This window comes from Quercus lobata, chromosome 10 (genome assembly GCF_001633185.2).
Source record: "Quercus lobata isolate SW786 chromosome 10, ValleyOak3.0 Primary Assembly, whole genome shotgun sequence".
Lineage (NCBI taxonomy): Eukaryota > Viridiplantae > Streptophyta > Magnoliopsida > Fagales > Fagaceae > Quercus > Quercus lobata.
In genome coordinates, this window is record NC_044913.1 from 14,847,911 (window position 1) to 14,915,453 (window position 67,543).

General features: G+C 35.4%; 3 protein-coding genes and 1 pseudogene across 3 annotated transcripts; all 4 read right to left on the minus strand.

Annotated features, from left to right (window-relative positions):
- Positions 1-6,297: 6,297 nt before the first annotated feature.
- Positions 6,298-7,738, minus strand: LOC115965889 (LOB domain-containing protein 27). The gene is made up of 2 exons (XM_031085182.1): positions 6,955-7,738; positions 6,298-6,635 (listed from the first exon to the last, which is right to left on the minus strand). The coding sequence occupies exons 1-2, from the start codon at positions 7,722-7,724 to the stop codon at positions 6,533-6,535; spliced, it is 873 nt and encodes a 290-aa protein (XP_030941042.1). The 5' UTR covers positions 7,725-7,738; the 3' UTR covers positions 6,298-6,532.
- Positions 7,739-18,321: 10,583 nt separating this feature from the next.
- On the minus strand, positions 18,322-30,089 carry LOC115964174. The gene is made up of 15 exons (XM_031083528.1): positions 27,054-30,089; positions 26,839-26,967; positions 26,556-26,747; positions 26,413-26,465; positions 25,967-26,282; positions 25,489-25,627; positions 25,191-25,400; positions 24,905-25,018; positions 22,214-22,416; positions 21,877-22,092; positions 21,423-21,701; positions 21,158-21,305; positions 20,938-21,071; positions 19,250-19,330; positions 18,322-19,173 (listed from the first exon to the last, which is right to left on the minus strand). Exons 1-15 carry the CDS (start codon positions 29,733-29,735, stop codon positions 19,087-19,089), a joined length of 4,983 nt encoding a protein of 1,660 aa, XP_030939388.1. The 5' UTR covers positions 29,736-30,089; the 3' UTR covers positions 18,322-19,086.
- Positions 30,090-35,806: 5,717 nt separating this feature from the next.
- Positions 35,807-43,994, minus strand: LOC115964383 (annotated as a pseudogene).
- A 1,534-nt stretch (positions 43,995-45,528) lies between these two features.
- On the minus strand, positions 45,529-51,094 carry LOC115963419 (pentatricopeptide repeat-containing protein At1g74750-like). The gene is made up of 2 exons (XM_031082412.1): positions 50,906-51,094; positions 45,529-48,350 (listed from the first exon to the last, which is right to left on the minus strand). The coding sequence occupies exon 2, from the start codon at positions 48,330-48,332 to the stop codon at positions 45,711-45,713; it is 2,622 nt and encodes an 873-aa protein (XP_030938272.1). The 5' UTR covers positions 48,333-48,350; positions 50,906-51,094; the 3' UTR covers positions 45,529-45,710.
- Between the last annotated feature and the right edge of the window lie 16,449 nt (positions 51,095-67,543).

Here is a 67,543-nt window from a genome sequence, read left to right on the forward strand (position 1 = left end):
CAAGCTCTATGCTTATTATGATAGGTTTACTTGATATTGTTTAGGTTCTAGCTAATCTCCTTGGAGCTTGGAGAATTAGGCTTTTGCAGTTGTGAGGTAAGTAGCTTTTGAATAGGATTTTTAAAAAAATAACCATGTTGCATAAATGTTATTTTTGGGTTAAACACACTTTTGGAAACTACCTGTGGAAATTATATTTTCCTAAAAACTATTGTGTCATAACCTTAATATAAATATATATATATATATATATATGATTATATATATATAAATGCATCATATTTGGTATTGCATTTGGGGAAATGCATGAATTGTTGATATGGAAAAATGAGCATCTTTTATTTAATCTTTGATAGGGAAATCATGGAATTTATGGTATATTAGAAAATTTAAAGATGCTTATCTTGTCTTATTATCTGGAAATTGATAGAAAATCTCTTGACAAGAATGAAGTCGAAAACCTTACGAACTTTGTGGAAGTTAGATTATTTAAGGTTTTTCTGAAACTACCTAGATATAAACTATGTGTTTCAAAGTAATGTAACATGTGAGTTTTATGTAGTTTTAACACCATATCATGTGTGATTTCCCGGTGATTAGCCCAATTTGGTTTTCGTAGTTTTTGTGACAACGAAATCAAATCTAGGTCAATGCCCTTTCACTTTGGATGACGCGTTCTTCTCTACTATCCATGGGGGAAAGAGGTTCCTTGATTGTGTGTGGGTGAGGCTGCGGCCCATAGGGCCAAGAGACTACATGCAAGAGAGGTCCTATTTGATGCACTCTCTCTGCTACCCATGGGGGGAGAGATAAACCTCAAGGGTATGGGTGAGGCTGTTGTCCATGTGGCCAAGAGTCTGCATACCAGAGAAAACAATATCATGCCAGTTGTGAATAAGTGGATCCCCAGACCGGTCTATGTGGTAGTGTGGTATATTTGTGATAATTTACCTTATGTTAGATATTATGACTTTGAAAACTATATTGTTGATGCTCACAGATTATAGTATATAGTTTTAAGGTATTTACTTTAAGAAATTTTATGTTTCATTATTCAGTCATTCTTGTCATAACATATTATTATTATTGAAAATGAAACTTGCAATTTCCCCACTCCCATTAATTATGCTACTTACTGGGCTCTGTTTCATCCCATTATTTTATAAACTTTTAAGAGTAGGCAACAATCTTTTGAGACAGTTTTTTGGTGGCTAACAGTAGTTAGACTAATTACTGATGGAGGCTGAATTTTTGTGATGGAGATATTAGATGATGTACATCTTAGAATAGGCTTGACTCATTTCTTTTGTTTATTATAGTGGTTGTGACTTTATTCCTACTGATGGGACAAACTGATAATATGTAATTATTTATTCAGACATCTATTCCTTTGTGGCCAATGGTCCTTCTAATTGTTGCATGGAGCTCTAACTTACTTTGGGAGTATATTTAATGGAATTATTATGACAATTCTTGATGTTGGTACTTTATATAATTTAATTGGATTGTATTGTCAAAAAGGAAAAATCTATAAGTACTTTTGAGATGTTTTTCTCATGCTTTGGACCCTTTGGGGTTCGGGGCGTGACAAAAGGACCCCAAGCTAAACCACTTTTTGGAGCATCAATCAAAATTGGCACACCAATCTCATTGGCAATCCTAGTACCAATGACGGAATTCATACTTTTAATGGGGATATTGAAAGCCTAGATCCAGAAAGGGGAGTATTGGAAGGAAACATTACCTAAACTAAGATCACCATTGAATTGCTTCATTAAAATCAGTCTCCTATCGAAGGACCAAGGACTTCTATCTAAGACCTCCATCATATCTTCTTCACTTGTAAAAATAGCAAGAAAGAGATTATTGCCAACCTCTTTAATGTAACACCATGTGACCCTTGCCAAAGTTTATGGATTGTAGATTTAAACGCCTCCCTGTTGAACTCCTGGCTGATTTGTAACATGAATAAAATACTGAATTTTGCGTGATGTTTAGAGTTTGATACATCCGGGGAGCTCACTGCCAAAACACCCTTTTCCTCCTCTGACAGCTTAAGCTTTTTCCACATCTTTATCATTGTATTAATATGTATCAAAAATATATTAAGAGACGTACTTACCAGTATTATTTTTTGTGAATTCATCCTGAAGTAGTTTAAAACCAAGAGGACAATAGGGAAACCAAGTATAATTTTTGGTGTTCCAAGATTCTGATAACTGATTACATGCATACCATTTGTAGGGCTGAAAATCTCTTAAGTGTCCATATTGGCTATCATTGTATTAAAATATATTAAAAATATATTTAGAGCAATACTTGACAGTATTATTTTGCCTTATGCAATAATGTTAACATAAGTTTAGGATATCCCATTTGTATAAATACTAAAAGGAAATGTTGGAAAGGTTTTTAGAAAGATTTATGGATTAGGCCTATATAGAAGTTTCAATTTCTTCAACAATATATGAACTATTTGAAAATTTCTTATCTAGTTTCACCTCTCTACCTTAACAGAAGCTAATGTGTTATATGAACTTTTGAAATATGCAAAAGTGACTCTGAAGTTTGAAAAAAGATCTAGTGCAACAATTTAGAAAGAGAGGGGGGGGGGGGGGGGTGAGGAGCTAGTGCCCCAAGTTTCTAAAAAGTTTGAAATTTTATCTCACAACAATATAGCAAAAGGAAGAAGGCATTATAACGAGTATAAGAGCATTCACAACAAATGTGGTATCTGTGCTAAATGCTATAATATGGCACATTTGGCACACCAAACACCAAAAACGAAGCTTTATCAAATGTGTTAAATGTGTCAAATTTTTGCAACATTGAGCAGTACCCTCACAATTTGGCACAATACGAACAAAAAATGATATATGGTTTATTATTTTCTTACTCATCTTTCTCTCCCATCCCAATTAAAATATCTCTTTCATCTTCTCCTTCAGCCATAGATTCACCGCCTCCATCTCCACTCTTTCATACTCTTTCTTCTTCCCTCTTCCCTTTTACTCTATTCTCTTCCCATTCATGAATCATGAGCCACCACCAATTTCCTCTCTTATATCTCACAAATTCCATCATCACTGATCTATAAAATCTCCTTCACCGAGCCACCACCGGTATTGCCGATTCGTTGAGCCACCACCGGTATCGCTAGGCCACCATCACTAACCCACCATCGGTATCGCTGATTCGCTAAGCCACCATCGATATTGCTGATTCACTATTCAATCTCAGTTTCACCAATTCTATAAAGGTTTCATCGATTCTCTTAGGTTCATCAATGGTGGTAGATGGGTTTTAACAACAGCCAATGGTTGGTGGATTTGGTGGTTGAAGGTGGTGCTTGGCGGTGTGAGCTTGAAATTTGGGTTTTTTTGCTGCAATCTGTTCAATTTGTGGGCTTTTTTTTTTTTTTTTTGGCTTGCAATTTGGGTTGATTTGATATTGCCATATTGGTGAGTAATTGTGGTGTTTGGTTTGCAGTAGAGGTGTTGTTGCAGCAGTGGATATTGGTGGCTGGTGGTTGTGCCATCGATGTTGTTAATGATAATGGGGAGAAGATAATATATTATTTTAATGTGTAGTAAATATTATTTTAATGTATAGAATTGAATGATAAAACATCTAATAAATAAGATATTGTAAAATGATGTGGTAAAATAATAAAGTAGGCTTTTGGTATATCAAAATGACATTTTTTATGCAACAACGGCTACAGATGCTCTAAGGAAATAAAAAATAAAAATAAATAAGAATCATGGTATATCATTCTTAGAAATATTTCTAATAAAACATGCACACAAACACAACATCTGTAAACATGGAGCTCTTGATTAATCATGGAAAACAATTAAAGACTTCTTGTAGAATGCAGAGGAAGGATATCAGGGATCCAATAAGGTTGGGAGTCAAGTTCATGCACACTTCCCGATGGTAAAAAATTATGTCAAAGCATAAAGGATAACGAGACGGCTGCATCCAGATTGTCTTTTATGGATAAAGCCAAGATATAGAACTTTATTACTTTTTGAGCAATCCAATTTTCTTGGAATCATGGAATTAAGTTATAAGAATGTGCTTGAGGAAATGTTTGAGAGGTTGCTTGAATTTCTACATTTTTTTAATATGAAAGTATTTTGTGCTTTAAATTCTTATTTATAAATTTCAAAATTATTTAATCAATCTAAAAAATATAGTATACTTTTTATAGTAAATATTATAATATGTTATAGTTTCCTAGAAATGAAGAAATACAAGAAACTTCTAATCTCATAAATCTAGATTAGTAAAGCAATTTTATTCAATATTCAAGAAAAAAACCATTTCTAGAACAAAAAAATTATTATAAAATATTAATTAAGAAGATCAAACTTCAAAATATTTAGGTTATATTTGGTGACAGCTTTTGTTTTCTATTTTCAAAAACTTGTTTTTGGGAATATTAAAAAAAAAAACAATTTTCTTGTATTTTTTAAATCAAAAATATGTTTGGTTAGTTGAAATTAAAAATATAGTTTTTTGAAGAAAAAAATAGAAAATACTAAAATATGTTGTTACTAGAATTTGAACTCTAATGCTAACTCATTAAATGAGACAGATTCATTAAATTAAATACGTGTTTTCATTGACTTTTGAAAATTAAAAACTAAAAACAGCATTTTGCATATTTTTAGTTTTCTTCACAAATTGAGTTTTGAGAACAGTTTTTTGTATTTTGTCTATTTTGGATTGTCAAATAAGTTTTTTAGTCTCAAAAATAGAAAATTATTTTTAGAAATATAAAATAAAGGGAGAAAACAGTTATCAAACATACCCTTAGTAATATTGTGAGAAAATGTAAATATTATTTGTCATGTGGTACGTTTCCTGAAATTTTCTTTGTTTAGAATTCCAACTCAACAATTGTTTCATTTATATCAAAGTATTAATTATTGAAGTTGTAAATAGAGTACTGTCAAAAAAAAAAAAAAAGTTGTAAATAGAGTAAATGCATATATTAATTATTCTATAGTTGTGCATTAATTATTTATATTAAAAAATTATATGATAAGGGGAAAAACGAGAATTGTATGAATGGGATCAAAATTAATATTAACCAATATAGAATTATACCAATTTTAAAATGCCATACAAGAAATATAAAGAGTTTGGAGCCAATCATATATCTTTTGAAATTTTTATGAAAATTTAGGGATAAAAATCTAATATTAAAGAAGTTTAGGGGGCAACCATAAATCCTTTGAAAATTTTAGAAAAATTTAGGCATAATTTTCTAATATTTGAGAAGTTGGGGGTGGTCCCCCACCCTTCTTAGTGGTTCAACGCCTGTATATGATTACTTGTATAAATTTTATATAAGAAAATATTTTTATTTATAATAATAATAATAATAATTTTATTTTTATTATTATTATTATTATTATTATTATTATTATTATTATTATTATTATTATTATGACAATCTTTCTCATGTTTAGTTTATTTGGCAACAAATAATATATAAAGCATCAAAAACTAAATAATTTTGAATTCATTAAAATTAATCTTAACCATTTAGATTTTCTAACTTCTTCAAATGACATGTAATATATAGAAAACCAACATTATAGTATTTATTCTATGTAATTTACAGTAAAATGTTACTAATAGGATAAATACATTCATTTTGTTATATTAATTTTTTTTAAGTGGTACATTAATTATTTTAGTATAATAAAATTTTAATGCCATTTTTCTAAGATTTCTATGAGAAAAATATAATTAATTTGAAATATATTATTCTTCTTCAAATTTAGTTACTTTTGTAGCAGTTGAAACAAAGTTTAATAAAAGAAAAAATAATATATATATATTTAATGACACACAATAAAAAATAAAAAAATAAAAAAAAAAAAGAGAAGGATTTTTGCATGTCTTGAGTAAGCAAGAATTATAACTATATATATATATTTATACACCAATCACTATATCATGAAATTATTAAATTTGTAAACACATAGTATAATCAAATCACTACAATAATTATATTATCTTTCTATTTTTTGTATCAAATAGAAGAATAAATATTACAATATTTTGAAATCTCGGAGGAAACTAATAATAAATGCATCGCACATCTTGTAACACGGTTTCAGCATATGACTAAGATAAAATGGCAAATATTTAAGAAGTCATATAGCATTACTTATCAGAATTTTTTTTTTTTTTTTTTTAAGACTCGCGCGGTACTATTAATACACAAATGAATGATATAGAAAAAAATAAAATCCACATAAAATGTAGTGACTATTAGTGCCTCCATCACGTTGATTTGCAAACTTTTAGAAACAATCACAAACAATAAAATAAAATTTATTTAGAAACTTGGAATAACCAAGTAATTCATTATAAAGTTCATGAGATATTCAAATTTCACTAAAAGGGTTTTTTCTTTTTTTTAAGTTCAAAATTGTGGAATTTAATCTATGAAAGGAGGAAAAAAATGATAAAGAATGGAAAACAGACTACTTCTCTTCAGCTCATTTGATCAGTTGACACTTGTAAGACTGAAGCAAGCAGCGGCACTCTTCAATTCATTCTCAGCAACTTGTTCAACGGACTGGGTTGTATCTTTCAATGATTCTTCCGAGCTGCATATCACATTTAATTATCATTCATACAAAAATAAAACTAAAATTGCAGAATCAACTTTATATTATGGTGCATTTGTACAACTATTGCAAAATGATGTTTTGAATTTAAAATGAGTGTTTGTAAAAAAGTTATAAAAAGTCACTCCAATGAAACAGAGTTTTGAATTTTAAAAATATTCTTTTAAGCTTCCAAAACACCTAACTAAATGGACTCAGAAAAAAACACTATTAGCCCTATATTTTACTAGAAATTATGAGAATATAATCACAATGGACAACCATGTAACCATTGCTATATCCAAATAATTTAATGTACCTTGACTCATAAGGCTCCTTGGAATCTATGTAGGATTGCCTATCATCGATGGTATCGAAAAATGGATGAATCTCATCATAATCATGAACTACTTCATGTTGGATAGCTAGTGGTTGCGAGGAGACCAACTCAGATTGAATTGCCAAAGAATTATTACTGTTGTTATCATTATTGGCATAAGAATGTTGAACCCAAAATGGATTTCCCACGTTATCCTTAGTATCCATGTAACCAGAGTTGTAAGCAGCCCTGTTGCTATTCCAGTAAGAATGCTGCTGTTGTGTTACAGGCAAAGCATCCACAGCATTGTAAGGCTGTGGAGTGTGATTGAAGAGTGAAAGAGCATTAGTACTAGGCGGCGCCATGCCTAATTCTAATTGCGAAGCGGCCATGTCATCAGGCAGAGAAGAAATGTGATGCTGATGTTGCCTGTACATCTCAAGTTGCGCATGAACAGCATGAAGCTCCTCCTCAGCCTGTAGAATTTGGTATTGTAGTTGGCAGATGATCCCCCAACAGCCATACACGGGGAACTTGTCGCGGATATTAGCTTGGTAAATGATAGACCTCATTGCCTCAGCCTTTTGACATGGCTGCAAATTCTTTAGTATCTTCAAGATGTTGCTGACACCAAACAACTTGTGAGCATTCTGAAACATTTTTGGTTGTTCAGGAGGGAAGTATAGAGAAAGAGGGCACTCGGATGAGCATTTTCTCCTTTGGTACTTACATGCAGCGCAAGCTTGGCTTGTGCCACCCTTAAGGGTCATATTCACAACACCACCTCAATATGATAAAAGTTGCTAGTGCAAGGCCAAGAAGCAAAGTTTGATGAAGAAGGAAATGATGGTCATAAATAATGAAAGTGAATAAAGAAAGGGACATGGGGGCAGAGAGAATATTCAATATTGAGAGAGAGAGGTAATTTTTATATTCAATATTGTTGGAACTGAAAAAGCTTGCATTTTGACCTGAACAGGTCTGTTATGAGCCGCGGATTTTGCTGGGTGTGGAAAAGACTGAGTAAAAGAAGAGGGTGGCAAGATTATAGGGAACGATTCTTTTTAAAGTTTTTATACAAGTGTTGAGATTTTGGGAGATTCCTAAATTTTTGGGCCACTTTTATGGTCATAGCTAGCTCACACAGACCCGTTTTTGTGTGACCAGATTTTGCTGTTTTGCTTTTTCAGTTTCTTAATAAGGTAGTGGTTTGGTGTCACACTGCTTTAGTTTTGTTTTTTTCTTTTTTTTTTTTTTTTTTGGTAATTTTACCGTTGTATCCTGGGCCACACGTGGGCTTGACCTTCACGGTTTTCACGTAACAGGCAGAAGATTCTATAATAACTAGAAATAGCTGCCTTTCGTTTGGTCGGAGGATGATGACTTTCTTTCAATATGGAGCTTGGCTCGAAGGATCAGGAGAGGAAGATGTGGACGAAGCACATGTATCCGTGGAAGAGGAACCTTCTCAGAATTGTCATCAACTGTTATCCCCTCCGACGGTGATCGGAAAAACCAATCTGATGACAGCTAGACATCTTCTAGTATAGCTGATATCTCCTCAAAAAATTCAAATTCCCATGCATGCACCGGTAGCAGTTGTGGCTAAGGAAGATATATCACATAGTTTGATTTCAAAGCAACCACTTTTAGATGAAACAACTAGCACTACTAAGCTAACGTGTCCTCAATTTCAGGGTTCAGACTCGGATCAAAACAATTGATATGGGGAGGAATCAAACTTTTGATATTGAGAATATGGAAACTACACCGAATATCTCTGAGGTTTTTTCGGATCAAACTAAACCTCCCCTACGATCCTGGAAACGCCTCTTACGCAACTCCAACTCCAGCAGCAGTAAGGTTTTTGAAATTTCAAACTCTACCCTACCCCTGTGACAACTAAACTAAACGTCAATCTTCAGATGCAGATAAACCATCACTCTCCTTGCCTGCCTTCCCCTGTTCTCAAGAAACAAACAATTGACAAAAATAACCAGATTCACTATCTTTCAACAACTGGGGTTGCTTCTCAACCCCGTCCTCCGACATGAAAATTTTAAGCCTCATCTGCCGAGGGCTTGGGATCCCAGAGGTATTACAGGAAAACTTCGCTATTTGGCGAATGAAGAAGGTCCCGAGGTTCTTGTTCTCTCTGAAACCCGGCTGGATATGGATGATTTTGTCAGATTAAAGAAGAAATTGGGCTTGAATAAAGGTTTTGCAGTCTCTAGAATTGGTCTGGGTGGTGGCTTGGTCATGCTATTGTGGGACAACGTGGATATTGATGTTCAAAATTCGTCTCCATATTATATTGATGCTTTGGTAAATCAAGAGGTTGTTGTTTGGCGCTTTACGGACTTCTATGGGCATCATTTATTGGATTCAATACACTGGTGAAGAAGAATTTGAACCCATGTTTTATGATGAGGATAAACTTGCAATTTTGTCAAAACCTATGAAGCACGGGTGCGTTTCGAGACTTGGGTGTGGGTGCGGGACTCGGCAATTTTTGAAAAATGTGAGTGTGAGTGCGGCGAGACTCGGCGATTAAAAAATTATTAAAAAGATTTTTACAATATATTTTTAATATATTGCTAAGCATACTTTTTCACATTATATAAACATATACCAAATTTAAGAGCGATAGTAAATAATAACTAAAACATAATGTACATAAATTAAATACAACCCACAAGATTGAAACTAAAACATTCCATGATGTTCGGAAATTAAAATACAACTCACAAGTTTGAAACTAAAATAAAATAAAAGATAATCAACAAGACAATCAAACACTAACATCATCATCCTCAAGATCAATAGCTTCACTTCGAACTTCACTTTCACTAGTAGTAGCACTAGTGTTAGCATTCCCAATAACCATGGCCTCCAACTCTGGCTCATCAAGTGTAAGGGTTGCATTCTCAAGAATTCCAGCTCCTCCATGTATGTCGCTCTCATTCCAAGGGTCTCCTGCAATATCCCACATCTTTGTTGCTGTATGTACATACACCTCATTGCGCCTTGACAAGAGTCAAAGATTAGAATGCACATATACCAAATCCTCAACGCGTGCAGGAGCCATTTTGTTTCTTTTTAAGGAATGAATGAATTTGTATGTGCTCCAATTTCTCTCAACGCATGAGGATGAACAAGGTTGTCCAAGAAGTTTAAGGGCAAGGATTTGAAGAGTTGGAAATGCGAAGCCATGGTATTGCCACCAAACCAAAGGTTGTAAGACCCACCTATCTATCAAGGCATCTGGTGAAGGAAACCTCCCTTCTGAAAATGTAGCAAACTCAAACTTCACCACTGTTAATTCATTCTCATCTTCAAAGTATCGCTCCAAACACTTACTTTTTTCCATAGAAATTTCATGATCTCGATGTGGAGGGATGTGTTTTGGATTCCCCGAAAGCCATTCAATGGAGTAATACCTAGTTAAAGGTTAAAAAACAAATATAGATGAAACATGTGTTTTACTAAAAGGGTGAACTAAGGAAAATAAAAATAAATGTACTTGCTTAGGATTTAAGGAATGAGCTAAGCAATGTAGTGGTGTACAATTTTTAGTTCATCGATCAATGAGTATATCATATACCACATCCCAAAATGAGCTATACTGATCATCTTCCAAGCCTTCATGTCGATTTATTACTGTCTTCACCTTCTCTATCATTGAATCTCACATCTCATACACAAGATGAAGACAAGGCTTATATGTGTCGGCTATTAGTAGCATATCATAAATGGGTGCTGTGAATTCAAGGATATAATCAATATTATCCCACCAAAGATCACTTAGAATCATATCTTTCACCTTTTGAGCTTTTGCGACATTATCCTCCCTATAAGAAGCCCATTGGTCATTAATAACCATGGCTTGAAGGCATCTTTTTATCAACATCAACCTTTTCAACATTACAACAACTGAAGCAAATCTAGTATTAGCAACTTGGAGCAGTTTTAATGGACAAAATTCATTAAACATTGCCAACCTCATTGAATGGTTCATGATAAAAACACGTATGAATGATGCATCATCAACAATACATGTAATCCAACTACATTCCTCATATGTAACTTCATTCTTTTTAGTGTTTTTTGCTGCATAAATATTCTTCAAAGCTACATTGAGAGTGTGGACAACACAGGGTGTCCAAAATATTTTAGGATACTCACCTTCAATAAGAGCTCCAGCAGATTTCATCACACTAGCATTATTAGTGATGACTTGGACAACTTTTTCATGTCCAATCTCATTTATAGCATCCTTCAACACCCCAGCAATATAATGTTTGTCTTTAAACTCACCTGGCCTATCAATTACCTTTATAAACACTGGACCCCCATCTGATACAGCCATAATATTAATAAGAGGCCTCATTTGTGGATCTAACCATCCATCAGAAACTATACTTAGGGTCTGTTTGGATACAGCTGAAAACTGAAAACTGAAACTGAAAACTGAAAAACACTGTAGCAAAATAATTTTTAAATATGTGAATAATATCGTGGGACACATTTTTAATAAAAAAGTTACTGAAAAGTGTAATTTGTGGGTCCATGAACAGTGCAAAATGTGCACTGTTCACAAAAAGTCAAATATTGCTGCGCAACAGTGAATGAACAGTAACAAAATTGGCCAAAACGCGGGGGGAAAAAAAAAAAAAAAAAACAGGCTGAAAAGGCTGAAAACGCAAAACGTGCGTTTGGGAAACGCAAACGCGCTTCCCAAACGCACCTTTACACCATTTTCAAGCCAAGAGTCCTTAATTGGTTTCAAAATTCTTTCAACATGAGCTCTTTCTTTTTGCAAAAGTGTTGTTTTCAAGGCATTGTATCTAAGAGGAAGATAACCCGGAATGCTATGGGTAGTAGCATATGCATAAGAACTACAATAATGTAGGTTCCTTGCAAAGTTAAACAAAAGCCCACCGGTGTAAAATATCCTAGCAATTCTGCTATCCAAATCATGTCTAGCATTATTCTGGAATACTTTCTCCAAAGTAGAATTCATAGTCACCTTCCTCCTCTTACCATCAACCAGATTTGTACTATCACTCCCTTCCTGTCTCCTAAATGGGGAAATAGATATCCCACAACCTGGGGGAGGTGGGGGTAAGGGAATTTTACTTCTCCGTTCTCCCTCTAACTTATCATTCTCAACTTAATCATGCATTCGCTGCATTTCCAGCCTATGGCTCTTTGTCACCTTAAGGCATGCTTTAATACCTTTGCTAGAAATTTGTAATAAATGAGCCTTAACCCTAGAATAGGATCCCATATAAACTATACCACAATAGTTGCACTTAAAGTATGTGTTTCCACTTGATTTAACAGAAGCACCAGGTGGTTTTTCTACTTTAGTCACATATTGCCAAAGAGGAGATTCATCATTTGCACTTCTTGATTAGATGGAGGTGAAGTTTTTGTGCTAGTAACTTTGTCCATTGCAAATTCAATAGATTCAATTTAACCTACAAATAATAACTATTAACTAAATAAATTAATAATAAATCAGACCCAAGTTCACAAATCACAATGAGTAATAAGTAATAACTATTAACTAAATAAAACTAAGATTGAAAAGAAACTAAGATTCACAAATCACAAATTCACAGGTTCACAAATCAATTCTGAATCCTATCTTATCTTAACTAATTCACAAATTTTATCAGTTAGGATAAGATTCTTATCCTAACTGATAAATTTGTAAATCACAGCAGCCATATTAATAACAAAACCCTTTAACTCCCACAAGAACCGAAAAAACAAGCAAAAAAACACAGCAAGCACACAAATTTTCCGATTCACAAATTCATTTCTAAGCAATTTGAAAGAGAGAAATCGTAAAAAATAGAGAGTAAAAATTCAAAAGAAATATATAGAATAAAGTTAAATAAGCAAGGATTTAGATTTAGTTAGTAGAGCACAGAGAAGAGAGAGCACACCTGAAGCCAAGCACACTGCAGACTAGCAGAGAGCACAGAGAAGAGAGATGAGGGACGGAGTGAGAGAGAGTGTTTGGACAAAGTGAGAGTGTGTGAGAGAGTCCTAGGGTCTTAGGTTAAGTTCAAATGATGCGTTTTGCATCTTTCTTTCTTTTTTTTGAATTTCGGCCTAACTCGGCCGTTTCGGCTTGAACCGGCCATTTCAGCGGTTTCACCGGTTTCGGTCAATACAGCCCGAGTTGGCAAGATTTGAGCCGCGTTGGCGCGAGTCAGGAAATCCACGTGGAAGGACGTGGCCCGACACGCGATCAGCAGCGTCCCTCCTGCGTCGCCGCATCCCGCCATGTCGGATGTGGGTGCGATGGCTCTAGAGCCGCATTCGTGCATCCCAGGTCAAAACACTTGATTAAAATATCGTCTCCATCTACCAAAACAACTAGAAATGTTTCAAAAAAAGTGGGCATACGATGTACAAAAAGTTCACGCCCTTCCTTATCTCTAAAGACAGGGTGTCCTAACCACCCAACAACTATTCCATCCCCGTTTTCCATTAAGTCCGCTCTGAATAATCCCTTTTTTTTTCGAATTATTATCGATGTAATCATAAAAAGCCAATTTTTCAGGAATTTTAGACCAAGCCTCTAATAAACTTTGATTTTCGGCTATCCCAACGCTAACTCTTCGATATATTTCTTGCTGGAAGTATCCCTGATCCCATTGATAACAAGTGGGACCAAATAATTCAATCAGGGTAGTTGCTGAACCATACCACATAGTTCCAGCAACAATAAAAGCAACAAAAAAGATAGTAGTGATACTGCTAGAAAGCACAGTTTCAATATTTCCCATGCATAATCCTTTATATAGACGTTGGGGGGGGGGGGGGGGGACAGACACAAAGATGGAATAGGCCGGCTAATATGCCCAATGTCCCTACTGCAATTTGATGAGAGGTTATTCCTCACGGAAAAAAAAGGATCAAAACATTCCACACCCCACGCTGCATTTACAGATTGTGCCCTTGCAATTAGTCTATAAGGATCGGACACCCATATTCTAGGACCATACAACCCTGTTACATGAAATGCGACAAACCCAAAACAAGCCAACCCTGAAAGAAATAAATGAATTCCAAAAATCTTAGGTAAATCTAAAGAAGGTTTTCCTATACGTTCATCAGAAAATATTTCTAGATCCCAATACACCCAATGCCAAATAGTTGCCAAAAAGCATAAGCCAGAAAACACAATATGTGCCCCGACCACACATTGGTAACTCCAAATACCCGGATTCGTTATAATACCTCTTGTGATTCTCCAACCATACCATGTATTGGTCATTCCTAAACGAGTCATGAAGGGTATAACAAAAATACCCTGTCTCCACATTGGAAGTCATTGTGGGAAGTAATTTGGCTGAACTTGGTGAATTTTTGAATACTGATAGAATCTGCCTAGTGTTGCAAAAGAGAAAGAAGAAGCCATTATTTGGTTAGAAGAATGCTTTTCTTCCTCATTGTACAACATGATTCTATATAAATAATAAAGTCCACTATTGTTTCTGCTAAAAAAAAAAAAAAAAAAATTAGTTTTTGGGACAGATCCAATAAGTCCGTGTTTTATGTACAGAATATATATCGGCCAGAATATTCCAAAATCAACTTTCAAGTAAAAGTTTTTCATCGACCAAAAAAAAAAAAACTTTCTAGTAAAAGTGTAAAACTAGTATGGCAAATATTAACAAGCAGTCAAGCACCACACCAGTGCTTGTTAAGGTTAAAATAGTACGAGTCTCACTTAATAAAAAATAAGAATAAATTGGAAAAATTGTATAAAGCTGACTCTAAAGTATATAAAACTGACCCTAAAATGCATAAAACTAACAAAATACCCACACAAAGTTTGATGGTACGGTGCCTGTTAACACAACCCTAACTATTAAAGTTTTAAACCCCCATTAAAATCTTAATACATTATTATATTTTCTTTAGATAGTTTTTTTTCCATATTCTTAGATGGTAGAATATAGAATTCCATACACAAAAATAATCATAACAAATGTCTAATACTAGAATATATGCTTCCATTTACAAATGCAGTTATAATAAATGTTTATTAATAACTATTATGATTAGCAAATTTCATATTTACACCCAAAAAAAAAATATATTATTGATGCTGATTGGGCCTCACAATTGGTTTGGACTATAGGTGACCCACAAATTCACTTTAGCTAGATGGCCCATTCACTTTCGGCTTTGGTGATAGTGGACCAAGCTCTATACCAGTCTCTTTCATTTCACAAGAAGGCCCCCTAAAGGAATTGTTTATTCAAATGGTCTTGAGGGTGTTGCATTAGCATATTTTGGTAGGAAAATGCATGCATTGAATGTAGTAAGGTATGGCTATCATGAGGTAGGAAAAGAGTGTCACTAGAAGTAAACAGGAGCTTGGACATTGAACGCACAAGCTTAGTCTGGAAGTTATCCAGCCCTATTTGACCAACTCTATCTCATTTCGCTTGCATGAATTTTCTTTACCTCGAAGAGGTGATAGGACAAAGACAGGTTTTGCTCGCCACATCTTGTCTTACCTCACCTTGCGTTGAATATATATATACATATTTTATTATCATTTTTTCAAAAAACATCTCTCATTCTCTCTTAATATGCTCAAGGTCACCATTTTCCTTATATTTCATATTTATCTCATCGTTTATTATAATTAGAGTTTGTTTGGGATGTGATAAAAAGTTCAGCTTATTTAAGTTTTTGGCTTCTTTTTTGTAGACATGGCAATACAGGTCAGAATTTTCTGACCCGACCCGACCTAACCCGAAAAATACCTGACCCAAACCCGATTTTTTTGACCTAAAGCAAAAATAAATTGACCCGTGATCCGACCTGATTTTTTTGCAGGTCAACCCAACCTAACCCGAATAACCCGTAACACGACCCGTTAAAAAAAATTCGCTAAAAAAATATTTAGATTACAAGACTAATACTATGTGCATAAAGCACAAAGTACCAAAACTTATAATCAATATATTATATATTATAAAGAATGACTGTTTGATTCATCAAAAGTCAAAAGCTAGCTAGCCTAGCTTCAGTGCACTGCTTTCCATTAAAAAAAAAAAAAAAAAAAAAAAAAAAAAAAAAAAAAAAAAAAAAGCCGCCCTAGCTTCAGCCTTCACACGTTACACCATTAGACCACACACCTTACACAAGGCAAGGGCCCTTCAGTGATTGCTAATTGCCATGAGACAAGACCATTAGACCACACACGTTAGCACAAGGCAAGGGCCAAGGCTGTCAAGAGTCAGACAACCATTAAAAAAAATAAAATAAAATAAAATAAAACTCATTTAGCTGAGCTCTAATTTGCAAGTATGAATATTTGCAGTGCTGAATCTGCTACCAACTCTGAGTAGATTGAGATTGAGCTGTAGTTCTTATAAAATATTTACTTATTCTTCTTTAATTAATATGTTATGTTTACTTTTAAATCTTTTTTTGTTTAGTTTATCTTTTTAAGTAATCTAACTTTACTATTATTTTAAATGCAACAAGAACATGTGCATTTAAGAAGACCGATAACTTGCTACTTTGCTGGCTTACTTGTTTTGTTTGTTTTAAGATCTATCTCTTTTTGAAAATGTAAACTTGTAATTATATGCATTTTGACAATGAACTATTAATATTGAATACTTTTTCCATCATGAATTTATGACTGTAAATAATTTTTGTCATGCTCAAAACTATTAGAATTGGAAGGATATTAACAAGTGACATTAAGTGCAATTCATTTGCTTAATTGATTTTATTCATTCTCTCTAAACAGTTTGTCATTGATTTGTTTTTGTAAAAAAAAAAAAAAAAAAAAAAAACTTGTTTGAAAAATACGGGTAAACCCGACCCGACTCGACCCGTTTAAAAATGACCCATTTTGACCCGCAACCCGTTTGACCCGCAAACCCAATTGACCCGATCCGACCCGCCCATTTTGCCACATCTACTTTTTTGTACTATTCATAGGTCACATTGTACTATTCAGCTAACCTTTAACTTTTTTTTCTACACTTTAGCAAAAAGTTTTTAGTTCCAGCTAAATAAGATATTCCCAAACTAACCATTAATAAAACATCTTCAAGCCAATCTAAACTCAACCTACTTCGTTTTCAAAAAAGAAACAAGACAGGTACAACCATACAAAACATCTATGATCCAACACTACCCCACTCCATTGCCATGCATCCCAAGACGTTATCCACAATGAAATTAAAATTATAACGAAATTAAAGTTAGAAATAGAAGCAACCATTAGTCAAAGGAAAGACTAGCCTAGACTTGGGTTCAAGGTTAGATCTAAGATTTGACAAGATGTTCTTGGCATTTCCTTTTAAAGTAAAACGGAGATTTGGCATAGGAGAACTCTTCTAGAATTATAGTGATGGACGAGAGTGGCAATATTATAGGGAACGATTCTTTTTAAGTTTTTAATCGTTGGGGACAAATGTTGAGATTTTGGGAGATTCCTAACTTCGTTGGGGACAAATGTTGAGATTTTGGGAGATTCCTAACTTTTTGGGCCACTTTTATGGTCATAGCTAGCTCACACAGACCCGTTTTTGTGTAGGGCCAGATTTTGCTGTTTTGCTTATTCAGTTTCTAAGGTAGTGGTTGCTGGGGACATAAAGTTGGGTCACAGTTCAATTTTATTGGACGGAAATAGTGTAACACAAGTTTTTTCATCCGCAAAACTTAGGTACAATTACAAAATGGTGTTAGCCTCGACTTAAAAGGTCAAATTGGAAAAAATAAAATAAAAAAAGAAAATCCAGTAGCAGTCACTCTCCTCCTTCCCTCCTAACCTAAGTCTAAGCTCTGTCACACGAAGAGGTATTAGGTATATTATGTATTGGGTGCATAAGGTATATCATGTATTGGGTGCATAAGTCATCACTCTCACACGAGATAAACCCCACAAGTCCTCATGTGAAAGGAAGAACTCATGTATCCAATACATGATATATTTTTCCCTCTCACACAGCCAATATTTAAGTTTCAGTAAAAGAAACAAAATTCAGATGCATAAACCCTTTTTTTTTTAATCATGTGAGTTGTGACCCATAAGGATACAATTAGATGATCTTGTGAACCACATAATAATGAAACAAAACTCAGATGCATGATCTTGTGACCCATATTGGATACAACTGACACTATTAAATATCGGCCAAATCTCAACTTAAAGATATTGACAAATCATTTTTCCTTGTACAAATTGATGAAAATATTTGTTTAAAAAAAATAGTAAGAACTAAAAATACACTAGACATTGATTTCAGCAGCAGCAGCACAAATCCTGCGTGCATAGATATGATAAAAAGAGCCCTTAAAAAAAGGATATAATAAGAAGAGAGAAGCAAAAATTTTAAGCAATAAATGACATGAGTAATCAGAGGCTGAAGAATTGTGATTGTGTAAGCTGCATTATGAAGGCTCACACGGCCAAAATGTGATCTATACAAAAACTCTTTTAACTGGGGGGGAAAGTATTTCATAAGAAAAAGGGAAAATATTTAGAAGAGATTTTGAATCTAATTAACTAAATTTACCCTGACAACTGGCTATATATGCTTCTGGCAACAAATGGCGCACTCGATTCGGTTGTAGTGTGATATGCTCCTCCACTGCATAAATCGCCATGTAATCTTTTTATGATGATACTGCTATTTCCCCCAACAAAAACATCTTATTAAAAAGATCCAAGAAAAGGAAAACTCCAGGGATTTAGATGTCCCTACTATGCTGAAGCAGTATTCTGAAGCAACAGAACCAAAATCTACATGCCGGGCTACCTATAAGTCCTTAAGTTGAAATAAAAACCTCTTTAATACAATTATCTTTCCCTGGAAGGACCAGTTGCTCCAAAACCCTTGATGATTTGACATAACTCTTTGCTTCCTGTCACTACTCAATTTTATATCAAAACTTCTGAACATTTTCTATAACAAAACGGCACAGGTTTCACTGTCTGAACCGCAGTGGTGTGAGCAGCAATGGATCAAAATATAAACAACGCCTCACCATATACAGCAGTTGAATGCCAAGCCACTTCCAACTCAACGCTCTCTATTGTGGCAACTAATGCGACAAGTTCCAACAAGAAAACTAGATTACAGCCTCATAGAAAAGAACCTGCGGTTGCAAGTGCCCTCTTTCGCACATGGTAAGAACATCGGTCCAACCACCAATTACCTAATCATAAAATACAGATTGTAACACAAGGATGGGCAGAAGAGATGGCACAATTTACAGAAAGAAAGGAATTTACCTTGACAGTTTTATCATCATACATAATCCATTGGTCATGACTATAGGCGAAGCAATGATAATGTTGCCCATAGTAGCAAACCTAAAAGTTACAGAAAACATATCAGAGATTATAAAAAATAAAAACAGTGCCCCATCAATAAGGTCCTGCCAACCAACATAAAATCACACATTAAAATACATGCAAAAATGAGGAAGCCACCTTAGATATACAATTAGACACAAGTCAAATTAATGGTTGCTCTGAAACTTTCTCCAATTCATGGTTCCAGATACACAAATACGTGCATGGGCAAAAAACAACAGATTTACATTTTTCTTTTGGAAGATGGGGATACGTTAGGATGGGTGGTGGGAAGCTAGCTAGCATTATCAATAACAGAGGCTAGGCTTCATGTCAACCTCTGCATCATTGTGTGTATTGGTCTTGATGGAATCTGTACCTACAGAAGTAACTGATTTTATGTTTCAAAAAAAAAGATTTTAAAAACTAATCCTGGTTTCACTCAAATAATCTGTCATCAATCAAACCCCCTCCTCCCCCCCCCCCCCCCCCCCCCCTTCTCTCTTCTCTCACTTCCCCAAAACAGGAGTCATCTTTTTCAGGAACATGACAAACCAAACTGAGCTGTTTGTTTTGATGCAAAATATGTAAAATATTTCCCAAAATACATGTTCTCCATATTTTTCAACCTTTTGTGCTTCCAGAAAAACCCAATCAACCCAGTTTTCCTTGTTGAACAGAAAACCATGGTAAAGAATTTGTAGAATGTAACTCTAAATTGAATTTAAACCAGGAATTGAGGGCTCAAATTTTTGTCTATAAGTTCCACTTGTATAGACGTCATTTCCAATTCCCCCTTCGCCATCTCACCTGCTTGCTCGCTATCTCCCTGTCATCTCAATCTAAGGTTGAAAAACCTATAATGGTACTCTGAAGTAACCACTCGAACCACTGCCTCACTGTCTAAGAAGACTCACCTCAGCTCAAGCTTCTATACCAAGAACCTAGTTCACAAGCTTATCATAGACCTACAGAGGTGAAGCCAAATAAGACTTGGCCAGACAACAAGAGTCCTGAAACATCGTGAAATGGAACAACGACACAATGTTGTCTTCATGGTCTCTGATTTGGTGGTTCATTCACACCTTGATCCCTTTTCTAAGGATCCAATTCCAAACCAGGCCGTTCCTACTTGCTCTTGCAAAATTTTAGTCTAGTAATTGGAGCTGAAGAATAAGCTTTTTTTGTCAATACTCAGTTATCAATCTCATCTGCTGTCGGGGAAGGTGGGCCTCTCTCTCTCTCTCTCTCTGTGTAATGTAGATATTTCTCTCTTCTGTGTGTCTTTGATCTTTCTTCCCCCACCCCCCCACCCCCCCTTCTCCCCTTGGCTCTCAAGATCCGCCTAGTCAATGCTGACACCCAAGCACCACCACTAGAACAAAGAAGTACACTAAACCCACCTCTTCTCTCTCAAACCTTCTATCTCTCTAAAGATATTTTTGGTGCAAGGCAAACAGCCAAAATAATTTCCTCACTTCTAGCTAAACAATAGAAAATAGCCTATTTACCTTGAAAACATATTTCTCTAAACCTGTATATTCCTATTTTACAGCAAAGAAAAAAAAAAGATTCTAATATATCTGTATCAAAAGAGCATTTGAGATTCATTCAAGTATACATACCACTGAAACCAAGCTATGTGAGCTCTTTGGATCTAAGCCACGATAAAGTACACTGATATCTATCTCTGTACTTAGGGCTGCCAGTGTTGCTTTTATGTCATCAACACTCTCACATGTATTCTGCCAACCTAGAACTGCAAGACCAAACATATCTATGTGATTCTGTGTTTCAACATAAAGCATTTTACCCAGGTGAAAATTTTCTTAACTAATAATTCACCTGTTGTGAAAACAAGTGGTGGAGTTGAGAGAATGTGATGGATGTAGTTGAGTTTCCCACACCCAGTAGCATCTGGATCACAAGCTAACTGATGATTCATCTCTATGAGATTTAAAAGCTCATCAAAGGAACTTTCTGGACACATAACCTGAAAGGAGACATAGAAATCAGAAAACGTACTTAACAAAGAAAAATAGATCCCTCAAACTATATCTCCTCCATTAGGAAAATAAGTAATTGTACAAAAAATCTTCCTATGAGATACCTTCATGGTTCGGAGGGCATTGGCATTAATATTATGAAAGAAGGAAGTATACTTTAAATGTCTGGACTCTAGACCACAACTGTAGCAATTCATTCGCTCAAAAATGTCCATTCCAAAAAGTGAATGCACTATACAGGAATTGTTTGCACAATCCCAGGACCCCTTGCAATTGCTTTCCACTGATTCAGTATCAGAAACAGTCGAACCACCAGTAGTAAATGATCGGTGAAGGCAGTCAAATATCACTGCCAGTACTTCAGAAGCATCATTCATCTGAGCCTGTCAGTTGCAGATTTTTTTTTATAATAAGCAGTCAGTTGCAGATATATTAGACATGCTTTACAAATAAAAACCATCACCATGTCTAAATTCATGATAATGAGCATGACGAAGATTAACTGAAGTAAAAATTAGCTAACAGCCAAAGCCTACAATCAAAACTCCATTAAACTACCTCCTGGAAGAAATTGCTTTCTGGATACAGTTTGCTCAGAGCTATTCTAAGTGAAGAAGGGGCCACCGCTTCTCTTCGCATATCTGTAGATGCAATGCTCAGGGCAGTAAAGATTTCATACAATGCACAGACAACACAAGGATCACCCACATGAACATGCCCTGATTCTGCTTTCCTTAGAAACTCATCTCGAAATCGTCTTAAATGCCATAAGGACTAAATTCATGCCAAAGGGAAAGGGAAAAAACAACATTTCAGGCCAGAGGAAACACCATAAATGAAACAAAGAAATGAAACTGCATTGATAAAAATCATGAATTGGAAAATAACTCATTGCCTGTATGATAACGTTCAGAAAGCAATTGTACTCGCCCACTTCATTCTGCAGCCCTGTACCTAAAACATCTGCTCCGTTCACATTCTCCACCGTGCCTTCATTTGGTGAAGCACCCAACTTACCTGCTTCGGGAGAAATCCTCCGTTGTGTTCTTAAACTTGAAACTAAGGGCAATTTCTTATGTGCTTGAGCATGATATGTATCTGAAAACAGCAGATATACAAGATCAGAGAGTTGCAACTATTTCTAAATCAAAAAGAAGGGAAGCAGAACATTTTTTTTTATAAGTGAATTTCATTGAATAAACAAAAGAGTGACATCCATGAACACAGAAGTGTACAACAGGTACACAGAAATTGAACATGAAAAGTACAATAATCAAGCAAATCACGCAATGTAGCAAAAGAAAATTAGCTCGAAGCATTTATCCACTCAAACAAAGTCTTGAGAAATAAAAGCTTCACGTCATGAACTGATCTTTCATATCCCTCAAAAGTCCAATTGTTCCTCTCCCGCCAAATACCCCACATGAGAAAATGGGGGATCATGCTCCATATTGCAACATTTCTGCACCTGCTAAACTTGCCCTACCAACTAGCTTAAAGCTCCACAACACCCCTCAGCATAACCCAGTAAACCCCAAACAACAAAAAGATCATATTCCACAACTCTCTAGCAACAGTGCGATGGAGATGTAAATGATCAGTAGTTTCCCCATCCCACTAACACATGCGGTCTAGCACAACCAATTGCTGCCTTCAAAGATTATTAATAGTTACGATTTCTCCAATGCTGCTGTCCAAAGGAAAAAAACTGACCTTTGTTGGCACTTTAGGATTCCACAAGCTCTTCCAAGGAAAAGAAGGTTAAGTTGTCAAGTGTAACACTTTAATAGGATTTGACTTCAAAAACACTCTGTGAAGATGGATTCCAACAGAGGGTATACATTCCAACCCCGTCTTATTGGCCCAGAATAGATCAAATCCATAAAAGAGACAACCAACTCTAGCTCTCAGTTTTGCACCGGGCAAACAAAACAAACATCCCAATGGTAACTTTCCTCTATAAAAAACGAAAGTTCCTCCACTGAGGAGTCCTTATCAAGTGCTATACCAAAAAGTTCTAAAAAAGTCTCTGGCAAAGGTAACCCCACACCTAGAGTCATGTCAAAACTTTATAGAAGAGCCAACCTGACTTAAAACTGACAAACCAGTTAAAGCCACCCCAACCCTTCCTGATATTCTTCCAGAGGTGAACCCCATGTGGACCCTAAACACTGTTAGAACACCATCTCCCCTCCCCCACATTCTGCCATATTTATGGTCAACTACCCTTCACCACAAAGCATCCCTCACCCCAAGAAAACTAAGTGCACAAGATGCCAGTAAATGCATCAATTATAGCCAATTCTGAAGCAATTTTGCAAGATTCAGTCAATCTCAACCAGCTGACCCAACGTTCAGATTGTCAAGCTAAATTAAAACTAAAATCAGCAAGAACAAATGAGACGGAGTAAATTTATCAAGGTGATGGGAAAACGCTTTTTGATGGGAAAGAAAATTTAAACAAGTTGAAAGACTATGACTTTCAGTTCTCACAACTTCAGTAGAAAGAGTCTTGTAACTCAATCGCATTACCTAGTCTCCTTTATGAGAAGAACCAGGGTTTGAATTCCCACTCCTCTACTTGTTGTAACAATTGAATTATAAAAACAATATTACAACTTCAGTTAATTTTAGCATAGTAACATAGTCTACAATACATTTTTTTGATAAGTAACATAGTCTACAATACATACACCTGCATATATACAAATATACACAAATCTATAGGTGCATACAACAAATTAAAAAGTATGGTTCCTTCCCCTGACTCAGGTCAGGCCAAACCTACCCAATCAAGAAGTCAAGGCCAAACTATTTAACATACAATAAATTACTGATTCAAAAAAAAACTATTTCACATTCAAGAAATGCGATTTGATTGATGAGTCAAACTATCATTTTTTTTTTTCTTTTTAACAAATGTGCACTAATGACACTTGCATTGGGTTGTATCAAGTGCTGTGCTCACACATGCAGCCAGAAAGATTGTTTATCAACTCTATTTCTATGAGCTAAATGATTTAACTGCTTTAAAGATTCCCAGAAATTATGCTGAATTTTTATTCTAATTGTGAGTAAAAGTGTACAAACTAACCCATGTGCATGTGACTTCAAAATTTTAACCTACCAAAATACCAAGGAAGTGTAATTCTCAAGAAAAGATATATTTTTTAACAGCACAGTTTAGTGAAACAACTAATCAGTTAATAGGTAAAAACTTGCCAGGTTACAACTACCATGACTCTTTTTTTGGATAGCAGATAGCTAAGAATAATTTTTTATTAAAAGAAAAAAAAAAAAAAAAATCATGTACAATGGACACAAAGAAGCCTATAAAATTACAGGAATAAAGAATTATATACAAAAAGCAGGGACTCCATGAACAACACAATAAAACTACTATTCATAAACCCCACACACGGACCACTCATATAAGTAGTGAAGGTTGCTAACAACTGAACCCCTGTACTTTCAACTCCCATGACTTGGCTTGTAGAGGTCCCAATGCCTAGTTTAACTATATATAATTCAGTAAATTAACATAACAACAGGAAGGTTATATAGATAGATGATAGAAGAATTTTACCAAGGCTTTGGCGTACTGCTTTTTTAAGGTCAGCTTGGAACCTTTCCTCCTCTTCATCCTCTACATGCAATTGTCTCAATGTCTTTGTTCCATTTTCTAACAATAAAGGGCCACCTTGAAAACATAAAGAGACAATAATGTCATGTTAATTCTGAATTCCCAGAAAATGGCCAAAAACATTAATGCCCGTCCACTGGAAAGCACCTTGAAGGTTAATAGAAGAAAACCAGTAACAACAAACAACATAGTACTAAAGAAGAAATACTTGTAAAAGTGTAAGGCTTACCACTGTCTGTACCGGGAGTGTCTTGAAATATATCTTGCTCTTTTAAGTGACCTTCAATATGCGAACTCCCAACATCATTACTTTCCTTTTCAGATGACATGGTTTGACACTTTCCATTAACCAATTTAGAGGAACTCTTCTGCCGTTTACCTTTCCTTCCTGTCCGTCGATCAGATGACAAAAAACCATCCTCTGAAATTCCTCCATTAGCTGACCCAGCAGATAAAAAATATACAGTTAACACATCTTCTAACAAAAATCAACCCAAGCTCATTTGAGAACCTTACTATTTACCAACCTTGTTTAGCCTTAGCATCATTTGTACCACTCATCTTTTTGGCACCAGAAACATCAGAAGATCTCATAGATACAGGGGAACCATTTGGAAGCATGTTTTCTAGATTGTTCGGGAGTCCATCTTTCTCCACCGAGTGATCCTGAAAAGGTACAAGTTCATTAAAATTTTACTCAATATCTAAAAAAAGGAGTTCCTCTAAATTAAACAGCATGGCATTGGTTGTCAGTTGTCAAATTATATCCAGTATCCCTTTTTTTTTTAATTAGTAAGTCACAAAGGCACCCAGTGGGTCTTGAACCGATGACCTCACCCTCCATACCATAAGGAAGTGCCAGTTGAGCTATAGCTCATTGGCATATTATGTCCAGTATTCAATTCAACAGTCCAATTGTAAAGTGAAATGGAACTTGAGAAGAATAAGCACAAACTTCTATCAAACTAAAATCAAACAATAGAGACTGAAACAAGAAATTTTTACCAGTGTACAAGGTTTCAGCTTCTCGTGTACATCTTGATCATCAGCACCAGCCTTCAAGTAAACATCATGCAATCCTTCTGCGACCTTCTCTGTATATGCTCGAGTGGATTTCTTTTGTTGCTCAGCAAGTTGCTTCTGTTTAGCCTCATTCTCTATCCGTCTTTGATACTCCAAGGTTTCTTCAAGCTTTCTTTCCTCCTCCTCAAGCTCAAATTTAAGTCTAAATTCTTCTTCCTGTTGCATTAAGTCATGACCATTGGCAGAAACAACACTCTCAGAATCTTGATGATCACCATCAGATGCAACTGGAAAGGAACTGCAGCACAAGACAAACCAAGCATTATTAGAAACAGACTAGACCCCGTATAAGCTTTCATAATTAAATCACCGCACGTTTCAGAAAGAGACGCATAGGCATCCATATTTAGAGTAATAAACAGACATACACTGGCTCTTCGGTCTCAAGATGAAGCATGTGCTGCTCAAGACCACCGGTAGCCTACCCAAAAAAAAAAATCATCAAATATTTTATACATAGATTAACTAGCACTGCAGTAAAAGAAACAAAAACAGACTGCAAAATGTAAACCTTGGAATCTTTGGATTTCCTGTACTCCTTGTTCTTTCTCTTATCCTTTGTCTTCTCATGTGTATGCCTGGAATTATCGCTTCCTCCTCTTACACTCTTTTTAGAATCAAGTGCAAGCTCCGCTAAAAATGCTTCTCTTGCAGCATCAGATTTCTCTGTGGCATCTTTCTCAGCCAAATCCTCTAAGTGTGCCTGAAAGAGAAAGTAGAAGAGGAATATAAAAAATTTAGTCCATTAAAATGAAGAGAAACGTGACACAAGTTTCCATGAGTTAAATACAAACCCTCAGGTATGACTTCACTAGAGGCAACAATATTGACCGATAATCATGGGCAGAAACAGGCTCAAGCTTGAGTTCCAACTGCTGCTTCCCGGTAACATTTCGCTCAATTCGTTCATCAATTTTGATGAGCTGCATTACAAAACAAGTGAGTTAAAATAGAAAGGATCAATATCTATATCTTTATCAAAGAGTGCATCTATAACAAAGTAACTAACCTCTATGGATAACTGTTCTTTCTGTCTCTGAATTGCAAATTCTATACAAGTGTCCACTTGATGCAAATAGTCCTTTGCACTCCAATCATCATGTTCACCAGATTCCAAGTCACATAACTGGGAATTCACACCGCCATAAGTTTCTTCATACCCGAATTGATTAACATTTAGAGCTTCTGCTTCTTTTAAAACATTTGATATGGCATCTAATTTAAACCTACTGTCGTTGAACATCACATCATTCTCACTCTCACTCTCACTCTCAAGCAGCTCTTTCTGCTTCCTCAGGACAGACTCGTAGCTTCTATGTACAAATTCTGTGACATTCTCCCTCTTCTTACCTTCTACAAGACACAGCTTCTCCACTGCCTGCAACGCTTTCTCATACCTTATATGCTCCCATTTTCTCTCATAAAGACTCTGTAGTTGGCAGAACTCCTTCTCAAGCATCTGCAGGATTTCCATTCCTCCTCGTATTTTATCTTCTTTTGTACGCATCCACGAAGCCAACTGTTCCCCACTCGTAGGACCTGCAAATATCCAGGATAGCATAGCATCGGCATCAGCTAGAGCCCCATTTGCAGTGCCAGCAGCAGCCACATTATCTATTGCAGCACCATGACCAGTGCCAGGAGCACATTCAATTGGCAGTAAACTTTCATCCAGAAGGAGACATGATGCATCTTCATTAAGAACAATCTTCTCCTTAATCTCATGAACTTGGGGGCCACTGTTCGCATCATCCATTGGACTACTACTTTTCTCGGAATATCTACCTAAATCACAAGCAGTTGATAGTTCCTGCAAGAATTTAAGGATTTTCTTGAGCTGGGAAGCTCCAAGAAAGCAGATACACATAGGTGATTGTTCCAAACGAAGTTTCGAAAGCAGCGAGCCAGAAGCAAGACCATGTAGCTCATCCATTGTAAATTGTATCACATTAGTACGATGAGTTGCAGTAAGACATTTGTGTCGAATAAGAACCTCAAATGCAGCATGAATTCTTTCGAGAAGCTTTCCACGCTCAGTGTCATCAGATATCGGCCAACTATCAAGGGAATTTGTCACAGAGCCAGGGTCCTCATCACATTCTCTAAACTCAATGTTGGTAATTTTATCATAGTTATTGCTCTTTAAAGCAACATTATTGCAACTATCCCCAAAACTTCCTGTCTCAGGAGAAGAATCCCAAGCATCCTTAAAGTAGTCATCACTGTCCTCCATATGATTCCCTGAATAGAAATCCTCAGCAAACTCAGAATCCTTGTTTTTTCTTTCATTTCCAAGCAGCCCAACTGCAGCCGAGATATCCAACGGCTTCCAAGGACAATTAAGAAGCTTCTCATTCCATTCATTATCGACATTCTTTCCCACGTGCTCCTGCACAACATGCTGCCTATGAGACTCCGAATCAGTAAACGTCTCGCTACACTGGCAACAAGCCCAGAACTTCCACGCCTTACTAGCCTCAGCAAACGACAATGCCTCCGCCAACACCTCATTCGCCAAACCATCCTTGGACAACCCGAAATGTGACTTGATATCAGAAACTCTAATCCTAAGCAGCTCTTTCTTCCTATCCAAACTCATCGAATTCCAATACGACCGAACCCAATCCCTCCTCTCAGCCCTCGACCCATTTTTCCTCACATTCCCATTCTTCCTCCTCTGCCCCAAACCCGACCCCGACCCCAACGTAGAATCCAATCCCCTATCATCCCTTCCACCCTCATTCTCCAATTGAGGCGACTCCGACTTCTGCTGCAGCAGCCTTGCAGCAGCCACCCTCACTTCAATCTCTTTCCTCCTCTCCTCGGGCGTCTTAGTCGCCTTCTTGATCTCATTCGGCCTTCGAGATTGAACCAATCTTACCTCCATTGGGTCCTCCGTAGCCCTCCTTATCGGAATCAACCGAAACTTGTTGTCGTCCCCATTCCCCAAATTCTTCATCCAATTCGACAGAGTCGAAATGTTCGACTTCTGAATCAACTGCTGGAGCTCCTCCCGGACGTGCTTAATTCTCTCACCGGCGGTCGGTAACTTCTGCTGGCTCTCCTCTTGCAGGCTCTCCTTCGCGGGATCGATCGGATTCTTGATCCCCAGCGCCCTCTCGCACTCCTGCTTCACCTCTTCGTACTCCCTCACGTCGCTCGCCGCCTCGTAGAGCAAATTCGCGTAGAAATGCGAGAACTCGATCGAATTCGGCGACAGCTCCACCGCCCTCCGCGCCGATTCCACCGCATTCTTCAAATGCCGCTGCTTCGCGTTCTGGTCGTCGATTATCGAAGCCACCTTCACACAAACCGTGCCTTGAACCCGATGAATCAGCGCCGAGTGGCCCGAGCCATCGTGCCGAGCGCACGACTCCTTCATCAGCCTCAGCGCCTTGTTGTGGTTCCCTCGCCGGAGCGCCGTTAGGGCTTTCTCGCACTCTAGCTTTATCGCTGAGTATGACGAACGGTCCGATTCGACCAACGCCGCCGCAGCAGAAGACTCGATCATCGCCGTATTCGGCCCCGGTTCGTGCTCGGCCACATCCACCACAGCGTCGGAATCGGCGGCGGTGGATGTCAAACCCCCCACCGCCGCCGTCACCGCCGCCACAGCCTCCGCCGACGAAGATGAAGACGACGACGATTGCTTTAATCGAGGAGCAGCGTTTCGCTTCTTGTTATGCACCATGGATTGAGTTCACAGAAATTCGATTCACATGCATATATGTATGTATGTGTGTATATATATATAGAATCTATATCTATATGTATGTATGTATATGTGTATATAGAGAGAGAAATGTGAGGGGTAGAGTTGGAATTTTATGCGGTGACTGTGACGGTGACGGAAATAGATCGGCGGTGAAACCTAGAAATGAGAGAGAGAGAGAGAGAGAGAGAGAGAGAGAGAGAGAGAAACAGTGGTGGTGTCTGTGTTTAACAGACGGAGCACGAACACCAACCCACGGGGAAGGGTAAGGTTGGATTGGGAAAATTAAAAAAAAATAAAATAAAAAGACGAGAGAGAAGAAAGATAGAGAGGCAAGTTTTTGAGGGATTAAGGATTGTGATTATTTTATATATGGGAGTTTGATTAACCCAACAAACCAAAAAAAAAAAAAAATGTAAATTATTTTTTTCAACATTTTTTATTTATTTATACTCATTAGTTATTAAGATAATTTAGTGCAGATTAAACTTGTTAGCAATAGTTTACTTCTAAATTTCATTAACATATATTTTGAGATTTGAGTTAATGACAATTAGGTCTAAATTTTTTCAAAACTAAAAAATTTGATCTTTAAAGCTAGCTTAGTCCCTAAGTCAGTTGAAAAAAAAATATAACGAATCAGTTTTAAAATGGTTTGTACTAAATTGGTCAATTTTGAAAAATATTAGACCTGGTTGGCATTATAGCCCAAACCTTAGATTATGTTAATATAATTTACCTAAATTTTAAGGAGTTTAAAATGTTTCTACTTCAAAAATAGTTAAATATAAATTATATTATATTATCAATATTTTATTCTACCTAAAATTGCCAACACCAACTCACGGGAAAGTAGGGTTAGATGAGGGAAAGTAACTAAAAAGACAGAGAGAAAGAGATGGGGACATAAAGGGATTAAGGAATGGGATTATCATTATCTATGTGGGGGTGTGATTAGGACAAAATTTAGCTACAAAATTGGTTGTAGCTTAAGGCTACAAACTCACTCAATAAAATAAATACTACAACATATTTTGAAAATCTAACCGTTGAATTGCATGTTCTTTACGCCCTTAATACACATGTTAAATTTTGTGTCAATTGGATATCATTTACTACATGATCTATAAGCTTATATTTTGTGCATAATTTTAAATTACAAAAACTTGTAATTTAAAAAATTTATTGATGACATAGCTATTGATCTTTAATTTTCTTGAAATTTTACAAGCATGGAGGATATAAGAAGAAGATGTAATCCAATGGTGGATTTGTCAAAATTCACATCCAATAAAAAGATATTAAGTAAGTTTGTAGCCTAAGGCTACAACTAATTTTGTAGCTAAACTTTGTCCGTGTGATTGGACAAAATTTAGCTACAAAATTGGTTGTAGCTTAAGGCTACAAACTCACTCAATAAAATAAATACTACAACATATAACTATATGTATTATTATTTACTTTTTAATTTCTATGTTTCTTTCTTTCTTTCTTTTTTACCTTTTTGTGTTTCTTGTAAAAAAATGGTAATGTAATGATGATTACCATAAATAATGTAACTAGGAAATCAAATTTGACCTTGTTTAAGCCATGCTTAGTGAAAGGTACTAATTATTGCTAATAAGTTTCTAGATAGAGTTAATATCTTGTCAAATAAAAGGGATTATATATGTTTTAGTTCTTTTCTTTTGATTGGGGGACGGGTTGTTGAGCATTACAATTGATTTTAATCAATAGAATGAAGTCATCAAGGTGGATATAATAATGAAGCCATATGGACTATAGAGACTAAAGGGGGGGGCTATCTATGAGCCCAAGGTTTTGAAACATGTCTTAGTAACATATACGCCTATGTGTGATAAAGTTCTCATCAGGCTAGACTTTTGGCCAATTTAGAATTTTTTTTTTTTTAATTATGAAATTATGTAAAGAATTTGTAGAGGAAAAAAGTCAAAGATATGAATTTATTAACAGGTTGATTTATCTTATTTTGACTCTTCCAGTACATGTAACGATTAAACGATGACTATATTTTATTTTGAGTATAGTTAAGTAAGGTGTTGTTACAAATTTAATGTAAACTTCTAATAAATAATATGATTTTTTGTATTAAAAGGAAAATTGTTAGAAGCTTTACATCATATTCAACACTTGTTATTTATTATTATTTTTTATAATCAATATTTGTTGATTTTAGTTCTCTAAAATAGTGTGTGTTGCATTTTTAAGAGGTTTTTACTGATATCACTCGTGCTTTCACATGAGTGTTAGTTTGTTCACTATAGTTTTGATTTCAACAATTAACATCCAACACATCAAATTTGTGACGAATCAAACATTTTGTAGCAATTCCGCATTAAACATTAAAAAATTTAATAACATGATGTAGACATGGTTTTACTAGACCATCAATAAGTTCACAATATCATTAATAATATATGCATATTACATTATTAAATTCGACAAATTTCGTGGAAAAATAGTAACAAAATGTTATTTGCCACAAAAATAATGAGTATGAGTTATTGTATAACTCAAAAGTCCAATGACAAAATTGACACTCGCATCAAAGTTCAACGATCGTATTTACCAAATTTCTATGATGATTGAGACCATCTTAACAATTAACATCCAACACATTAAGTTTGTGACAAATCAAACATTCTACAACTATTTTGCGTTAAAGATTAACAAATTTAATAACTAGACATGATTTTTACTAGACTATCAATAATTTTGAAATGTCATTAATAATATGTGCATATTATGAGATTAAATTCGTCAAAATTCATGGAAAAATAGTAACAAAATGTTATTTGCCACAAAACTAATGAGTAGGAGTTATTGTATAACTCAAAAGTCCAATGACCAAATTGACACTCGCATCAAAGTTCAACAATCGTATTTAACAAATTTCGATGATGATTGAGACCACCCTAATTACATTAATCAATGCCTATGTTGTAACCACTTTTTCATTCAAAGTTTATTGACACTTAGCTAATGCAAAAATTACTCACAAATAAATTTTCACAGAGTGGATGTAAATTTTAAACTTTATCCCTGTTAGGTATGCAAGTACTGTTTGATTTTATACAAAGAAAAAAGATCAACATAGAGTTTCTATTAGAGAGAAATTGTACATCAGGAATGCAAGTACCGAAAAAACCACATTCGGTGGTTAGGATCTTTGTATGCCGTATGTGATAGATAAGTTTGAACTTTGAACATTGGGGCCAATAATGTGACCTTGGTTCAATTGAGGCTATTAATGTCCACTGCTTTGAAACTATTGGACCACAGCTTTGATACTAATGGACATATATGTATGATTGAGATTATATGTTATGTTTCAACCCTACAGCATTTATGAAGCAGATTTAAGTCTCCTTCTTCTTAAAATAAAAAAATAAAATTAATTTCTTTGTAGGTAGGAATTAAAACAAAAAATAAATACTATGATCATGCTCCAATTGAACTAGTACTATAAAAATCTTGTAGCTTAACTGGTTAAAGTAAATTTAAGTCTTCTATTTCTCAACCAAAAAAGAGTCTCCTCTTTGTGGACCATTCATGCACTAATTCCTTTGTTGGTAGGGATTGAAAAAAAATTACTACGGCTATACTCAAATCGAACTAGTACCTATAAAAGTATCTTAACTCAACTAGTTAAAGTAAATTTAAGTCTCCTTCTTCTCAACCCAAAAAAAAAAAAAAAAAAAAAAAAAAAGTCTCCTCTTTATAGACCTACTCATGCACTAATTCCCATGTAGGTAGAAATTAAATAAAAATAAAAATACTACGATCATACTCAAATTGAATTGGTGCTAAAAGTCTCATAGCTCAATTAGTCAAAGCAAATTTAAGTCTCCTTCTTCTCACCAACCAAAAAAAAACTCCTCTTTGTTGACTGTTCATGCACTAATTCCTTTGTAGGTAGGTATTAAAAAAAAATAATAATACTATGATCATGCTCAAATTGAACTAGTACTACAAAAGTCTCGTAGCTCAATTGGTTAAAACATCCTACAAAGATATTTAGATTCAAATCTCATCTTCCCTTATTGTAACTATTTAATTATAAAAATAAAAAATATCATTTTTTGTCATGAGAAAAGAAAAACCGTGTCTTTAAAGTGAGAAGGCAAGCATTTTTTTTTTCTTTTGTGATGTCCCAAATCCAATATTAATTTTTGTGGGGGTTTTTTCCCCGCACACTCAATTCATTGTCCTCTTTGGGGAGCCAAGCCCGCAAGGATTTGTACTCATCCCCGAGTGTGGAAGTTCAGAATTTTCACCTCAGGCCAAGGGCTTTACCTTGTAGCCATTTTGGCTTGACACCTTTTGTCCCACATCGGTTGAAGAAGCGCCCCACGCATGCCTTGCTCCAAGGGCTTATAAGGCATGCGTGGGGCACTTCTCCAACCGATATGAGACAAAAGGAGTCAAGCCAAAATGGCTACAAGGCAAAACCCTTGGCCTAAGGTGAAAATCCTGGGGAAAAAACCCCCACAATTTTACTTATAAGGTTTTTTGCAAATGTATTTACATTCATTTTACTTGAAGATTCATAATTTAGGAGACAATTAAATAGGGATTTGCACCTTTGTTTGGTAGGTCTTGTCTAAAAGGAAAAAAGACGTCAGAGTCTTAGGAGATTTTTTTCTTTTTCTTTTTCTTTCTTATATCATTTGCCGATTAGGAATTTAGGAGAGAAAATGGGAAGAAATTGATGTAATTACTAATGAGTAGGACAACCCTTTTTGTTGCCTTGTTTATTTCATTCTTAATACCATGCAATTCGCGTGCACCAAGGGGCACGACGAGGCCACCCACTTGGATTAAAAGAATGGAAATATCAATATCAGAATCAATTATGAAAGTTGCATTTTTGTTTATTTTATGTACTGTTTACATGTTTTTCACTATTTTTTTGTTGCAGTTTTGTTTCAAATAATTTAAGTTTCAATTTTTTGGAAATAATTAAGATAACTTTTTGCTTTTTTATCTCACATTAGTTAAATAAACTACCAAAAATAAGCAATTTTCAAACGGATAAGATTCGTTTTTTGTAAACTAATTGACAAATCAAGCAATAAAAATTTATGATTGGCTCATTTAATGTTATTTCGAACATTAGTTAAACTTGAGCTTAAAACTAAGCTAAATTAAATGTTTAAACTTTTTTTTTTCTTGTTGAACAGGTTTTAGCTTATTCACAAATCACAAGTTACTTGATAAACCTTTTTTTCTCACGTATATATACTGAGAGTAATGCTAGAGATACAAAATTTTTTACAAAAAAATTTACAAATTGTTGATGTGTAGAGTGATTATTGGTAAATAAAAAAGTTATTTTTTTTAGAAGAAAAAAAATTGTAAAATAGTTTGTGATTGTAGCATTACTCATATATTAAACACCAACACTAAAAATGCTTACCTTATCATAGATTTATACTAAAATAGTTAATGGCTAAATCGCTCGTTGTGATTAATTATTAAAATTAACTAGATAGAATAATGTTCATTAATGAATTTTTTTAAAGAATTTTCATCTATGAACTTATAAAATTAAATTCACAAATCTTTTGTGAAAAAAACCACATATAATATTTACCTAAAAATTAACTGTTTGTATTCTTAAATAAATTAAAAATAATAATTTGATATTTTAGAAACTTATTATAAATTCAAACAATTCAATCTCAAAATTTTTATAAGACCATATTATACGTGTATATATATTAACATATAATATCATCATCTTATATATATAAATATATATATATATATATATATATATATATAATCAAATAGAACCTCATTCACAAGCATATTCAATTGATTGCTAAAACATTAATATGTTTGAGTTTTTTTGGTGGGAGGGCAAAACAAAACTGCACCGCTTAATATGTTTGAGTTTAACGCATGAGACTAAATTTGGACTTTTGGAAATGGAACAAGAAAGAAATTACATTACATCATGGAGCACAAGAGGCTCAATACTAACAGGTCCTTCTTCAAGCCAAGCCCGAAAGTTACCATCTTCTTTAGCACATTTTCTCAGCCAAATCCTCTAAGTGTGCCTGAAAGAGAAAGTAGAAGAAGAATATAAAAAATTTAGTCCATAAAAATGAAGAGAAACGTGACACAAGTTTCCATGAGTTCAATACAAACCCTCAGGTATGACTTCACTAGAGGCAACAATATTGACCGATAATCATGGGCAGAAACAGGCTCAAGCTTAAGTTCCAACTGCTGCTTCCAGGTAACATTTCGCATGATTCGTGCATCAATTTTGCTGAGCTGCATTACAAAACAAGTGAGTTAATCTATATCTTTATCAAAGAGTGCATCTATAACAAAGAAACTAACCTCTATGGATAACTGTTCTTTCTGTCTCTGAATTGCAACTTCTATACAAGTGTCCACTTGATGCAAATAGTCCTTTGCTCTCCAATCATCATCTTCACCAGATTCCAAGTCACATAACTGGGAATTGACACCACCATAAGTTTCTTCATACCCGAATTGATAAACATTTAGAGCTTCTGCTTCTTTTAAAACATTTGATATGGCATTTAATTTAAACCTACTGTCGTTGAACATCACATCATTCTCACTCTCAAGCAGCTCTTTCTGCTTCCTCAGGACAGACTCGTAGCTTCTATGTACAAATTCTGTGACATTCTCCCTCTTCTTACCTTCTACAAGACACAGCTTCTCCACTGCCTGCAACGCTTCCTCATACCTTATATGCTCACATTTTCTCTCATAAAGACTCTGTAGTTGGCAGAACTCCTTCTCAAGCATCTGCAGGATTTCCATTCCTCCTTGTATTTTATCTTCTTTTGTACGCATCCACGAAGCCAACTGTTCCCCACTCGTAGGACCTGCAAATATCCAGGATAGCACAGCATCGGCATCAGCTAGAGCCCCATTTGCAGTGCCAGCAGCAGCCACATTATCTATTGCAGCACCATGACCAATGCCAGGAGCACATTCAATTGGCAGTAAACTTTCATCCAGAAGGAGACATGATGCATCTTCATTAAGAACAATCTTCTCCTTAATCTCATGAACTTGGGGACCACTGTTCGCATCATCCATTGGACTACTACTTTTCTCGGAATATCTACCTAAACCACAAGCAGTTGATAGTTCCTGCAAGAATTTAAGGATTTTCTTGAGCTGGGAAGCTCCAAGAAAGCAGATACACATAGGTGATTGTTCCACATGAAGTTTCAAAAGCAGCGCGCCAGAAGCAAGACCATGTAGCGTGTTAGTGTATAGCTTAGACTAGTTTAGCCCATTGGGCTTAGCTTAGTATACTGTACTTATAGTTTACTCCTTTTACTTGTACTGCACACATACCTAGCCTATATAAGGCTCTCTATTGTACATTATTATTAACACATCAATATACAGACTATTCAGTCTTTCTCTTACACTTTATATTGTTAACATAATATCAGAGCCATTCCTCTAACTTTCTGGTTCCTGTGGACATCTCCGGCGTTCTTCCGCTGCCCTCGCCTTCATCCAGTAGTCACTGTCAGAAGCGAGTCACCGCCGTCACGTCCACAGTCCCAACAATTCTCGGATCTCATTGTTCTGCTCATCCAACTGTCAAAGCAAAGGCATTGAGTAACAAAACAGATAATCCCGAGCAAAACCCAACCAAGAACGGCCAGAAACCACCTCACACGCGCCCCCACGCAACGACTGAAGTTTCTGCCTCACGAGCACGCGCCTCCACGCGCCGTCCGTATCCCTCACGCGTCAGGACACACGGCCTCCACGCGCTCACATGCGCCTGCTCTATTTCACGTACTGCCACGTCAGCCCTAGGGTGAGGTCACACTGCCATGTCATCACACGTCATCCGTTGACCGTTGACTTGACCAGACCGTTGACTTTGACCGTTGACCATTGACTTTGACCAACTCAAAATATTTCAACAGGACCTGTCTTGTTCAGTTTTTCGCGTAGATTCTGATTTTGGGCTTCGTTTCTGCATTTGAGGTCTCTAAATCTCACTTTTTGGTCATTTTCTTCATTATGGCTCAACAAAGTGAATGAGATATCATATGTCCTATCACCATTATGTTGGATGGTCTTACTAGCTATCATGCATGGTCTCAGAATATGACTGTCTTTCTCAAGGGTCGTAAACTGTGGAGATATGTGACTGGTTCAATTTCTAAGCCAGTACCAAACCCTAAGTCCAAAGCCACAACTGCTAAAGAGTCTTCCAAGACTGCTGTTACAACAGATGATTATGAAGAACGCCTAGAGGAATGGGAGAGTATTCAAAGTAAGATCTTGTCTTGGTTTATCAATACCTCTATTCCCTCCATTCATAATCTTCTTCCTCGTCCTGAAACTGCTGAGGCTGCTTGGAAAATTTTGGCCGATCTCTATAATTGCACTAATGATTCAAGCTTGGAGTTCCACATTGAATCAAAACTTTATCAAATGCACCAAGAGACAGGTCAGTCTATTTCTGATTTTTATTCTCAGACTTCTACTATGTGGGAACAACTCTCTGCTGTAGATCCTCCACTAGTGTGTTCTAAGAACATTGAGCTCTTTGTCAAATATTAGGATCATCGTAAATTTATGCACTTTATGATGGGTTTACGTGAGGATTTTGAGCCTACTAGGGCTTCTCTGCTTAGCCAGTCTCCTACTCCTTCTCTTGATGCTGCAGTAAAGGAGCTCATTTCTGAAGAGAATCGTTGACCTACTTATCACATGTTATCATTTGATCATGTATTGGCTACACCCTCTCCACAGCCCCCCATTGTTACATTCACTGCTCCTCCACGAATAAACTTCGGGCATCTCATCTCTCAGTCTTCCAAAGGTACTTACTGCAAGTTTTGCCGTGCCAAAGGCCATGACATCTCTATTTGTCGCAAACTACAGAAATTTGTGCAAGAGCAGAATAAAGCTTCTCTTCCTCAGACAGCTGCTGTATGTCCTTTAGATCCATCGGTTCCTACAGGTCCATCTTTGGCTTCCTCACTTACTACGGCTAATATTGAGGCAGTTGTTCAACAGGTTTTATCCCGCACTTCCACTGCCCTTTCTATCACCTAAGGTAAACAACCTTGATTTTTTAATATTGAATGTTGTAACCATATGACTCCTGATGAATCCCAATTTTCTGATAAGGCACCCTTAGAACATCCAATCACCATTTACACTACTGATGGAACCCCTATGCCTGTTAGTTATAAAGGAACAATCTCTTCTCCTTGTTTATCCCTCAGTGACACTTTTCATATTCCAAAGTTATCCCTCAATTTGCTTTCTGTTGGTCAACTTTGTTAATTAGGCGTAGATCTTCTATTTACTAATCATGGTGTGGATGTGCAGGATCTCTAGACGGGTCAAGTGCTTGGGACAGGCCGTAAGGTTGGTCGCATGTTTAAGGTTCATGACTTGAAGATTCCTTCACAAGTTGTTTCTGCAGCTGCTACCACTGCCACCTCCTCACCTGATCTATGGCATGCTCGTCTTAGTCATTCATCCTTATCTCGTCTTCAGTTGTTCGCTTCTCAAGGTCATTTAGGTTCAGTTCAGTTTCAAAAATTTGATTGTACTTCTTGTCATTTTGGCAAACAAACAAAATTGTCCTTTAATAAAAGTGACTCATTTTCTTCTGCCCCTTTTGATCTTATACATTATGATATTTGGGGTCCTACACCTGTTTCCACTGAGGGGGGATTTAAATATTTTGTCATATTTGTGGATGATTTTTTTCGATATACTTGGATTTATCTGCTTCACCATAGGTCTGAACTTGTGTCTATTTACCAAACATTTCATAAAATGATTGAAACACAGTTCAATCGCACCGTTAAAGTCTTTCGATCAGATAATGCTCAAGAATATAATGATAAATCTTTCCTATCTTTTTTAGACATTCATGGTACTCTTCCTCAGCAGTCTTGTCCTTACACCTCTTAACAAAATGGTCGTGTAGAACGAAAACATCATCACATTCTTGATATTGTCCGCACCCTTCTCATTTCTGCCTCTCTTCCTGAGCGCTTTTGGGGTGAGGCCGCACTCACTGTTGTGTACATCATTAATTGTATTCCTTCACCAACTACACACAACAAATCACCATTTGAGCTTCTCTATGGTCAAACTCCTGACTACTCCTCTCTACTGGTTTTTGGTTGTGCTTGCTTTGTCTCTCTTCCTCCTCATGAGCGAACAAAGCTCCAACCTCGTACTCGTCTCTGTTGTTTCCTTGGTTATGGTGTCTCAAAAGGGGTTTCGCAGCTATGATCCCATTTCTCATCGCCTTCGTGTCTCCCGTCATGTTGAGTTTTGGGAACATCGTCCTTTCACGAGTCTTTAGCAGTTTCCTAAATCTTCTTCCTCAGAGTCTCCTATTTTTACTGATCTTTTCCTCCCTCTTTGTCCTGAACTTGTGGAGGATTCTTCAACATCGGCTGTCTCTCCAAACGACTCATCTTCGGTTCTATCTCTGGCATATGACCCGCCTGTCTTAGATCCTGTGGCACCACCCTCTCCTGAGTCTCCTGTTGGTCTTGAACTTCGTCGTTCCACTCGGGTAAACATTCCTTCCCCTTATCTCATTGATTATCACTACTCTTTTGCTCTTGCCACCCTCTATGAACCTCACACTTATCGTGAGGCCCATACTGACCCTCTTTGGCAGCAAGCTATGAACGAAGAACTAGATGCCCTTCATAAGAATCACACTTAGGATATGGTTGATTTGCCTCCTAGTCAGTCTGTAGTAGGTTGTAGGTGGGTTTACAAGATCAAGACCAAGCCTGATGGATCTGTTGAACGATATAAGGCTCAACTAGTTGCCAAGGGTTTTACTCAGGAGTATGGTATTGACTATGAGGAAACATTTGCTCTTGTTGCTCGCCTTACATCTGTCAGATGTCTTATTGCTGTGGCTGCTATTCGTCGTTGGCCTCTTTATCAAATGGATGTGAAGAATGTTTTCCTCAATAGAGACCTCCATGAAGAAGTGTACATGCAACCACCCCCTGACTATCCACACTCAGGCAGTCAAGTTTGCCGCCTTCACCGTGCTCTTTATGGCCTCAAGCAGGCTCCTCGAGCTTGGTTTGAAAAGTTTAGCTCAGTTGTTGCTCAGTAGGGTTTCACTTCGAGTCCTCATGACACTGCTCTCTTTGTTCGAAGATCCTTTGCTGGTATTACTCTTATTCTTCTTTATGTTGATGATATGATTAATACTGGAGATGATTCTGCAGGTATCCGCTCTCTTCAGCACTTCCTTAGTCAGCATTTTGAGATGAAAGATTTGAGCACTCTTAGCTATTTTCTTAAGCTTGAGGTTACCTCATCCTCTGATGGATACTATCTTTCCCAAGCTAAATATGCTTCTGATCTTCTCTCCAAAGCTAGTATCACCAACAATAAGATTGTTTCCACTCCTTTAGAATACAATGCAAAGCTCACACCCTTAGACGGTGAACCTATATCCGATGCTACTCGCTATTGTCAATTGGTTGGGAGTTTGATCTATCTCACTATTACTCGTCCGGATATTTCACATGCCATGGGTATGGCTAATAAGTTCATGGATGCACCTCGTTATGTCCACTATGCTGCTGTTCTTCGAATTCTCCGATATGTCAAAGGCACACTTTATCATGGTCTGCATTACTCCTCTCGATCTTCTCTCAAGCTTCATACTTATTCAGATACTGACTGGGCAGGTGACCCGACTGATCGATGCTCTATCACAGGTTTCTGTTTCCTGTTAAGTACTTCTCTTGTCTCGTGGCGCAACAAGAAGCAAGATGTGATTTCCCGTTCCAATATTGAGGCTGAGTATCGTGCCCTTGCCGACACCACTTACGAGCTTGTTTGGCTTCGCTGGCTTTTGGCTGACATGGATGCTCCACAGCCCACTGCCACTCCTCTTTATTGTGACAATCGTAGTACTATCTACATTGCTCATAATGATGTCTTCCACGAACGCACCAAGCATATTGAGATCAACTTCCACATCACTCGCCAACATCTCAAGAAAGGAAATCTCAAGTTGTTCTCCATCTTCTTTGCTGACCAGCCTGCTGATATCTTTACCAAGACTCACCCGCTTGGTTGTCTTCGAGATCTTATATCCAAACTCCAGTTGGCTTCCTCCTTGCCACCTCGAGTTTGAGGGGAGATGTTAGTGTATAGCTTAGACTAGTTTAGCCCATTGGGCTTAGCCTAGTATACTATACTTGTAGTTTACTCTTTTTACTTGTACTGCACACATACCTAGCCTATATAAGGCTCTCTATTGTACATTATTGTTAACACATCAATATACAGACTATTCAGTCTTTCTCTCACACTTTATATTGTTAACATAGCTCATCCATTGTGAATTGTATCACCTTAGTAAGATGAGTTGCAGCAAGATATTTGTGTCGAATAAGAACCTCAAATACAGCATGAATTCTTTCGAGAAGTTTTCCACGCTCAGTGTCATCAAATATTGGCCAACTACCAGCAAGGGAATTTGTCACAGAGCCAGGGTCCTCATCACATTCTCTACACTCAATGTTGGTAATTTTATCATAGTTATTACTCTTTAAAGCAACATTATTGCAACTATCCCCAAAACTTCCTTTCTCAGGAAAAGAATCCCAAGCATCCTTAAAGTAATCATCACTATCCTCCATATGATTCGTTGAATAGAAATCCTCAGCAAACTCAGAATCCCAAGCATCCTTAAAGTAGTCATCACTGTCCTCCATATGATTCCTTGAATAGAAATCCTCAGCAAACTCAAAATCCTTGTTCTTTCTTTCATTTCCAAGCAGCCCAACTGCAGCCGAGACATCCAACGGCTTCCAAGGACAATTAAAAAGCATCTCATTCCATTCATTATCGACATTCTGAGGCAAAACCTCCTTCATTTCGGGCAAGAGGTTTCCCACGTGCTCCTGCACAACATGCTGCCTATGAGACTCTGAATCAGCAAACTTCTCACTGCACTGGCAACAAACCCAGAACTTCCACGCCTTACTAGCCTCAGCAAACGACAATGCCTCTGCCAACACCTCATTCGCCAAACCATCCTTGGACAACCCGAAATGTGACTTGATATCAGAAACTCTAATCCTAAACAGCTCTTTCTTCCTATCCAAACTCATCAAATTCCAATAGGACCTAACCCAATCCCTCCTCTCAGCCCTCAACCCATTTTTCCTCACATTCCCATTCTTCCTCCTCTGCCCCAAACCCGACCCCGACGTAGAATCCAATCCCCTATCATCCCTTCCACCCTCATTCTCCAATTGGGGCGATTCCGTCTTCTGCTGCAGCAACCACCCTCACTTCAATCTCTTTCCTCCTCTCCTCGAGCGTCTTAGTTGCCTTCTTGATCTCATTCGGCCTTCAAGATTGAACAAATCTTACCTCCATTGGGTCCTCCGTAGCCCTCCTTATCGGAATCAACTGAAACTTGTTGCCGTCCCCATTCCCCAAATTCTTCATCCAATTCGACAGAGTCGAAATGTTCAACTTCTGAATCAACTGCTGGAGCTCGTACTAGACGTGCTCAATTCTCTTATCGACGGTCGGTATCTTCTGCTGGCTCTCATCTTGCAGGCTCTCCTTCTCAAGATCGATTGGATTCTCGATCCCTAGCGCCCTCTCACACTCCTGCTTCACCTTTTTGTACTCCTTCACGTCGTTCGCCGCCTCGTAGAGCAAATTCGCGTAGAAATGCGAGAACTCGATCGAATTCGGCGACAGCTCCACCGCCCTCCGCGCCGATTCCACCGCATTCTTCAAATGCAGCTGCTTCGTGTTCTGGTCGTCGATTATCGAAGCCACCTTCACGTAAACCGTGCCTTGAACCTGATGAATCAGCGCCGAGTGGCCCAAGCCCTCATGCCGAGTGCACGACTCCTTCAGTAGCCTCAGCGCCTTGTTGTGGTTCCCTTGCCGGAGCGCCGTTAGGGCTTTCTCGCATTCTAGCTTTATCGCCAAGTAAGACGAACTGTCCGATTCGACCAACGACGTCACAGCAGAAGACTCGATCATCGCCATATTTGGCTCCGGTTCGTGCTCGGCCACATCCACCACAGAGTCGGAATCGGCGGCGGTGGATGTCAAACCCCCTGCTGTCGCCGTCACCGCCACCGCTGCCGACGAAGACGACGACAACGATTCCTTTGAGCGAGTAGCGTTACGCTTCTTGTTATGCCTCATGGATTGAGTTCATAGAAATTCGATTCACATGCATATATGTATGTATGTATATGTGTATATAGAAAGAGAAATGTGAGGGGTAGAGTTGGAATTTTATGCGGTGATTGTGACTGTGACGGTGACGGAAATAGATCGACTGTGAAACCTAGAAAAGAGAGAGAGAGAGAGAGAGAGAGAGAAACAGTGGTGGTGTCTGTGTGTGACAGACGGAGCACGAACACAACCCACGGGGAGGGGTAAGTTGGATTGGGAAAATTAAAAAAATAAAATAAAAAGACGAGAGAGAAGAAAGATAGGGAGATAGAGAGGCAAGTTTTTGAGGGATTAAGTCTCTGTTTGGATTGAACTTATTTTTGCTGAAACTAAAAACTGAAAACTGAAAACACTGTAGTAAAATAATTTTTAACTGTGTGAATAGTATCGTGGGACCTATGAACAGTATGTAAACAGTGCATAAACAGTACATAAACAGTGTTTTTTGTCCCTGCACAGTAAAATCACATGATTTTACTATTCACGCACAGAAGAAAAAAAAAAAAAAAAACTGAAAACGTAAACGCCAAATTCAGTGCAATCCAAACGGGTACTAACGATTGTGATTATTTTATATATGGGAGTTTGATTACCACAACAAACCAAAAAAAAAAAAATAAATGTGTAAATTATTTTTTTTAACATTTTTTATTTATTTATACTCATTAGTTATTAAGATAGTTTAGTGCAGATTAAACTTGTTAGCAATAGTTTACTTCTAAATTTCATTAACATATATTTTGATATTTGAGTTAATGACAACTAGGTCTAAATCTTTTCAAAACTAACAAATTTGGTCTTTAAAGCCAACTTAGTCCTTAAGACAGTTGAAAAAGAAAATAACGAACCGGTTTTAAAATGTTTTGGACTAAATTTGGTCAATTTTGAAAAATATTAGACCTAGTTGGCATTATAGCCCAAACCGTAGATTATGTTAATATAATGTACCTAAATTTTAAGGAGTATAAAATTTTTCTACTTCGAAAATAGTTTAATATAAATTAAATTATATTATCAATATTTTATTCTAGCTAAACAAGGCACCTGATCTTGGAGTAGCTTTATCACCACTTCAGGATTACCTGGGATTGCACATTCTGAAGACCCAGTTCTGCAGCAAAGAGAACCGCCCCGCAACATGCCAAAGCTTCCAAGAACATGGACTTTATTTGCTAAATATACACTTTTTTTATCCAAGCTTGAGTTACTTTTTAACAACTCCATGCATTTACAATTTCAACAACATTCCATTATATAAATTCCATTATTTCCACTCATTTATCATAAAATAAAAATAAAATTTTTAGCTTGCTGAACAAGGCATCATCCTCTGTATTTTAATATTAACATTGCATGTTTTGTCTTATATTAACCAATGGAATCTACTCATTCCACTAGCCTATTTCATAAACAGACTTTGTGGTGTTGTCTGGTCCCAACCTCTCCATTTCAGGTGGATCACCATTTTATCAAAGTTATATATATAATCTACCAACGAAAATGACACCTAAGAAAATTGACATATTTGCCATTTAATTTATAGTAGCTGCACATAAGACCAAGGTCAAATACATAGAAAAATTCTAATTCGTGAGGCAGTGCAACTCAGCTCCTATTTCCTGCCCAACAAAACTGTGCTCAAGAATAAGCTTATAATCAAGAGTAGAACAAAATCATCACCAGCTATAGTAGATGCATCCTCTCAACATAAGATTGAAGCAACCATCTATTAAGAGGCTCTCCACATCCCACAAAGCACCCAGAATTTCCATTCTCTGTGAAAAATGGGAAGCTAAATATACTCAGCAGTTCCTGTACAGCTTGCCTCACCAAAGATGTTCCTGTCACCCTGCTCCGCCGGCCCCATCCAGTTACAATATCAATCCGATGGGGACCTATCCCAGACACTAGCATTTGCCGGCGAAACCAAGCAAGTGTTCTTGACAATGCTGTGACGGCTGTACCATCTGACATTACATGAAGGTTAATAAGCCAATAACAGGAGCTCTTCTCTCTGACAGCATCTGGATATACATTCTTTTGTGCAGCCACCTCCCAAACTGAGCCTGCCTCCTCCTTGAGCCCCGACTTGTGTAGAAAATCTACCACTGCATCTACAAGTCCCCTCTTGCTCTCTCTATCTTCAGTATGCATCATGTCCAAGAAATGGCTTACATGCTCCCTCACATTTTGACCATCCGGTCCTGATGCTGGCATGGACTGTAGAAATGCATGTGCAGGGTGACGCGTGATGGACATGAGCTCACAGCAAAACCCCATGTCATATGATGACTGTGCTTCTGTACAACAACTGAGGAGCAAGGTATAAGTTTGCAAAGAAGGGTTTAGGCCTAAACCCACCATACTCTGGAGCAAGTTATAGGCATCTGGCAGTCGGTGTACCCTAAGGAAAGCACTGAGCATGGAATTGCAGGTGGGCACATTAGGTCGCAAACCTGCATAGAGCATCGATTGATACCACTCCCAGGCCTTCTCAACATTCCCAGCCTTCCCCCACAAGTCCACCAAAAGACCATAAACAGGTTCATCTGGGACCCAGTTTTTCCGTTTCATTTCTACAAAGACTGCTTCTGCTTCCTCAAGGTACCCACAATGGCCAAGCACCTCCATCACTATGCTGTAAGAGACTTTATCAGGTTCAAATCCCGCATTCTTCATGTCACGATAAAGATTCAAGGCAGTCTCATAGTTCCTTGCTTTGGCTTGCAAAGCAATCATGATATTATAGGTGACTAAATTAGGAACACAGCCGTGATCTCTCATCTCACAGAATAGCTTGTGGGCAGCAGTCAAGTTCCCAGCTTTCCCAAGGCAGTTTATTATGACACTGTAAGTGAATGTGTCAGGAGAAAGGCCAGCCTCTAGCATTCTTTCGTACATGCACATTGCAACATCCAAATACCCAGCTTTTGCATGGATGTCAATGAGTGTGCAGTAAGTGACACGGTCAGGTTTGCACCCTACTTCCTGCATTTGATTGAAAACAATGAGCGCTTCCTTCAAGTAGTTTGCACGGCCATAACTATGAATCAAACGATTATATGTCACAACATTAGGCTGGCATCCATCCTTCACCATCTGATCAAGCAATCTGTTTATTGCAGCAAACTGTCTGGCACGACCAAGAATGCCAACCATGGTGGTATAAGTGTGTCCATCATGCTTGAACCCTGGTTGTCGTTTCAACCAATTGAAAAAACCAAGAGCAACGGAGTGGTCTTGAAGTTGTTTGAGAATCTGGTTTGCCTGAAACGCATCCATTGAACATCTGAGATTTCCAAGAGCCTTTTCAGCTGCAGGGCCCCATTTCAATTGTTGCAGTATGTTATGAACACTTTCCGCAACATGCCCAGTATTTGCAACCGGCCTCCTAATTGGAGCAATTCCTGTTGCCATTTTCATATCTCTGTGGGGCTTGTTGAAACCTCTGCTGTTAGACCCTACAATTCCTGTATCTGAAGTCTGCACGTTTGACTTAAAATTTGATGGGAAGTGGTTTGAATGAGCTCTTCCTCTCTGTGGTACAGTCTTCTCATGATTATCTGAAGGTATACGATGACTTGCCACCGAATTCCCTGACCCAGTATACTGAACATGCCTGAGACCATTAACAACATTGGATTTATCACCTTTACCCCTCGTAGCATGATTGTTTGTTGCATGGTTTGACCCAGCTGCTATTGGTGCAGACGGTTTTGGATGAACACTGGAAAAGTTTTCTCTTTTTATGTGTCTTACATTTGACGATTTGATGCCAGAGAGAGGCCTAGTAGGATCGACCATACAGTTCATGGGCGAGTTTAGTATTCCATTTCCATCTGATAGAGGGATCTTATAGTTAACTATATCAGACAGAAAAGTTACTGCAGCAATACCAGCCTTAACAAACTGATCAGCAATAAGAGGCGACTGTACCAAATCCTTCTGAGCAGAATCAGTGACAATAGCGTAACTTACACAATCTGATCTTCCCAAAGAACTGGGGGCAGAAACAACTTGTTTTAGGGGGCTTGCATGATCAACATTCTCAGCCTTCTGAGGACCTATCACTTTAACTGACTCTCCAGAAATTAAGGTTCCTACCCTGCCTGAAGGTGTGGATACTAAGGCGGATGGCTTTTGAGCGAGTAGAACTTCATTTCTTTTACGCTGAACTCTTGAAACACAAGTTTCATCATCAGAGCAAGTGCATGAACTTCCATCTGCCGCACCACATCGTGATCCATTAAAAAAGAAGGATCTAGCACTACTGGAAAGGTTACTGATCTGCTTTGCTCGTAACATCTGAAAACACAGTAGCACCTTCACAAGAAGGTTTCATGGATCATGAATATGTTAGAACCATAATTATCAGACCAAAACATACTAAACATTTCAAAAAAGATAATGCATCATTTATATGTTTAAATAGTACTGTCAGTATTATAATACCATTCTGCTTATGCAATCAAAAGGTAACATGCCCAATTCCCAATCATGACTACAGAAAGAGTATTACAGGAAGAACCACTAGAAATCCCAGTGGCCTAAAATTATAATTAAACAACACATCAACATCAGCCAAACATTTCAATATCCATGAAGTATTTTAAGTTGGGGGAAGGGGAGATGAACTCTGGATATCTCTGATGGAAACAACAAGAAATGCCATTTGACATAAAGGTCATTGGCCAAACAAATCAATATCCATTTGAAAGGAGAATGATGAAATTGTGGCAAAAAGACTGCTTTGAACTCAATCAGGTAGAAAGGTCCATCAGCACAAATGTTTACTAGATGCATGCTACATCTAACAAGACAAAAGAAAAAAGTATTTCAGAAAAGCTACACTGAATCAGAAACTAAATAAATACATGATTCAATTCTAGCAGATAAGAGTGAGCATTGTTAGCCAAATGAGTTTTGTGCCATGCAGTTATATCTTATTGTTCATGATAGAACACTGTGATGTTAGTTTAAACCATACATATAGAACATATAAAACAAAAGAATAAGTTTAATTTCCATCGCCTACACATCTGGTAAAGCGTCTGTCAGTCTATCAAAATGCAACAAGGAACAAGCTTTCTTGTCCTTGTTTGCCATAAAGCATTATATGTAAATATATGAAATACGTTGGATATCTGTAAATCAAAAGGAAGAAAAAGAAATGATACAGGAAAGAAACAATCAGAATGTATTCGTATATGTAAGTAATAAGTATGTATACTACTTAATATGTCTAGCGTAAGTCTTGTGTATTTTTAGGAGCAGCCTTTCAGCTGATCTTTTTTCCACATGATCAAATCTAGCATGTTGAAATCCTGTGAACCAATTAAAGTGAAGTTAAACAAAAGTGCATCAAGGGTGTTTAATTGCTCCTTGTATAGTTATTGCGATACTGTACAAGCTACATGGGAAATCAAAACTCTTGGGCATGTACAACCAATTAAATGACGTCCCAAATGACCATAATTTTGTGACAGCCATGGCAAAAATAATTGGAGCATAACCATTTCCTTGATATAGCCTTCCAAATAAATGTCAGCTACTCAACTAGCAGAACAGATCTTGCGATTTACTAGAGAGAATAAGTTACCTGCATCATCTTATCCACGCGGGTGATCAACTCAAGGTTACATTTTCAAACTTTAAGAGCTACATAACAAAGTACAGATTTTCCTACCGCTGCTATTATCATCCAGCGCCTTCAACAGGAGATGGCTTCATTAAGCAATCACCATTCATGATGACCATATACCACTTTCTTTAGTGTAAACTTGTTAGAAAACAGTACAAAATTCCTCTATGTCACAACATTGCTTGCAATACTCTTAAAGCTTCTAATTTTTGGGTTGACATAAAAGTTTGGGCTTACAGTCCACTAAATCTACTAACTACACGGTCCTGCTTCATTGTCTCTGTTACGGGTCACTAGTTTTTATAAAAATTCAGAGTCGTCACTGCTCTAAAATTTGAATCTTCTTTCAATGCTATGTCTAAAATTTTCTTACATGTGCAACTTCTTTACATTACTAGCATCTCACTTGAACAGAGCCCTCAGTGGTGCCTACGACCTCTAACAACACGAAGTCCCATCTTCTTTCAGATATATAATTTTGCCATAACTACACAGGCAAAAAAAAAAGCCAATTGATCTCCATCAATTATAATCAATCAATGCACCCACTTCAAAACTCAATTTTCGTTTACTTTGATTCTCCTCTTTTCCACCATCTAAATGTTGTTGAAATCCATCTCCTAGACCAAAATAATCCTACATCCATCAAAACTTGAAAGAACAAAATGCTCACCCTGATCATTCTTCTTCAAATTTTGAATTTTCTATTTCTTGCTTCTAACAGCAAAAATCCAATCAGAGTGTTCACCATCGTGAACATGATGCTCAGTATTTTTGAATAAAAGTTTTATTACCTATCAAAAAAAAAAAAACAGCAAAAATCCAAATACTTCTTTTTTTTCTATAAAAACAAAATTTTACTCCCATAGGCTAAAAAACCCAAATTTTATCATTACCATAAAAATAAATAATTAAATAAATTCAAAACCCTTCATTCTTCTATCAAGTTTCCTTCCATTTACACATAAAAAAAACAACAAAAAGATCAAAACTTTACATTTAAAAACCAAAATTGTACCGTTATAACCATCACAAAGATCAATCTTTCACCACATCAAAGAATAACCCAACAAACCCATGTACTCGATCACCAAAAAAAAGTAAAAACAAAAACAGACCCTCTTGTCAAGTACCAAACAAATGGTGCCCATAAAACAAATATAGCTCATACCCATCAAACAACAACACTAGAAAAACTTTTTTTTTAAAACGCTCAGATTTAGAAAGAGATAGGTACCTGAATGCAAAATGGCTTTCTGGGTCTGCCGATAGAAAGAGAAACAGAGAGAGGAAGAGAAACAGAAACAGAAAAGAAAGGCGGCTCTCCTCTCTCTGCCTTGAACCCTGAAGTGTGTTTTTTCCAAGCAAGTTGGGGACTTAGGAGAGAGAGAGAGAGAATAAGCTGTGAGGCACTGAGGTTAGCCTTGGTGTCACACTGCTTTTGTTTTTGTTTTTTATTTTTTATTATTTTTTTTTTTTTGCTATTTCTCACAACCCTACTTTTTTGGTAATTTCACTGTTGTATCCTGGGGTACACGTGGGCTTAACCTGAGATAACATTCACGGTTTGCACGTGACAGACAGAAGATTCTATAAATATTGGATTTCCTTTTACACAATTTTTGGGGGAATTAAGATTTTTTAGTTTTTGTGGGCAGATTCAGTAAGTCCGTGTTTTTTGTATGGAAGATATATCGGCCACCATATTCCAAAGTCAACTTTCAAGTAAAAGTTTTTCATTCTATTAAAAAAAAAAAAAAAAAATTTCAAGTAAGAGTGAAAAATAATTATTGGAGGAGTAATGTTAGGAACACCCAATTTGACACAACTTTATACTATAACTAGTTAAGTGGTGAGTTATGATTGGTAAGGGTGTGATAGTTGGCCATGTGAGGAGTGAGGACACACATTTACTAATCACAATTCGTTATATGGCAAGTTGTGCCAAATTCGATGTCCCTTAGCATTACTCTTATTAGAAAGATGAAAAAAAAAAAAAACTTGAAAAAAAGGATAAATTTTGGAAACAACTGGATAATAAAGGTCTATTTATTGCTTAAAAATTTCAATGTTAAGTAAAAAAAAATTATGATACTAATATTTTAGAGACAAATTGAAAGCTACAAAAACAATATTTCATGAATCATGAAGAGTCCCTTTTTTATTTTTATAAAAGAAATAATAATAAAAAATAACTTTATTTAAAAAAATTATATTGGAGGGTCAAATTCTAGTACATTTTTAAGGGTCTGTTTGGATAGAACTTATTTTGCTGAAACTGAAAACTGAAAATACTGTAGCAAAATAATTTTTAAATGTGTGAATAGTACCATGGGACCCATTTTTAATGAAAAAGTTGCTGAAAAATATAATTTGTGGGTCCATGAACAGTGCACGTATACACTGTTCACTGTGGAAAGTCAACATTTGCGGTTACTGTTCAATGAACAGTAACTGCATTACTCCAAAACGCATAAAAAAAAAAAAAAAAAAAAAAAAGAACGCAGACGCAGCTTCAGTGGAATCCAAACGGACACTAGATCTTAATGATTTCATTATAGGAATGAAATATATGGTGTGGAATATATATTCATTCAAGTGCATGCCATTGCTCATGGTTTATCTTGTTTTGTTTTAATGTTTCAAATTATAGTGTGTGAATGGAGGATGGTCCCCCACAATTTCATTCTTTTATTTTAGCAGATTCTAATGGTATTCATTGAATAAAAGGCATTACGTTGATTCTAAAAAAAAAGTGATGCTTTAATGGTCTCTTATAGTTTCTTTTGCAGTGTTTTTATGTACATGGCTTGAATCATACTTCTCCACTTCTCTACTATCTACCTATAAATTCTCGAGAAATATTTTTGTCTATAACATTTTTATAATAAATTTTAAATGGTAGAATATTATTCGCAAGTTATTGTTGGCTAAAATGTAATTTCAATCATAGGTAAACCAATAACAATTTACCTCCAATTATTTAGCACTTCTCATGAATCCCCTAATTATCTTAAAGTAGTATAAATCAATATTGATACCTAATAATTATCTAATATTATAGCTTTCTTTCGTTGCTAGCAAAGGTCAAGGTAATATTAGTAGCACAATTAAGCATTTAGTATATCTTTAGATTACAGGCAAGTTATTGCTTATTTCTTCTTTTTTTTGAGAAAGAAGTTATTGCTTATTTCAGTTGAAAAACATCGCAACTTTCCATAAAAACACTTTATTTCCTTTCACAGTCACATGTGTAATTTACATCATATTTATTTCCTCCTTTGTTACTTTGGTAAAGCGTTTTTTTTTTTTTTTTTTTTTTTTTTTTTTTTTTTTTTTTTTTTAACTTTTTGAGTTCGTCTTAAATAACCAGACTGGGTCTTTTTTTTCTCTAGTTATTCAATAATATAATATGCTTTTTTTTTTTTTTTTGCTGAAAATAATAATAAATATGTATGGTCCAAGTCCAAGATCCGAAGATGTGTGATTGATTAAACCGTGATGGTGATGCAGCTGTAAGTGAGGCTTCGTGGAGTGGCAAGCAGTATAAAAACGCTTATAGTTTAAATAAACGTGGACAAAAAAAACACCTCTCATGCGACATAAATATAAATCTATGTTGGTGGTCAAATGTTGCCTCTTGCTCAAGCAAATATCTGCGTGTCGCTGTCGTTCGTCATTTTTTTACGACTAAATCCCATAATAAACGGACTAAGATTTTGTTGTTTATAATTTTTTTTTCCCTATAATATAAATGTTTTTTTTTTTTCTTGTTCTCTTTTCTGCTAAGAGTATGATTGGAAACAATTTATTTAACTAAAATTAATATTTTTTTGTTAAAAGTATTGTAGATAAAAATTAAAAGTAGTCAAAATAGTACAGTGAAATATATTAATAATACCAAAAAATGTAATGAGATTATAAATAGTAACAAAAATAAATTAAATAATAAAAAAACTGGTTTTTTTAAGCCAATACCAGACATAACCTAAATGGGTGATGATAAATAAATAGTGTTACTCTTACTCTTGAGTCTACTAATCTATGATTGTTTTGATTATATCCTCTTTATCTTATGTTGAAGATTTTAGATTTTGTTCCTAAAGTTAGCATACTTTTTTATTATTATTATTATTTGATAATTACAATTGGGGTGGGAGGATTTAATTTTGAATGTCCCTGTTAAAAATACTAGAATATGCTAATTGAGTTATAAGATCATTAGCATTGACATACATTTTTAATTGTGTCCTTTTGGTCAAATTAAAAGTTAAAACATACCATGAGAATTATAATACATCACATATAAATATAACATATATAAAAATTAAAATAATTCTCTAAAAAAAATTGTATACATAAAGTAAAAAAGAAAAAGAAAAAGAAAAAGTGTATTTTTTCTTTGCTTTCTTAACATCTAAATGAAAATTGATAGTTTCACCCTACCACCGCATAAAAAACATATAGAGTGATATTTTCTATGGTAAATAGTTCATTTCAAAGTTAAGATTTTAATTCTCAAATCTAATAGTATATGAACTCTCATGCTATTTAAGTGGAGTATTTAAATGGTATGATACTGTGAAAAAAAAAAAAAAAAATTTAAATTTATAATATCTAATATAAATCAAGAAATTGATATATAATTAAAATTGAAATAATCTTTTTCAATGCACTACCTCTCACCATCGTATAGTGAGTTAGCAAATCCGAATTTTTAAGTGGGATTGGACTAATCCTTAGGCTTTTATTATGCCCACTCAATATTTGTCTTTTGATGACATGGGCCTGGACCAAGTGAGCGCCCATTTAACCCAAACACATCACATACCCATTAATGCTTGGGTTTTCAACTTTGATAATGGGCTTCAAAATTTTGTAATCCGAAGAAGAAGTTCGGCATTTTTCTTCAAAACCCCATTTTGTGTGATTAAGGGCCTGTATTGGGGGAAGACCGCTTCATAAGAGATGAGAGAAATATTGTTAAGTCGTGAGCTTGGATACTTTGTGGAGAAAATATGGGTTTTGAGCCCAATAATGCAAGAGAAACATGGGCCATGAGTCCATTCCGTGATGTAGATAAAGTAAGGGTTATGAGCCTAATTCATGGAGTTTAAAAACGTAGTCGGTGAGTCTAATTTGTGAAGTGAATAAATGTGGGCCATAAGTCCAATTTGTTAGGCATGAAATCTTTTGACAAAAATTCTGGTCAAAGTGATTGAATGAATTTTGGACCTTTTATAAGCTTGGCCCACTATTTTTAATTTTAAAACATGTCATAATTTGCCAAGTAGAGTTGCGGCACGGAACCATTAAAAAACAAAGAAGAAGAAATTTTAAGTTTTAACACATAGAAAATCAGTAATTGGCTTTTGTTTGTAGCATAGCAAAGCAATTTTATCTACTAGTATACAATTGCAAAACGACTTTCTTTTTTTCAATGAATGGCAAAATGACTTTTTGTACTAAATCGTAAATCTATAAATCTATATAAAATCGAATACGTTTGACTTTTGCTAGAATTATTTTAATATACATCTTTATTTTAATTAAAGTCTTAAACCCTCTATTAAAATCTTAATACATTATATTTTTTTAGATTTTTTTTTTTTTTTGCTAAAATATTTTCTTTAGATGGTATAATACTATATTCAAATATAATCATAATAAATGTCTAATTACAAAATATATACTTCCATTTACAAACGCAATTATAATAAATATTTATTAATAGTAACTACTATGATTATTAAATTTCATATTTAAACTAAAAAAAATTATTGATGCGGATTTGGGCTCAAAATTGGTTTGGATTATGGGTGACTTACAAACTGACTTTAGCTAGATGGCCCATTCACCTTCGGCTTTGGTGATAGTGGACCAAGCTCTATACCAGTCTCTTTCATTTCACAAGAAGGCCCCCTAAAGGAATTGTTTATTCAAATGGTCTTGAGGGTGCTGCGTTAGCATATTTTGGTAGGAAAATGCATGCATTGCATGTAGTAAGGTATTGCTATCATGAGGTTGGAAAAGACTGTCGCTAGAAGTAAACAGGAGCTTGGACATTGAACGCACAAGCTGGGAGAAGACTTTCGCTTGCGCGGATTTTCTCTGCCTCAAAGAGGTGATCGAATAAAGACAGGTTTTGCTCGTCACATCTTGTTTTGCTCCATCCTGCCCTAAATGTGTGTATATATATATATATATATATATATATATTATTATCATTTTTCAAAAAACATCTCTCATACTCTTTTAATATTCTCACGATTACCATTTTCCTTATATTTTGTATTTATCTGATCGTTTATTATAATTAGAGTTTGTTTGGGATGTAATGAAATGTTCAGCTAATTTGAGTTTTTAACTTCTTTTTTGTATTATTCATGAGTCTTATTGTACTATTCAATTAACTTTTAACTTCTTTTTTTTAATACTTTTAACAAAAAATTTTCAATTTTAACTAAATAAGTTATTCCTAAACGGACCCTTAGTAAAACATCTTCAAACCAATCTAAACCCGACCTACTCCATTTTCAAAAAATAGACAAAATTGGGACAAGACATCTATGATCTAACCCTATCTCATCTCATAGCCATCCCTAAACTTTATACGCAATGAACTTAAGATTATAACGAAATTAAAGTTAGAAGTAGCCATGCATGATGCAAGCATGATCCAAAGGAAAGACTAGCCTAGACTTGCATAGGTTCAAGGTTGAAGAGAGATCTAAGATTTGACAAGATGTTCTTGGCATTTCCTTTTAAAGTAAAACCGACATTTGGCATAGGAGAACTCTTCTAGAATTATAGTGATGGAAAAGCAATTAGAGGCTTTGATAGGCTTCCACCTACTAAAAAAAAAAAATCGCTGAATATGAATATGACTTCCACCTACTCAAATTGTAGGTTAACATAAGTACCTATCATATCTAAACTAAGATTTGGATAATGCCCAACATAGTAAAGTTAATGTCTGTTACATTGGACGGGCATGAGAGTGACACATGTTGTGTCCATGTCTCACAATAATGGCCCTGCCAAGACTCAAAGCAATTCAGGAGAAGGGAAGAAATGGGGGGTAAATATTGATTTGAATCATTTTGAAGAACTCAAAGCAATTCAAGAGAAGGGAGAAAATGATAACAATTTATTATGACTTTTAGATTGAAGTCCATTCCAAATGCATAAGCTGAAAAATGTAGCCAGAATTACAATTGATTGGATGTGGCTCGGTAATACGTGCTTTATTAGAAAATATTCAAAAATTACCAATTTTGTGCCAACTATTCAGGTCAGTTTATGTATAATAGAAAAATGTATAAAATTTGAACAGTTTTGTAAAAAATGACCTACATCAATTTGTGTATAATTATGTAAATTTATAAGTTTGTTATAATAACTATTTAAATTTATACTGACACTATTCATTTTGTATTTAGTTATATGTTAGGGACATATTTTATGTAATTAGCTAATCCTTTGACAAAATACATTTTACTTGTAATTTGGTAGATCTAGGATGCGTTTAAGATTTCAAGAAACATGTTGTTCAAGTCAAGTATTAAAACCATGACGATCTGACTAAAAAACAAGTGAAGAAGAGTTGTTCATTAAATCTCGACAGCAATCTCGACATAAAGACTTCTATCAAGATTTAATGTTGAAACTCGACAGAAGTTGTATCTGTCGAGAATTATGAAACTAGACTTTTTAGATTTGATTACATGCATATGCTTATGTATTTGTGTAGGGTTTCTTTTCTCACAACCCTAGACATATATAAGGATTATTTTAAGGGTCATCACAGAGGATTCAAGAATAATACATGCATTTGTGTGACCAAAGGCAGAAATTGCTCCAGTTCATCATTCTCTCTGAAGAAGTTATTGCATCTTTATGCCAAGGGTTTTGTGATCAAGGAGTTTCCTGATCTTTATTGTTGATGAACTAAAGAACTTTGCAGCCAACATCTTCTTCAAATTGGTGGAGTTAGTCGCATATAGGGATCCGTGCATCATTGATTAGTTATGTACTGGGATTCGTGCATTGAACGGAGAGATTGCCACTACAATACAAGTTTAATTAGGTATTTGGATAATGGTTCAATTGTAGGTTTGTATTTCGGGATAGGCCAAAGGGTTTGGTAAGATTCTTTATACATGTAACCACTTGTGATTGATAATAGTGGATTCTCAAGAGTGGTGACCTTAAATTCACCTGGTGGGGTTTTGTTTCGGTGGTTTTCTCCATTCGTAAACAAATTACCTGTATCAAATTTAATTTATGTTGCATTTAGTTATTTGATGATTTATTTGTGTTACCACGCAATTGGATTATTTTGCAAGGGGCAGTGGCCGCTCAAGAATTTTGTTTAGGGTATTCCTTAGGAAGTATAAATTACACAATCTTATTTCTTTTTAGCTTTTAGGTAATTAAGTTTGATTCAATATTATTAATTCCATTTCGTTCCGGTCGTAACAACAGGAAAATACTGTGCTGGTAAACAAATCGGAACAGTAACCCACCCTATTCCATTTTAGAAAAAATTTCAAGTCATTCCAGTCTATTCTGGGGTTTTCGGGGTGTTTCAGTAAATACTAACCAAAATTTATAAATTAAAAAAAAAAAAGTCCAAAAAACCTTAAAAGGAAAAAAAATGAAAAGAAATGAAATGAACAAAGGTACCTGTATAGCTAAAAAAAAATTGTATTGAGAAATTTGAGACTTAAAACTTGAGAAGAGGCATTGTTGCACTGGTACTAGTAGAAGACACAGAAGTTACGAACAAGGAGGAAGGCAAAACGTAGATGTAAAAGTGTAGATGAAGATGTGATAAAATTTAAAAGTATGAAGTGTAAAAATGAAGGAGACAGAAGACGTGTGTGGTTAAGAATAAACAAGAAAAAATAATTAAAAATGAGAAGTAAGTAATATATGTCTAGTGAGGAAAAATAATACAGTAATAAAAAATAATAAAATGTTGAAAATTGTGTTATATTAAGTAGTATGCTTAGTCGAAAGAATCAAGCCACTACCTAGCTTGTAGTAGTTCTATTATAATTTTTTTTTTTCCAAATTTTAGTTCAATTTTTTTTTTTTTTTTAGTTTTTCCTTTTTGCTTGAAAGACCCCAATATATTGTTAAGTTGCTCAAATTATGGACCAAAATTTAATTTTATTGGCATAAAAAAAATTCAAGGGGGTCCCAAAAATTTTTTTAAAGGTAAATAGATATAAAATTTTAAATTATTATATATAAACTTTTTTTTTTTTAAGGTCAAGGTGATCCTGGGACCACCTTGGCCATAAGGCGGCACCGCCACTGGCAAGGGGTCAATTCATTTTAACCCAACAAGTTATTTATTCTTTCTTTACGTAGGATGAAAGAAGAGGGTAGATGATAGTTGATGTGTATGAAGAAAAAGAAATAATTTAAAAAATTAAGAAAAATTGATATTTTAATAATATATATTGTAAAATAGATAATTTGATATGAAATGTTTTGAAAAATGGGTATGTAAATTTTAAAAATATAAGTAAGTTTTTATGCTAAAATAGATAAAAAAAATTTACACAAATTGATGTGAATGCTCTAAAATATGTGTACGAATGGCACTCAAATTTAGAACCATCACGGTCGCCAATAAATAATGCTGGTCCAAAATATTTCCAGAGTTCCTCTAATAAACGAATTTTTCACCTAAAAAAAAAAAAAAAGAAGATATATATTTTTTGGCACCCTTTCACCGTGTGGGCTTGACTAGCTATAGTCTTATATTGCCTACCTCATCAAACATGGTCCAAGGTTATTGCACATTATGTCATTATGTTAAGTCTCCAGAATCATTGAAAGGTAGGGACTCTCCGACCATTTTGGCCGTAGAATAAATTCAAGTGGAGCTTTTTCTTCAATAGCTAGGAGACTAGCATGGACAACTACCATATACAATCCATGGAATGAAATCAATGGAGAGATTGGTTAGAACTCTTCGAAGGGAATTGAGATTTGAGATGGTCATAAACCCAAAGTAGCTTATGTTAAATTGCCAGCATAGAGCTTGTTATCATGGTTTTTCTGTTCACCTTTGCCTGCCTATCTTGCAATAAAATTGAGAATTTATAAGATTCTGAATACAAAGAAGGGACTAAATTAAAGCACCTCATATGTCATACCTCCTTTCACTAAACCCAATCCAAAAAGCAACATATGTGGTGGCAGCAATCCCCACTTGGCAGACCCTGGCCCAAGAAAGGTTTAGATTTGGGACGAGGCATGTCGCAATGAATGTATCAAAGCACTGAACGCAAGTCAAACTTTGTCCTAACATTTCACCTAATTTTGATCGAAGAAAGATACATCAAAATGAATTCGTAATGCTTCAAAAATGTGTATAAAAAACGAGTTTAATTTGCATTTCCGGGTTTAAAAAAAAAAAGGGAAAACTCATGGATTACACCCAATTCAGAAAAATAAAAATATTCAAAGGAAACTTTAAGAACCCAATCTAGTGGTTAGAGGAAGAGTTAATTGTTGATTAGGAAAATGGTTTCTCATTGTAGGGTTTGTGAACTTTTACAAATGAAAAAGTGGTGGAAAAGTTTTGAAATCCTACTTTATGCAGTTGGCGTGGTGGTGAGATAGGAAGAACACATGCTTTCTTTCCTGCAACACATCATTAAACATAATCATAGTGTCAACATGCCCTTTCTCTTTTTTATTTTCACCTAAATCTGCCCTACTAGCTATGCCAGGGTATAAAGTTGCTACGTGAATGGTGGGCGTTTCCATCATTATTCTTGCCTTTGGCCATGGGTATAGAGAGCAAGCAATCTTCAATTCTTGCGGCCAAAACATTCCTTTCCCTTGCATGAGATGCTCTCTATATTTTTTAGATAATTCAGACAGTTACGACAAGAATGGAGGATTTGAATACTGAATGTCTTCATTGAAAATACTAAAATGTGTCATCTAATTATTGAAAATACTAGAATGTGTCATCTAATTAAGTTACAAGATTCTTGACAGTTTACTTATTTCTCATTTTTTTTTTTTTTTCTTGCAGTCACAGACATATATTATTGCCAATTGTCAATTGTTGACAGTACCATTTCTACTAATTGAATGGGCAGCTGGAAATTTGGGTATTTGAAATGCTGCATTGTCCATGCTTAAACATAAATATTCGATATTTATAGTCCAAAGTCCAAACCATTGCCAATCTATGTACCTTGGAAGGTGGAAGTATCAATAAAAATTGCCATGATTGAAATGTCACATTAACTATGCCAATCAAGGAAGGTGGCAAAAAGCATTCTGACGGTGAGGTGCTTTGTAGGTTATTTGTTATTTTAATAGGGAAAAGGAAAAAGTTTGTGATACCTAATGTGAATGTTTTAGTGATACAAATTAAAGGTCCTATTCCCATAATTGAGGTGGTCCAAAATATACTCTTTGGACTTGACGTTGAAGATTAAGATAATATTCAAATTTACCAATCGAAATTAAGTTATAAAAGATAAAATCTAATTAAAATAAAAAGGAAACTAATTAAATATTCAAATATATGACACCATCCAATATGACTAGTTCTATATAAACAAGCACACCAATCGAGTCCTAGCTATAGCTATTTAATTTTAGTTGTTGTGAGAAAGCATCTTATTATTAAAAATAAAAATAGTAACCAAAAACAAAGAAGAAGGAATGTATAAAATATTAAGCTTTATACATATTGTAAAGACACGATTTAATGACGAACCTAAATAGTATTGGGTTCGTACGTAAAAGGCCCAGACAATATGATTTGTAGAGCGTGGGTATAAAGAACTAGGTTAACTGTGGTATCTACCTCCAAGATTTTCTCTCAAGCCCGTACAAGGTTTTTTTTTTAGTTGGTATAATGAACGTTTTTCTTAAGTTACTAGTGCAACTCTCTCTCTCTCCTCTTACTTCCTTCTCTCCAGTTTATGTCTGTTCTTTTCTTTCCTTCTTTTTTTCGATCCCCTTCTTCATGTTCTTCTTTTAGTTTATATACTCCCCTTTGCGCTCCATCCTCGCCGAACACGTGTAGGTTGTGTCCGGGGGATTTCTTTCTGTCTCATCTGGCACCTCCTGGAACTTCCTATGGGCAGCTGTAAGGCTGCTTCCCTACTGTTCAGGTATCACCTCCACATTAATGCGGCCAGAGAGTTGGTTGAGAGGTCATTAATGCGGAGGCAGCTGTAGTTTCAGATATTTGTTTGCCTTATCTCTTTCATCTTTAGTCGGCTACTCTACCCTTTGAGATGACCTAATTCTGAGACCTGATCGCGGCGAGACCACGTCCTGATCGTCCTCGGACGCGTACCGCCGAGGAGCATGATGTCCTCAGACGGGTATACGGCCTCGGATGGGCCACTGGCCCAACAATCCTCAACCAATTCTGAATCCTATGGGCCTATCAATCGAACGATCCCCACACATATGATTAACGTGTGGCATAAGAACACAAGTTAAAGAATAACAAATATTCAATTATGAGTTGTGATACACATTTCTTGAATAAAAAACATTTTTAAAATAATTTTTTTAGTTTATATACACAATCTATTGTGGCTTTTTGTGCTTTTCTTCATAATTTTTTTAGGGTCACGTTAATGTAGATATACATTAATTATCTATTTTATGATACTTTTTATGGGAAATTGAAAAAAACCATAAAAAAATTTAGTCACTTTTTCATTTTTCTCATAAAAAATTTCTTTAAATGGTTTACTAATTTATGCCCTAAGGGCATACGTTAGTAAAACCATTTTTTTAATACAATATTAGTTGTACTTGTGAAGTGACCATCATACTAAGGATACTTAGTAGTATTAGATATATTTTTAAATGTATTCATGCATAAGTATGAATCACTTAATTGATTGGCCAAAATGGCCAAATACCACTGCTGGCCGAAATTTTTAGCAATCTACCACTGTTTGCAAAATAATTAGCAATTTATCATCTTTTTTGAGTTTTAGCAGTCTACCATTGTTTGCAAAAATTTTAGCAATCTACCACTGAGATACAAAAGCTAATATGTTGTTTATGTTAAGTCCAGACAAAAAAACCGACTTTGAATTGATCATGATCCTAAATTGTAGTTTTGTGGCTATCACCAAAGGAAAGTTCAAATTCTTTTATCCAGTTTTAGGTTGGAAATGAATGAGGTATAAATTTGTTTTCTTCTCAAAAGTAAAATGTCTTCTTGAACATAAAAGTAAGGGGTATCACTCGTGGTCAATCCGTCAATGGCTCATTGGCTCTAAAGTCTAGCTAGTTGTATCTTCCAATCGATCCTTCACATTGAGGTGGGTAAAGACTAGAATTCAAACCACAAGATGGATATATTCATACTGCGTATGTAATGAGAGAGAATTTAAGGGCATCTAACTAATGGGTTAGGTTGGAGACTTGGAATCTATGTTGCACCAACTAGAGATAGACCTTCCACAAGGGCATTTTACTTTTGGGTCTCGGTTTGTTGACTTCGTGGATTTTATTTGCCCGTTTGAGTTTCGAAGTTTTTTCAATGCATAGAATTGTATGATTCATTGAAAAGCTAGGCAAACCAAGGTTTTGTTAGTTAGTGGGTTCTCTTAGGATAATTATTAGGGTAAGTTGTAAATTGCATCCCTAAAGTTTGAGGGTGTTTGAATTTTACACTTTGAAGTTTCAAACTTTGGATTTTACCTCTTGAAATTTGAAGTGTTTGAATTTTATACCCTAAAGTTTCAAACTTTAGATTTTATCCCCTAAAGTTACGGAGTGTTTAGATTTTACACCCACAAATTCTGAAACTTTAAGATATAAAAAAATTCAAACACTCCCAAACTTTAGAAAGTAAAATCCAATCACCCATAAAATATAAGGGATGAAATCCAAATTTTAAAACGTCAGAGTGTAAAATCCAAACACTCCCAAATATTAGGGAGTAAAATCTAAATTCTAAACTTTAGGGTGTAAAATCCAATCATTCCCAAACTTTAGGGGTGTAATTTGCAATTTACCCTAATTATTAATAAATTATTTTAGGAAATTTTTTAACCACTTTTATGAGAAAATATAAAAAGTTGTTAAAATATTTACTTTTTTTTTTCTTTTTTTATAAATTTTTTTTAAAATGGTTTATTAACGAATACCCTTAAGCATTCTTTAATATTTTTCAAAGAAAAAAAAATATTATTCTTTGGAGTATATTAATTTGGATATTGTTACGTGAAGTAGGAAATTCATATGTAAAGGCTAAAAACTAGTATTCAAACTAATGTAGCAGTTAAGCAGTATATGACCAACGACACTTGGGTCTCTGGCCTGTGGGCACCTTCTATTGTACAACAATTCAGTAATAGTTTTTGGCATTTTTGCTAAAACATAAGACCCTACTGTGCAACAATTACAACAATTCAATAATAGTTTGTGGCCTGTGGGCACCTTCTACTGTACACAGACCCCATATTTAAATGAAATTCGTACACGAGTTTCTGTCTAAATTTTGAAATCTTATATTCCGAATAAATAAATACTTTAAATACTTGAATAACTTGATTTGATTTTGAAACTTAGATTCTTTATATGACTTATGTAAAAAAATTTCTCATTGACCTCCAATTTATTTACAATATCAACCAATAAAAGATTTAAGATAGTTTACAAATTTCTCTTTACAAAAAATCCATCTAGTATTCGAAAATAAATAAATAAATGAGACTTGACAATTATGACAATGATGGACTCACCATCATATTTAAATTTAATTAAAACTTCAACATTATTCTCTCAATTTTCCATCTTATGATTTTTGCCATCACTTTTAAATTTCTTTGATGCACATTATTACCTTACAATCCTCAAGGATCTTTGAATATTCTAAATAATCTTCAATATCAAGAATCCAATCCATGAAGTCTCATTTATATGCTATACCATCAAAGAATGAAAATAACTAAATTCAAGAGCGCAATCTCTCATTCATGGAGCTTGATCCTTGAATTTGCTGCCGTTCCATTCATTAGCTATCAGACTCGGAAAATGATAAGACTCTGGTATCAACTAAAGTAGTCAATCATCATAAGAAATAGAACACTTTTAATTCAAGAATAAATCATTGAATTCACAAGGGGTTCTTTGAATTCACTAAGATAATTTTGTTATTCACTAAAGAAATAAGAAAATAAAACATTTCTAAAATTTTATTACTAATCAAATTCTAAATACAAGAGGGTTACAAGCCTACAACCATTAGTTTATGTAGAAAAACATTATAGAAGACTAGAAAACCCTAAAGAAATAATAACTCATGGTAGGCACCAAATTAGGAATAAAAAGGGAATAATCATTTGAAAAAAAGAAAAAGAAAAATAAAGATGAACTAATAGATCTAGATTGGGACACATTTATGATGATGTTTGCACATTAGTAGTTGGTCTTAGGAGCTTGTCTGTTGGCTGTATTAAGCAGAGTGCTAATTTCGTTGCTCATTGTTTGGCCCGTTATGCTAGTCAATTAGGTGAGGAACTTGTATGGCTAGAAGAGTCACCAAGATGAGGAACTTGTATGGCTAGAAGAGTCACCACCTCCAGCCCTTGACGCTCTGTACTTGGATGCTAGTTCACTAAATGATTGAATGAATTCTTGTTTCGCTTTCAAAAAAAAAAAAAAACTCTCTACAACAAGAACATCAAGTTTTATTTTGAAAAATTCAGGAAATCACACACACATATAATAATAATAATAATAACAATTGAACCATATATTTTGTTAAAGCATTCACATCAATCTCCTCAAATATTTAGTTAAATTCATTCAAAAAATTTTACTTTTACTTGTTTAGCTATCTATTATTTTCATACACATACATCAACCTCAATACTTTATTAACATTAAAATTTAATATAATAAGGATAGATGCTCACTACATGGAAAGATGAGACTGTTCTCTTTAAAAGCTTTAATTAATTTACGGAGGTTGATACATGCTTGTTTCAGTTGAATTTAGATAAATTTTTACTGAAATATTAAATTAATGAGATTGACGTGAATGTTACTCTTACTCCATCATACGTCGGCATCCAAAAACGTGTAATAAATAAGATGAACTTTTGTAAGACTAGAAAAAAATTGCTCTCTTGTGACTTGTAAGACCCATTTGGGTTTTCTTTCCATGTGGATAGAAATCGAAGTATAAATGCAAATCAATGTGAGACCAAAAAAAAGGGTAAAATTCCATATCAATGTTCCAATGACACTTTCTTTTTGGTAATAAGTCAATCAAAAAAACACAGAGTTATAATTGAAAAACGTGCACAACGCAGGAGTTCAGATTCAGAACCACACGTAATTGTTTCTTTTGAATTTTAAACTATTGTTCAATTATTAAAAAAAATTAATTTGAGATAAGCAACCTCCATGTTAGACTTTAAGCTGTCCCCTGAATAATCATTTTGAATAGTGAAAAACACTTCTTCTTTTTTGGGAGCAAAGTAAAAAACACTTTTTAGCTGCTTTTTGCTTTCTTTAATTGGTTATCAACCAGGACTCCTATTACTCCTATTACTCTTTTTTATTTTTTATTTTTTGGGTCAAAATGATAGAGTACCTATCAATGTTACTTCCGGGTAAAGGGATGTGGTTTTAGCTAGGTGAGAAAAGAAGGAAAATCAAACATTTAATGGTAGCAGCTTTTAGTGAAGAAGACCTTTTAGCATCTTTGTTGACTTTAACAATGGAATCTTCAACTTTCTACCTTATTGACCAAGTCTCCACCTACTTCCTTTTTTTATTTTTTGTTTTTTTCTTTTTTAGTAATTGAAATGTTCCTTAAAAATAAAAGGTTGAATTGTCAATCTTTTTGCTCCAAGAAACTTCACACACAGTCAGGATTGAATTTATAGGAATTAGGTCGGTTTACTTATTTTGTTGAAATTAAAAATTTATTATTGAAAATATTATAGATAAATATAAAAGTTAATTGAAATAGTATTGTAGGTTCATGAATAGTACTAAAAAATATAATGAGACCCACGAATAGTAGCAAAAATAAACTGAATAGTGAAATAATTTTCATTTTTCATTGGTATCGAAACAGAGGCTTCTATGCTCTTGTGTGTATAATTCTTTTTATGGTAATTAGATTACACTAAAAAGAACATTGTACAACCTTCTTGGATTTATATCTTCTAAAAAAGAAGAAAAAAAAATCAATTTCACTACCGTTTAGTATGATAGTGTAAGTAACATTTTTTAGTTTTTAAACAATATTATACGTATTTTCACATTTTTTTTACGCATATATATTTTTAAAAAATACAAACAACATTACTAAAATAACGTTACCAAATGGTTCCATTGATTATAAAAACATATCAATGATTGGTTGGCAATTGGTCTTTGGGTTCAGGTTGAAATAAAGTCAAGCAAGATCGCAAGAATTGTTCATACTCGTTATTATGATGTTGCATATATTCCACATTACTCTGACCAATTTGTTTGGTGTTATTCCACAACCAATCCATTTATAATAACTACCAAGAAATTTCATACCAATAAATAGTTAAATATAACAGAGAAAACCCATTCAGACTTTGTAGATTTCCAATATTTTAAAGCCTACTACTTCTCAAGCTAAATTTGGATTAGTTTTATTCCAATTTCAAACCAATCAACACTCCCACGGCATAGAGAACCCTGCAATTGTCAATATCCTTGCCTCCATTTGATTAAATTGAAGATTAGCTAATTAATTAATTATTAACAATTATTTTAGATTGTTTTGGTCAATAAAATTACCGTATCACTGTGGGTCATGAGTCATGACCAAACTGCCGAAATTGCATTTGATTATTTTAGA

Bases quoted from the DNA above. Each gene is read 5' to 3' on its own strand.
- LOC115963419 (XM_031082412.1), bottom strand. From the start codon at position 48,332: ATGTTACGAGCAAAGCAGATCAGTAACCTTTCCAGTAGTGCTAGATCC.
- LOC115965889 (XM_031085182.1), bottom strand. From the start codon at position 7,724: ATGACCCTTAAGGGTGGCACAAGCCAAGCTTGCGCTGCATGTAAGTAC. The intron at 6,636-6,954 runs GTACATTAAATT...TGTGATATGCAG, and splicing joins AAGGAGCCTTATGAGTCAAG to CTCGGAAGAATCATTGAAAG.
- LOC115964174 (XM_031083528.1), bottom strand. From the start codon at position 29,735: ATGGTGCATAACAAGAAGCGAAACGCTGCTCCTCGATTAAAGCAATCG. The intron at 25,628-25,966 runs GTAAAAATTTCT...GTACCTTTTCAG, and splicing joins AGCTGAAACCTTGTACACTG to GATCACTCGGTGGAGAAAGA. The intron at 25,401-25,488 runs GTTGGTAAATAG...CTGCTGGGTCAG, and splicing joins TGATGCTAAGGCTAAACAAG to CTAATGGAGGAATTTCAGAG.